The 72,089-nt window shown below is 44.8% G+C and overlaps 1 protein-coding gene and 1 pseudogene across 2 annotated transcripts; one reads left to right on the plus strand and one right to left on the minus strand.

Annotated features, from left to right (window-relative positions):
- Nucleotides 1-20,991: 20,991 nt before the first annotated feature.
- On the plus strand, nt 20,992-22,456 carry LOC147963265 (transcription termination factor MTEF18, mitochondrial-like). The gene has a single exon (XM_087527877.1). The coding sequence runs from the start codon at nt 21,108-21,110 to the stop codon at nt 22,275-22,277; it is 1,170 nt and encodes a 389-aa protein (XP_087384003.1). The 5' UTR covers nt 20,992-21,107; the 3' UTR covers nt 22,278-22,456.
- A 1,267-nt stretch (nt 22,457-23,723) lies between these two features.
- LOC147963266 (putative disease resistance protein RGA1) lies at nt 23,724-30,330 on the minus strand (annotated as a pseudogene). Its single transcript, XR_015608122.1, has 5 exons — nt 29,993-30,330; nt 28,755-29,283; nt 27,614-28,663; nt 24,913-27,048; nt 23,724-24,657 (listed from the first exon to the last, which is right to left on the minus strand). The product of XR_015608122.1 is annotated as a putative disease resistance protein RGA1 (transcript).
- Nucleotides 30,331-72,089: the final 41,759 nt, after the last annotated feature.

The raw sequence follows: 72,089 nt of genomic DNA on the forward strand, positions 1-72,089 counted from the left end.
CCCCTTTAGTACCGGGTCGTGGCACCAACCGGTACTAAAGGGGGGGCCTTTAGTACTGGTTGGAGCCACCACCCGGTACTAAAGGGGGTCTGTCGATGTCAAAACCGGCGGATCTCGGGTAGGGGGTCCCGGACTGTGCGTCTAGGGCGGATGGTAACAGGAGGCAGGGAACACGATGTTTTACCCAGGTTCGTGCCCTCTTGATGGAGGTAAAACCCTATGTCCTGCTTGATTAATATTGATGCTAAGGGTAGTACAAGAGTAGATCTACCACGAGATCAAGGAGGCTAAACCCTAGAAGCTAGCCTACGGTATGATGGTTGTATATGGAGTCGATCGACTAGCCTGGCCCTGGTTTATATAATGCACCAGAGGCCCAGGTTAACAAGAGTCCTAGCCGAATATGCCGGTGGGGAGAAGTCCTTGTCTTGATCGCCAAGTCTTGTGGAATCTTCCTTGTATGCGGCAGTTGTCCGAACTGGCCCATGAGTATACGGCCACGGGGGTCCTCGGCCCAATCTATCAGATCGGGAGACGACGTGGTGAGTACCCCCTAGTCCAGGACATCGTCAGTAGCCCCCTGAACCGGTCTTCCAGTTAGGGACGCTCCTCGATTCTTCCGAACTGTTCTTCATCTTCGGTTGCCGGTCTTGAAAACTGGTTCAACAAATCTTCTTTATCTTCGATCTTGAGGATCGCCGAAATGCATTCGACGAGTTTACACGTCGGGTATCCGAGGAGCCCCTTTAAGTTTCCGGCCTTTATCAATGCCTTGTTTATTTTTATGCTACACCTCGGTTTGAAGTTGTTCCCGGGAGGCAGGGTCCTCTTGCGTCCGAGCTCCAACGCCAGACTGCATTCGAGGTATCTTTTGCAGCCGAGCACCAATGCCGGACCGCTTCCCAGCTCTAGCGCCGGAATGTATCCGAGCTCCAACGCCGGACTATGTATCCGAGCTCCAACGCCGGACTGTATATCCGAGCTCCAATGCCGAAATATATCCGAGCTGCAACGCCGGACTGTGTCCAGGCTCCAATGCCGGACTATATCCGAGGTGTCATATCACCTTGGTTCAAAAAAGTTGAAGGAGTTTAGCCGAGCTTAATGCCGGAAATGCCCTCTATGGAGCTAGCCACTAGCGCTCGAGCTTTATGCCGGACTGCTTCCGAGGTGGTGCACCACCCCGACTATGGGCCGATTTTTTGTCAATATTTTTTATTGGTGCAATTTATTCTCTGCCGAGATATATGGCCAATAGCCCTCAAGGTGTGTATTGGTCTAAAACCCGAGATGCACATGAAGGATGACATAAGACCGCTGATCCCAGTAGCCGCTGAGACTCAGGTTGATTTGCAAAATCGGCCTGAGGATCAAGTCCTAGCTCGGCAGAATACTTCGGGACACAAAAGCGGCGTGCTCAGTCCTCAAGACTCAGGTTGGGTGCGGCCGACCAACCTGAGGATCAAAATCTCCTCGGAAACTATATTGCACATAAAATTTTCTGCATTGGACAAGCAATGCAGTAGCCCCCGAGACACTGGTCGGGTGGCAACACCAGATCAGGGGATCGATGTGCCCCTTTAATATTTGTAAATAATAAGCCCGAAGCCCAGTAGCCCCCGAGCCTTAATGCGGGCACGGGTGACCGAATTAAGGATCAATATCCATAGTAAAATCACAAATTATGTGTAATGACTCTATGTATCCAAGTACTTTACGTCATTAATGCTCGGATCCGCATTGTACAAAACTTTGTTGACCGACCATCGGCTTCCACCTCCTTGGCCAGTAGCCGAGGAGTGTTTGTCCTACTTTATAAAGCCTTTATGAGGGCAAAGATTTACGACAAACAAGGCAATCTAGCCACACGGTTTTATAAACAAAGGTACGCAGAGAGATATGTTATATTACTGTTTAACAGAAGAAATGTATTCCAAAGAAAATAGTCCCTCTATCGGTTCCTTTCTTTGGTGTCATGCTAAGCATGATCATGAAACCTCAGCTCGAATGTAAGAGCAAAATATCGAGGATTTAGTTTGGGAGGCCAGTTAATAGCCCCCGATAGTGTTCGGCGACAGTCGAGGTCAAGCCGTAAACACTTCGGCCAATGTTATGAATGGCCCGTCATAGTCATCGGATCGCTGACCAGTTTACGCTTATTGTGACAGTCAGTTTTCGGCTTTCTCCACTAAGGTGCTTAACCATGTGAGCTGGAAGCACAATCGCAGTGGTTCTCCCTTTGCACGCCTAGCCAAACAAAACGGAACGTAGGAAGCAAGTGCAGGAGCCGGACAACCCAACTATTGACCGAAGACACAATTCGAAACCGATGCATATATAGCAATATCTGAGAATGTTTTTGCCAAATCCCTAAAGGTGACCGGCGTTGCACTGCGAGACTAATGCTGGAAAAGCACAAATAGTTTAAAGGTGCCAAAAAGATTGGAAAACCAAGAAACGTCAGTAAAAACATGACGTCCGAACAAGATCAAGTGTTCGGTGCCAATCCGAAAATTGGTCTTAGAAAAAAGAAGTGCTTCTGTCGTGCTTTATCATGATACATCCTATCTCAAGACTTCGAGCGGGTCAGCCTATGGCTTCAACCTCCTATCCCGAGGGCGGAGTACTTCTCATCAGGCCATTTTAGCAAACTAAACTCTAGCGGCTTTGAGAGAGAAATTAGGCTCCCGGGCTAGTGACCGCACACTCGTGTCGAAAAAAGGAGTGATAAATAATAATAATAGAACTTTGCAACGACTGAGAAGAAGAACACTTATTATAAAACGGCTCAAATAAACTTAAGAGCCCCCAAGTGACTTGGGTAGAAGAATGATTGCATGTACCGAAGTACTTATATCATATCTATGTTCAACCGAACTTTAAATGCATCTTAACCGACCGTCGGCTTCTCCCTCTTTGGTTAAGGACCGAAAAGTGTTATGTACTCCATCGGTCGAGAATATCGACGGTGTTTCCAATAACCAGGCAATCAGGCCATAAGGCTGTAACAGATAAAGCGCGCTCAGGGAACTTATGCTATATTACTGCGAAGAGTAAGAAGCATCTTCGAAGAAAATAGTACCCCCACCGATACCTTTCTTCGGTGCTCATTGTTATTATGAGACTTGTGCAATAGATTTTTTGTACTCATGAGTTCCGTTGTGTGCCGACCATCATTGAATAACTATAAGAGCGCTAGCTTTCGGCTTCACCCAGTCTGAGGTCCGGCTCGGGTGACCCGATCGTGACAATTGCAGAGGTACTCCCTTTACTCCCTAGCCGAACAATCGGGAACGTAGGGGTAAACACAGGAGCGAGGCAACCCAGCTTGCAAATCGCTAAGTCAATGTGGTGCATATTGTGGCATAATACACGAACAAGGAACGAAGCCGTACAAGTATAATCATAAGCAACAGGAAAAGCTTCATAAAGGAAGCCCCCAAGTAAACGGGGTATTTGAATTTATGCGTCACAAACAAAGTTTGGACAAGGAAATTTTTTAGAAGCAACTTTTTTCCAAAAAAGTATAATGCTTGGTCGAACCGAACGCAAGTTAGAAATTAAAGCTTTGAGCATGAAAGCGACTTAGCTGGTTAATGTGTTCGGTATTGATGACGCGGTCTGAGCTTGATGCGGGGCAAGGTTCCATCCCTCAAGCCGGTCCCGAGGTGGCGGAGCGGAGAGCTTGACACGCCGAAGTGGTGACATAGCACGATCAATGCAGACCAGCAGAGTGACGCCGAAGTCCCCGGATCATTTTCCTGTGCACAAAAAATAGTGCAAACCGGAGATAATAGTAATAATGATAATTAAAAAAATCGTTGCATAATAAATAATTTATGCAAAGTGAGTAATAAAAGAAATATGGCCTGGCGCCGAAGTCAAGTCGATGCAGGGCGTCGGCGTGATGCGGTAAAGGCGTGGCAAAGCCTGAATTCGCAGGTCGGTCCGAGCTCCGAGTGCGGCGTTCGCCGGACTATGTACGAAAACTGACTGAACCACCATGCGACTGTCGTTAATGCAGCCACCATTTGATAGACCTGTGTACATATGACGGACAAACCAGAGTAATAATTCCTTGGGAAAAATGAACCCAAACAAACAAAAAATACTGGGATTAATAGCACCTGATTTATTTGTTGTAGCAATCCGAAGGAAGGTGATTCCTAAAATTGGGACCCGCTCCGCACACCCATTGCCTGATGGGCGATAAAACGACGGCATGGCAATGCTGGTAAAGGTTGACTCGCCGAGGCAAAGCCCTCGGCCCAGCTAACGTGACGGAGCTGGTCGGCTAGTGATGCCGAAGTGTCCGGAGTAGGTTGATGAAGAGATGGCGAAGCCCCTGGTCCAGCCGAGATGTCGAAGCCTCGATGTCAGCGGATGAGTCAAAGTAGGTCGGCGTGATGGACACCAGCTTGAAGAAGCAATAGTGCGGCCCTATCGATGCAGGTCGTGACGTGGTCGATGCCGGCTTGATGAAGCGACCGTGCGGCGATGCCGGTATGCCCGCTCCGTGTAATCCGTGGGGCGGCGATGTTGGTCATGATTTATCCTTCTCGATGCTGGGCTCTTGTTCGGCTTGCCGAGATGATGATCCGAAGAAGTTGAGCTCGGCTCAACAAAGTGACGCCGTGTCTAGCGCAGGTCGGCAGCCGTGGAGTAATATTGCCGGACTGGTTTGACACCAGCATGATGTTGAAGATCATGTTCAAAAGATCTTACAATTAGTGGGATGTGTTCGGGAACAAAACACAATACCCCATACAAAACTTCCTTCGAAAGGGATGTCTGAAATCCTGTTCATAAAAAAGATGAACTCGGGTCGGATTCGTTTTCGCGCAGAAAACAGATCCGAAAAGTGATGCACTAATCGGAAGGTTCCCGGAGTTTGGACGGTCGGATCGAGCCGAAATTTTGAGAGGTGATAGATATAGGAATTACGCAGCCGATCAACGGTTGGATCTTCCAAAGGACGTCCGAGCTAGAATCTGGACACCACGCCCTAAACTCATCCAAATTCCCGTCCAGATTTGACAGGGCTCCGGTATATCGTGGATTACCAGAGATTTCTCCATCGGAACTCGACGAAATTTTCCAGGGTTGTTATAGACCCAATTCCTCACAATTCCACCAAAGCGATAGTCAAAGCGATACTCGAGGAGGTGGTGATGGCAGATACGAGTTTGCTGTCCAGAAAAACAGCACGGTCGCTTGAGGGCAATGTTGACGTTGAACCCCCGAGCTCCATAGATGATTCCTCCGTGATCTTGATAGAGATCGAAGTTGATGTTTGATGAAGGCCCTAGTCCGGACACAGTGATCCGAACACGGGGTGCAATTCTTGGTCGAACCAAGGTGACCAGTCGAGCTGGTGACGAAGATGCCGAAGTCGCAGTTGATCTGCAGGCGAGCCATCGATCCTTTTGTCGATCACATAGCGGAACTCTTAATGAAAGCACCAATGTCGGTGTCAAAACCGGCGGATCTCGGGTAGGGGGTTCCGGACTGTGCGTCTAGGCCGGATGGTAACAGGAGGCAGGGAACATGATGTTTTACCCAGGTTCGGGCCCTCTTGATGGAGGTAAAACCCTACGTCCTGCTTAATTAATATTGATGATAAGGGTAGTACAAGAGTAGATCTACCACGAGATCAAGGAGGCTAAACCCTAGAAGCTAGCCTACGGTATGATTGTTGTATATGGAGTCGATCGACTAGCCTGGCCCTGATTTATATAATGCACCAGAGGCCCAGGTTAACAAGAGTCCTAGCCGAATACGCCGGTGGGGAGAAGTCCTTGTCTTGATCGCCAAGTCTTGTGGAATCTTCCTTGTATGCGACAGTTGTCCGAACTGGCCCATGAGTATACGGCCACGGGGGTCCTCGGCCCAATCTATCAGATCGGGAGACGACGTGGTGAGTACCCCCTAGTCCAGGACACCGTCAGGGTCGCTTCCCGCCGCTTGGCCTGGCCAAAACAGGCCTTTAGTACCGGTTGGTGGCTCCAACCGGTACTAAAGTCCCCTCCTATATAAACAACACTTATGAAAATTTCAGTTTCTCATCTGCTTCTTCTCCTTTGCACCGTCGCCCGCCACGCCCCCCGTACGTCTCCATCCCTCGTCGCCGCCCCCGTCGTCGCCGCCCCGTCGTCCCCATCCCTGTCGTCCCCGTCGTCACCGCCGCCCCGTCCCGGCCCGTCTCGCGTCGTCCCCGTCCCCATCGTCGCCGCCCCGTACGTCCCCGTCGTCGTCGTCGCCCCGGCCCGTACGTCCCCGTCCCCATCATCGCCGCCCCGTCCCTCTCCCCGTCGTCGTCATCCCCGTCGTCGCCGCGCCCGTCGCCGTCCCCTTCGCCGCCCCCCGTAGCCTCTCGCCTCGCCGGTGAGCGCACACACACACACATACATTTTTTGTTTTTTAGTTATACAAATAGTTAGAAATTTTTCTGTTTTTTAGAAATTGTTAGAAATTTTTCTGTTTTTTAGAAATAGTTAGAAATGTTAGAATTGTTAGAATAGTTATAAATGTTAGAATTGTTAGAAATTTTTCTGTTTTTTAGTTATAGAAATAGTTATAAAAAAGTTAGAATTGTTAGAAATTTTTCGGTTTTTTAGAAATTGTTAGAAATTTTTCTGTTTTTTAGAAATAGTTAGAAATGTTAGAATTGTTAGAATTTTTTCTGTTTTTTAGTTATAGAAATAGTTATAAAAAAGTTAGAATTGTTAGAATTTTTCTGTTTTTTAGTTATAGAAATAGTTATAAAAAAGTTAGAAATTTTTCTTTTTTTTAGTTCTAGAAATATTAGAAATGTTATAGAAATGTTAGTTATATAGAAATGTTAGAAATTTTAGTTATAAAAATCCAATCATTAAAAAAATGTTACTTTTTGCGGGCATATAGCTAGTTCTTGTGAAGGACCAACTCCCGATCTCCCTTCAAGAATGGAGAAAGCCAGCAAAGCCATGTCCAGATCTTACTTTTGTCGACGACAGACAAAAAAGTCTGCTTTGCGATACTCTCATGGAACATTTCACCCTACCAGATCATTTCACAGAAGCAGATGTGCAGAAAGTCAAGGACGCTGCTTTTAGGAAGATGGCGGTTGCATTCAAGAACCACAAGAATCATGAATGGGACAAGTACGTCAAGGGAGGAAGGAAGACTCCAGTATTCGAGGGAACACTAGAGAATCAAAGTGCTCATTGGGACGATTTCGTGAAATTTAAGGATTCAGAATTATCTAAGGAACGGTCAAGAATAAACAAGGCCAATGCCGCAAAAAAGGATAAGTTCCATAAGCTGGGGCCAGGTGGCTATGCGGTGGGAATGCCTAAGTGGGATAAGTGTGAGAAAGAGATGCTGGATGCAAGTGTCACTCCAGAAACATTGAGCTGGCCCCCCAGGTGTAGGACTTGGTTCTATGCGCATGGGGGGGAGTTGGACCCGAAGACAGGCAAAGTTTCCAAGAAGGCATGTCTGGACGGAGTCGAAGATAAGCTACTTGTTGCAATAGAAGAGGCTCGATCCGGGTTGTTCGAGCCCAACAGAGAGAACGACGAGCTTACGCGTGCCCTGGGAAATCTTGAACACCCGGGAAGAACACGAGGCATGGGCGCTATTCCGTGGTATGAGGGGTTTTCGGACTGGAACGCCGACTACAGAACCCGTGCGAGAAAGAAGATTGCGGAGGAGAAGAAGAGGAAGATGGAGGAGGAGCAGAGGAAGCTCGACTATGAACGCCTTCAAGGCCTAGAATCAGCACACGCAGACTTGGCAATCAAATTCCAGCGGCAGCAGGAGCAGATCGACTCACTTAGCCAGCAAAGGGGGTCTCAGCAGCTGCAGCAGCTAGCGGATGATCCAGCATTGGATACCACCGCCCCATCCATGTCGAGAAGCAGCGTGGGTTCCGCCCCGTTTGACGCAATGCTGGATAGATACCCCGTGGATGATATCGCGGAGAACACTAACTGCGAGCTACACTTCAAAATTAAGAACATATCCTTGAAGGTGGTGGACGGCGTTGCTTATACAAATTCCCCCGATGCAACCTTCCATTGCAACCCGATTCCACCAGGCTATGCTCGTGTCGTGGTTGATGAGGTGGTGGACCAATATTCGGGGCTAGAGCTTGACATTCCTGGAGGTGACGAGGAGCACACACTCGGAGATGCCAAACATCGTATCATCCTATGGAGAAAGGATTGCATCATCTTTCGAAGGCCACCGACACCATGTCACCCGACTCCTCGTCGAAGTCCGCCACCGAGTCAGCAGACTCCCCCTCCTCCAAGTCCACCAACGCGTGAGGCCACTCCTCCTCCTCCAAGTCCGGTAAAGTGTCAGGCCACTCCTCCTCCAAGTCCGACACAGCATCAGACATCCACTCCTCCTCCAAGTCCGGCACAACCTCAGGCCACTGCATGTCCGGCACAGCTTCAGGCCACTCCTCCTCGTCCAACTCAGCCCCGTCAGCTATCTCCGCCGCCTCAGCAATCGCAGAAGAGACACCCCGCAGCTATGGTGCGTAGCGGTATGAGTCGAGGTCATAGTACAGGAAGTACAGGCGGAGGCAAGCGATATAAATATGGTCCAAACCTCACTACTCCTCTTCCTGAGAGGGCTTACGACAGGACCGAGGAGCAAACCAATGCCATAGTGCGGGCAGAAGTCGACGCCCATTTTGCACCGAAACCGCCACCGCCGCCAAGGGAGAAAGTGCCTGTGGAAGTAGTTGACCACTTCATTCGTATGGCTCAACCACCAGCTCCTAATCCTGTTGACACAGACTATGAGCACCACATCAGGAAGTTACATCGACAACGTCTACAGAAGAAGGCGAGCTCGAGCTTGAGCAAACAACAAGCAGCTGTTAAAAAATGCGGGAAAACCGTTGCCCAGCTGGGAGAACAGGCGGCGCAATCGATCCCCCCGCTTGTTGTGCCGCCAACAACACGTGACAGTACGCGCGCCCAATATTATTGTGGCCAAACAGTTTACGTTCCCGAGGTGGGCGATGTGGTAATAACCCAGGAGCATATAATGTAGGCTGAAACTCTCAAAATCACTGTTGGACAACTCCTCGAGATCGAGGACATTCCTGTGCTTACAGAGGAGGAAATAAAACGGAAATATGCCCGGGGCCAACCTTTGGTCAAGCCAGAAGAGGTCAAGAAGCTCCCAACGAGAATGTATGACTTGCATCAATGGTACATGGACATTACCAAGAGATCCGATCGAGAGTCCCTCATGGTGCAAGTCAAGAAGGATCATTACTACCATGAGAAACATGTGACCGTTGAGTATTCTGAACTGTTTCAGTTATACAATCAAGACGCACTTGACAAATCTATCGTCAGTTGCTATTGTCTGTAAGTGATTTCTTTCTGTAATTTAAGTCTTAAGCTAGCTGTAGTGATCCTTTTGATCAATCATTACCTGTAATTATCCTCACTATATTCTTTTCTATGGTATTATGTAGGATGAAGATGTATGAAATGAGAAAAGGTGGACGCTATGGCATTGGGTTCATTGACCCAAACACCGTTAATGAATACACATGGACAATAAACAAGCATCATGAAAAGCAGGTAGAGGACAGCATGCTAGAGTTCTTGAAGCGCCTCAAATACAATGAAGATATACTACTTCCTTACAACTTCCAGTGAGTCACACTTTCTTGTACTACAAATTCTCTGTTTTTGCCTACTAGCTAGCTATATGTTTTTGCTTACATATGCCCGCTTAATTAAGACATGCAAACGTGTGTGCATGCAGATTTCACTGGATCTTGTGTATCATTAAAGTTGACGTCGGAACAGTTCAAATACTAGACTCACTACTCAAAGCAAATAGTGACTATAACATCTTGTTTGGGATAGTCAACAGGTAATTTCAATCATTATTAACTATATATCTCGGCCTATTTAGTTCGTCATTTCATGATATGAACTATTTAATAACCACTTTATTCATTTTCTTTGTGAGCGGGCAGGGCTTGGGCAAGGTTCATTAGCGTCACGGAAGGCGAATGGAAACGACAGCTGAAATGGTTTCGACCCAAGGTAAGTAATTAAGTAGTACTAGCTAGCTAGCTAGCTGCCATCTCTTTAATTATCATGCTTGATTAATTATTATCTGATCAAATTAAATTCCATTCTCATAATAAAGGCCCTGAAGCAGGCGCAGGGGACTAATCTTTGTGCATTCTGCGTTTGCGAGAACATTCGCATGATGGCGTCCGAAAGGAGCAGATCTCAAAGACAGGAATGGGTATGCTTGTCAGAACACTATTCACAATTTTTACACCATTATCGATATCTACTCACACAACTAAGACACATGCATATTGATCTCCTTCTTAACAGTTCAAAGAGGTGCGGGACAAGCTCCTAGAAATGGAGCGCGTAGAAGCACTTCAAGAGGAAATAGCGGGATTTTTGCTCGACCAGGTCATAAATCCGAAGGGAGAATACTATTACCCGCTACCGCCCCCATCGACCAGGTCATGAACCACTTCCAATTGTCATCGTGCTCTGAAGGCACCAATTAGGCTAATGCCACTGGCTCCGAAGGCAACATGCATATGTAGGAGAAATTGTATATAGCTATACATGTGTGTATGTGTGAATTAATATGGTGGTTTGTGAGACATTGATGATATATATATGATTGGTTCTACTAGAAATTCTATTTATATATGTATATATATATATGCATAACGTGTACAATGTGTAATATCGTAAAATACCAGCAAACGAAAAAGAATTAAAATGGAAAACACAAAATTAAATGAAAAAGAAATCATAAAACCAAAAACCCCCCAAACATTTTAGTACCGGTTGGTGTTACCAACCGGTACTAAAGGGCTCCCGGCCCCCGGAGCTGGCTCGTGCCACGTGGTTGCCCTTTAGCACCGGTTCGTGCTGAACCGGTACTAAAGGGGGGGGCCTTTAGTGACCACACTTTAGTGCCGGTTATGGAACTGGCACTAAAGGGCCTTACGAACCGGTGCTATTGCCCGGTTCTGCACTAGTGATAACAGAGATCCGAAGACTTGGGTCCTGGAGTGGATGACAGGAAACGTTCATCACGAAGCCAAAGCCTTTGACATCATTGAGCTCACTGGTCTACCCACTCCCGGCGATCTCTAGAATCTGGCTGTCAACTTCACAGTGAAGCTGTGGAGAGCATCTTTCAGAAGCCTGAACCTAACATGAGTCAGATGCTCAGTATGATGAAGCCATTACCCTAAGATGCTGCATATCCCAAAGAGTTCTTTGTTGAAGACCTAGAGTATCTGCCAAGGACTATTTATCACATCATAAGGCGAACTCTCTGGCCCATGAAAGGGCACTCTCCACATGCCAAGCTAGAAGGTGCAATGAGGACTTTGGTCTTCTATATTCTTCATGGAAAATGCTTCAATGCACAGGACTTCTTCATTCGCCAACTTGCTGCATCAGGCTCTGATCTGTTTGGCTTAAAGTTCTACGACCCATGGGTAATGCGGCTGATCAAACTTCACTCCACTATCTCATATCAGCCATCTTCTCGCAATCATCGGATTTTTCTGCCTGATGTGGATATGTCTACTGAAGCCATCTATCCTGAGCCTGCCAAGGAACCTCTAAGTCTTCAAAATGCAGAGCATCAAAGTTTTTCTCAGAACATTGAAGGAGTTGAAGCAGTCACTCGTGTGTATCCTTTGGCTGGCACTACACGTGCACCGCATCCTGCTCTCACTGAAGCCACTAACAGTACAACTGCCCCACGACCCAAGAAGGGCACTCGTGTTCTCAATGACCGAGAGCTTCTTGTGGCTCTTCATTAGAAACAGGATAGGCATCATGACTGGCTGAAGCGTCAAATGCAAAGCCTCTTGGTGGATGTTAATCGCATTCGCAATCTTGCCACCAAGAATGCCTTTGTTGCTCATGAAACCTCTCGACGCACATGGAAAGGGCTGACGCTGATGTGTTCTGAAGATGATCTTCAAGAGGATGGCTTCTCTGAGCGCTTCAAGTTTGACTCCACACCTCCTCGAAGGGCAGTGCTGCGACGAACTCCATCTCTTGAAGACTCTGAGTTCTCTTCCTCTGCTGCAACTGTAAATGCCAGAGTGATCGAGGATGACGACGATGCTACTTCACCGCTGCCTCCTTCAGCACGCTTCGACACTACTCCAAGCTCTTCTGCACCGCCGAACACCACCAACGACCCTGCTGATTCACCTACTCTTCATGGCAACGAGTAGAGGCTCTATGTCTTCAAACCTTTTTGGTCCTTACTGACAAAAGGGGGAGAAGCATATGAGTTTAATAGTCTTCAAGAAGGTCCATATGGGCGGGTGCTTCATATTTTGCTTTGTGTTTACAACTCTCGTTTTGATACATTTGGTTCTTTGAGTTGTAACACTTAAACTCGATGGTCGTCTGCTACCTATTTGCCATTTTGTGATGTGATGACAAATTCCGCATGTGCGACGATAAATTCCGCACTTAGATCATTTTGCAGACGTCCATTTTCCATTATGCATGTCATTATCTTCACATACCTTCACATGCATAGTGGATTGTCATCATAAGTTGAAGAGGATCTCCACAAGCACAACCTGCCATGTGCATTTGCATTCCAAAAGCAAACTACTTATATGCACATCTTCAGGGGGAGCCCTTGCAACTTATGAAGACAATTCCTTATCCTTTACAATTTCACATATTATATTCCCCGTTGAAAACTTCAACTAGTTTGTCATCAATCACCAAAAACGGGGAGATTGTAAGTGCATCTAGTGCCACCCCTAGTTGGTTTTGGAGTATTGACGACAAACCTAGTTGAGGGACTAATGTGTTTGTGAGAATTGCAAGATAACACAGGTAGAAGTCCCTCATTGATTCGGTTTTCCTACCAGAGATGACCCCTAAAAATGTATGAAGACATTGATGTCAAAGGTGGTATATGAAGATATTCACATTGAAGACTATGACAAGAGAAGACATCGCATGAAGCCTATGGAGCTCGAAGACTTAGATCTTTCGTAGTTCTTTTTCTTCTTCTTTGTTGAGTCATAGGAACCACCGTACTATTAAGTGGGGTCCAAGAGAACCATTCAGAATGACTGAAGTGATGCTTAACCAAAACCTATGTATTCGAGTGAAGACTATGAGAGCGAATCTTGTCCAGAGTCGGACAAGTCAGCTTTTCTTGTAGCCCAAGTAAAGTTGTCGTGTGAGTTTGAAATCTGACCGTTGGAACACGTGTCAGTTCCTTAGTGACCCAGGGTCATTTCGGACAAATCAGGTCGGGTTGCCTAGTGGCTATAAATAGCCCACCCCCTACAACCAAAAATGGTTGGCTGCTCAGAGTTAGTATACGGCTTTTGTCGTTTGAGAGCAACCCGCCTCGAAGCTTTTGAGAGAGAATTCCTTGCGAGGATAAAGCCCTAACCACCCAGAGCCAAAGAGAATTAGGCATCACTTAAGTCTTCTTGTCTGTGTGATCTGAAGACTTATTACACTTGAGGACTGTGAATCCTCCAGCCGGTTAGGCGTCGCGTTCTGAGCATCCAAGAGACATTGTGGATTGCCGGTGAACGAAGTCTGTGAAGGTTTGAGAGTCTACCTTGAAGACTTACCAGAGTGATTGGGAGAGGTCTGTGTGACCTTAGCTCAAGGGGAATACGGTGAGGACTGGGTGTCCTGAGCTGCGTGTTCAGGACTGGGTGTCCTGGACTGTGTGTCCTCAGATTTAAATACCTAGCCGCCCTAACCAGACGTACAGTTGTCACAGCAACTGGAACTGGTCCAACACATCATTGTCTTCAATGAGTCACTGGTTTCATCCTTCCCTTCTCTTTACGTACTGTTACTCCTTGTGAAGTCATTGTATGATTGCACTATCTTTTATCTTCACTGAGTGACTGCGTGTTCTATTTGGCTTCATAATATCTTCCTACCTGATCCTTACTACATTGCTACTATTAGTCATTGTGCTTTCACTCTATTGAAAACTTGACTATGGCTTGCCTAGTGTACTCTACCTTCCGCTGCAGGGTAATAGGTTTATTTCTATCGTTTGTCTTCATAACTTCCACGTTTTGAAGACTTTCATAAAAATCGCCTATTCACCCCCCCTCTAGTCGATATAACGCACTTTCACCATTGACATGTGACCTTTAGTCTCGATCCACTGAGGCACAACTGTCATCGGGAGTCCCTGTTGAAGAACATCGTATAGTAATATACTTAGCAAGGAAAGTTTAGCTTGAAAAATAATGTATGTAAAAGATGCACTGAGGACAAATAGTAAAAATCATATCATCTTTCCTAAATAGATGTGACCGTAGTTCAATACGATCACTATTGGTCGCACGTTTTGAGTACTAAGATTTTCAAATTCAGGAAAATAATTTCTCTTGACAACATCAAGATCCTCAAGCCATGAAATATAATGACTTGTCTCCTCGCAGTTTAGTTCAGCTCCGGGACAGTGGACGATCCTGTCTACCAAGCGCCGGACATGTTTGCTTGAATGGAAATATGCTGTCAATAAAAATTATTTGTCAACTATTTTTGAATAAACAATATCGAAGACATAAATATGGTTGAGAAACTCAGATAATGGTAGAACTGGAGGCGTCTGCACATTGACCCAGATGTCTCTATTACCTTCAATATCATCTTCCGGACGAATATCAAAGGTGATAATCATACTAGATGTTTCTATTACCTTCAACATTTTCAGAGTTCATTTTGTAGTGATTTTCAATTTCACGGTCATTTAGCTCTCTAAACAAATCGGTAAATGACTGAAAAATAGCAAATGATGTCAGAACGTGTTGAAAATTGATGACTTCGCTTTGAATGGTGCATACGGAACGCAAAAAAGGTCTGGAGTTCAAATAAGATAAAAAATGAAGTGCCCGTGTAACATATGAGTTCTCGTTCGAAACCCTGATACTCCGAAAGAGATTGTCCAGTTTGTACACGAAGTGCGTCCAGTTTTTGCCATAACCTTCTCTACTATTTTACACATGCTATGTGGGTGAAATGATGATACCATGCCAAGTTTCAACATTTTCAGAGTTTATTTTGTAGTGATTTTCAATTTCATGGTCATTTAGCTCTCTAAACAAATCGATAAATGACTGAAAATTAGCAAATGATGTCAGAACGTGTTGAAAATTAATGACTTCGCTTTGAATGGTGCATACGGAACGCAAAAAAAAGTTTGGAGTTCAAATAAGTTTTTAAAAATAAAGTGCCCGTGTAACAGATGAGTTCTCGTCCAAAACCCTGATACTCCGAAGGAGATTGTCCAGTTTGTACACGAAGTGCGTCCAGTCTTTGTCGTAACCCTCTCTACTATTTTGCACATGCTATGTGGGTGAAATGATGATACCATGCCAAGTTTCAACATTTTCAGAGTTCATTTTGTAGTGATTTTCAATTTCATGGTCATTTAGCTCTCTAAACAAATCGGTAATGACTGAAAAATAGCAAATGATGTCAGAACGTGTTGAAAATTGATGACTTCGCTTTGAATGGTGCATACAGAACGCAAAAAAGGTCTGGAGTTCAAATAAGTTTTAAAAAATGAAGTGCCCGTGTAACAGACGAGTTCTCGTTCAAAACCCTGATACTCCGAAAGAGATTGTCCAGTTTGTACATGAAGTGCATCCAGTTTTTGCCGTAACCCTCTCTACTCTTTTGCACATGTTATGTGGGTGAAATGATGATACCATGCCAAGTTTCAACATTTTTCAGAGTTCATTTTGTAGTGATTTTCAATTTCAAGGTCATTTAGCTGGGGCGACCGGCGGGGGAGGACCGGCGTGGGGGGATTGAGGGGGAGACCGAGTGAGTGGAGAGAAGAGAGAGTGAGGGCGTAAACATGTAAAAATATACATAAAAAATACATTGATTATCAATGATCTTTTTGTGTACAATCTAAATTGTCAATATGAGTCCTCAACGGTTTAGAAACCGGTGAAGACTCATATTGCGACCACAAATTCTACACATAGAGTTCAATGAAGACTAAATGCTTGTGATAGTTTGAGAAGTAACATATTTAAGGTGGTAAAAATCCTGCTAGGGGAGCGAGGTGGGACTAAAAACATCCTGCCACAACCTCTTTACTACCGGTTCATGCCACAAATCGGTACTAAAGGGGTTGGCCGGGCCCCAGCCCGACAACAGCCAGCCACTGCCTCTTTAGTGCCGGTTCGTGGCACGAACCGGTACTAAAGGTTCGCTACAAACCGGTACTAAAAATCTCCTCCCGCCTAGCCGTTGGAACCGGCACTAATGGACACATTAGTGTCGGCTCAAATTCAAACCGGGACTAATGTGTCTCACATTTGACCCTTTCTACTAGTGTGATAGGGCGGTTGATAGAAAATGTATGTGTGATTTTTCTGCAGGTGCTAACTTGATGTCAGTGTGACTCATGGCGCGGTTAGCCTAACTTGCATTTTGCGAAGATTTTACAGAAGATGTCGATAGCGGCGATGAAGATGGCAAGGATACGAAACCGAAAGCAAATGCTGATGTGAAGAGAGTAGAGGCATGCATGCGAGTGCAGCGATTCGGTGCCCAGGCTCATCTGCACCCCCGCTGAATAAAATTGAAACCAAATACTATAAAAAATTAAAAACTTACATTTTTTTGTGTGGTGGATAATTTGGTGCGTGAGATGCGCTCCAAATTTCAGGTCATTTGAACATCTGAGTAGCTCTCGGTAAAAAAGACAAATTTGGGTTTGTCGAAAAGCTCACTGTTCATGTACTGTTCTGACCTTAATTTGTCTTTTTACTGAGAGCTACTCCTATGTCCAAATGACCTGAAATTTGGAGCAAACCTCATGTATCAAATTCTCTACCATACATAATTAATTTGGATTATTTTGATTTTTATGTTTTTTTTCTTAATTGGGTGCGGATGAGCCCGGGCTCAAAAATGGATATTCGCATCCATGCTTCTATTTGTGCCGTCTCGAGCTTTGATTTTGTTTGGCCACATGGCTGCAAGGTGCTTCTTCAGTGGTAAAACATGTTTTGACAAACAGATACCGTTACAAAAACATGTCTACTTGTTGTTTATTATAGGCTCACTTTTGCAGCTGCTGAAAAAGAGGACAATGGTGCCGAAAAGAAGATGGTGGTGTGACTAGCTACCTGAGTTCTTCGTTTTAGAGCATCTAATACCAGACTTGGCAAATCCGCCTCTCAAATGCCTGTGACGTGTCTGAGCACTCCTCAAATTTCCATTCTCGTAACCGGACATCCTAATTAGCATATCACAAATCCATACAAACTCATGCAACTACGTAAACGATGTATTACACACATCGTTCGACTACTGTATCAGGACATGCTACCGGACTACCAAAATTTGGCATGTGTTTACCTACATGGTAGCCCATCCACGGTTGCCCTTGCCCTTCTCGGCGCCCTTGCAGTTCTTCTCACGGAAGTAGTGGTCGAAAATGCAGTATGGATTGAGCCGGATCTGCTCATCACTGGAAGTGCATGTGTTCCTCCGTTATCTCTTCTTTAGAATGCAGGCGCGAATGACTTCCTCTGCCGCCTTCGCCGCTCCCATGTCAATAGTGAGTTAGGCCACAATGACCATCATCCTCTCCTTCTCACGATAGGCACACCGGTCTTGGTAGGACCTGTACTCCGGCAGACTGGTGATGGGGAAAGGGAGATTGGAAGGCTCCCCGGAGGACCACGGTGATCCAGCCCCGAAGGATTCGATCGCCGATGCACCGACGCAATGGACTTGCCCCAGACAAATCCCACCATCGGCCGGGCACTTTCGTCCTGGGAGTGCCAGAGTGCAATGCGGACAGCCATTGCCTCCTCCAACCCGCATGAGACGACACCCCAGTCGACTGTACTCGTCATCGTCGGATCTACTGCCCCGCCATGCCGGAGAAAGTTGGAGATCGCTGGACGGGAGCTTCGGTGGCGAAGCGACTAGGGTTTGATCCAGTGAGTGAATGAGGACAAATATATGCGGTCTGGTGGGTTAGCGTGGGGCGGATCTGATGTGGTGGACGCGTCCAGTTACTCCTGGGCCTCCCCATATCCGCCTCATATTTGGGCTGCATATGAGGGGTACCGGTCAGTCTGTGCGTTTGAGGCCGGTTTGAGGCGCCCGTCTGGATCGGTTTTTTGACCGGTCACTAACCGGGCCATCCGCCCGGACATTTGAGACATGTTTGGCGTGCTCGGCTATAGATGCTCTTAGTGCTCATACTGTTGAAATGATGAAAAACTGTAATAGTTTCCATTGTACTGCTGAAAGACTTGCTAGTAGTGCTAAGATATTGAGTAACTTGCCCCGAAAATTTTTTATTGTAACTTGCCCTGCAAAAAGAAAGTAACTGATTAACTTGAGGGTGAATGATTCTAATCAGCCAGCCGGCCGAAAGCTTGGCCCACTTGTTGTGGCCCTTCCTATTTCACGCCAATGATCAATCCCGTCACGCGACCCTACCTTGCCCTGATCAATCCCCTCATGCGCTGTGACCCAACTCGTTTGCTTTCCTTCCATGGTCCTTCTCTCCTTTGTAGGCCACAACCACCCCTCGTCTTCTCCCCCCATCACCTCCCTCCTGCAGCACCAGCAACCACCGACCACTACGCTCCTGCTGTCGACGCCTCCCCAAATACCACCAATGCCCTTGCCGTGAACTCATCTGATATTGCGTCCACCTAGCCAGAAATTTGCAACCACCCCCGCAGGGAGCTGCAACCACAAGTCCGAGAGCTGCAAAGCTTCCAGGCACCGCAAGCCCTTGTTGTGCGGGGATGCTGCGACTGATGATGGGCGGAGCTACATGGAGGGGACCACCGTGTTGCAACCACCATGATAATGACTGAGGAATGACCGGATGGTGAGAGCCATTGCTGGAAACGTAGGCAACCTCTGCTAGGATGGTGACCACGAGGCCGAGATGCTACAACCAGCCATCGTGGTGCCAGGCACCACCGGAAGCTGGAATTAGAGGTTTTCCGATGCTGGACCAGTGCGTACTCGTGCTGGAACCGGGTGCATGCCGGTGATGGAACTGTGTTATGGCAATGCTGGAACCAGTGTGCACCCATGCTGGAACCGATGCACGATCATGCTAAAACCCGGTGCATGCCCGTGTTGGAACTGTGCTATGGCAATGCTGGAACCGTGCTATGACAATACTAGAACCATGCAATGAAAATACTAGAACCAGTGTGCGTCCGTGCTGGAACCTGTGCTATGGGGAAACATGCCATGGAAATGTTGCAACAAGCGATCTCCGGTACTGCAACCAGTCGGCGACCAGCTACAACGATGACTGGTGGTTGCTTCCACAATGACTGGTTACATCGATGGATTCACGACGAAAGCTGCAAACCGGCGACCCGATTTGTTGGGACCGACACCGCAATTTGCTGTGTGGGGGATGGCCATTGATGTGGAGCAGAGCAACCATCAGGGGCGATGGTGATACCAAGGTTGAACGGCGACACTAGGAAAAGCTGTTGTCCGCAACCTATATTTTCTTCAACCGACCAGGAATTTGTCATCGACGGCGTTGGCGAGCGTCAAAGGCAAGTCAGCGACCGGCGCCGACGAGGCGAGGAAGCTGGCTCACTGGTGTCTGCACGCGAGGGACCTCCACCATGGTTTTCTCAAGAGAAGGAAGTGAAGCTGTGGGCTGAGGGGGAGGATAAGGGGGATGACCGGCTACAAATCACCCGATTTAATGTGCGTTGTGTGATAGAGCTATATTCGGTAGATCTCGGGTAGGAGGTTCTGCACTAAGGGTCTTGAGATGATGGTAACAATGACACGAGTTTTTTTTTCCAAGTTTGGACTCTCTTTGAAGATAAAACCCTATATCTTGTTTGCATTTTGTTTCTTTAGGATGGAAGTACAAAGTACAGTCGATCTACCCTGAGATTGTTGTGTGTTTCTCACGAGCCTCATCCCTCGATTTATATAGGGCTATATCCTAGTCGGCGTACGAAGAGAACTCGTATACATGACTTCCTACATTGTGGAGTATACGACAAGTCTTCAGGAGCCTTCATTTCATATGCCATGGGCCGCTTCGACATGACCCACTGGTGAACCGACATAGGATCCTTGGCCTGGCCCACCAGGCCAGGAGACGACGTGGTGAGAGATCACAACCGAGACACCGCTAGTAGCCACTGGACCAGTCTTTAAGTCTGGACGCTCCTCAATTTTTCCGAGTTGTTCTTCTGCTTGAGTTGTCGGTTTTGAGATCTGGTTCAACGAGTCCTCACTTATCCAATTTCTTGATCATTGGATCGAGTAATTTTAACATGTTCCTTCTTATGTGTTGAGACAAATGTAATCAAACCAATGTCTCGGATTTATTATGTACTCTTATTTTTATGTGAAAATGGGAGGTAAGAGAGAGCATGCTAAAAATTGACTTTGAGACAATTATTTGGAAAAGAAAAAGAAAAACTCTACCTTTTAAGGGCATCTACAATGAAGACAGCAGCATGTAGCTGCCCCATCTTCCATGTAAGTTGAAACCACTGTATAATTTTTCTACCCCCGAAGCAACCATAGCTTGGCCGGACTACAACTCCATCATTTTTCTTAGTACTCCATCGGTTCCAAAATAAATGACTTAACTTTATACTAACTTTAATACAAAGTTGGATCATCTATTTTAGAACGGAGGGAGTATTTCTCTTACGTTTTCTTTTACACATGCATCACATCTCGCACAGCCAGCTCTTCTCTTTTGCTTTATTTCACTTTTTTTATGAAGCACCGGTCTCCTCTGCAAGATCCCGTTCTTTTCTTCAAGCACTAACTTTTCCTCCTCTCTCCCACATCATAAGCTTTTCCTGTGGAGCAGGCGTCCAACTGAAGGATGCCCATGCCCTAAGTTTTCAACTGTACATGTCGCTCCAGCCCTCCCCTCTATGAGATACACTGACGCGTGGGGTCACCTGGTCAGCATCCAGGTCGAACCGGACCACTTCCACGCAAAAATCAAATCTTGACCACTTTCCTCTAGCTCCAGCCCTTCCCTCGCCGCCGGCGCCGCCGCGACCTCGCGCCGCCATGCTCCGCCTCCGAAGCTGCCTCCTCGCCCAACTCCTCTCGCCGCGCTCCGCCTCCCCCATCTCCCCTCTCCACCGACTCCTCTCCGCGGCCGCGGCCGCGCCCGCCGTTTCCCCAGACCCTAGCAGCTTCGACGTGGAGGAGTACCTCGTCTCCACCTGCGGCCTCACCCGCCCGCAGGCCCTCAAGGCCACCCCCAAGCTCTCCCACCTCAAGTCCCCCGCTAACCCCGACGCCGTCCGCTCCTTCCTCGCCGGCCTCGGCGTCTCCAGCGCCGACGTCGCCGCCCTCGTCGCAAAGGACCCGCAGTTCCTCTGTGCCAGCGTGGAGAAGACCCTGGCCCGTAACGTAGACGAGCTAACCGGCCTCGGTCTCTCGCGTCCCGAGGTCGTGCGGCTTATCTCGCTCACATCCACCGCCGGCCATTTCCGCTGTAGAGCCATCGTCTTCAAACTGCACTACTACCTGCCCCTCTTGGGCTCCTCCGAGAACCTCCTCCAGGTTCTGAACAGGAATTTCTACCTCCTAGGCTCCGACATCGAGAGGAGGGTCAAGCCCAACGTTGCGCTCCTACAGGAGTGCGGGCTAGGTGCTTGTGATATTGCCAAGTTGTGCCGCTCCGCACCGAGGATGCTCAACACCAGCCTGGAGAGCATCCAGGCGATGGTGGAGTGCGCCGAAGGCCTTGGTGTGCCCCGTGGCTCTGCAATGTTCAAGCACGCGCTAGATGCTGTCTCATTCAAAAGTGAGGAGAAGATCGCCACCAAAGTGGACTACCTGAAGAAGACGTTCAGGTGGTCAGATGCTGAGGTGGGCATTGCTTTGTCTAGGGCTCCATCGGTGCTGAGGCGTTCTAAGGACGCACTGCAGAGCAAATCAGAGTTCCTTATCTCCGAGGTCGGGTTGGAACCGGAGTACATCGCTCATCGGCCGGCGATGCTCAATTATAGCCTGGATGGCCGGCTCAGGCCCCGGTACTATGTTGTAAAGTTTCTTAAGGCAAATGGATTGCTAGATCGCGACAGGGACTACTATTCAGTTTTCACTTATGTCGAGAAGGTATTTGTTCAGAGGTACATATGCCCTTACAAGGATGCTGCGCCACACCTCGCTGAAGACTATGATGCTGCACACAGGGGGGAAGTGCCAGCTAATTTCAAATTCACATGAGCCAAGGATGGGCAATGAAAATTGGTAACTTTGTATGACATGGCAGAGTTTTCACTATAAGCTGGTAATTCACATTAGTGTTTTCTTCGTCCTAAATGGATGTTGGTTTTCTGTTGTAGTATCTCTGCCACTGGCATACTGGTTTGGTCATTGTTAATGACTAATGAAACTGATAATTTAATTCCTGAACCCTGAGGTGTTGTCATTTAGTAGACAAGAAAGCATTGCCTACTATCTCTGAAAAATGAGGGTCAATGGATATATTTGTGTTTCCAACTTCCGTATACGACAATGAAACGAAGCAACAGAACTGTTCTGCATCGTTTTGCACTAAGTATATCAGTATGGTTTCCGTTCATTCCAGATTCTCTGTTTCCATTTTCATTTCAGTGTCTTTTGTATTCCACCATATGTAAGTCAGTACTAAGTTATTGCAGTTCAGTATTTTATATCTAAATTGTTCTTAGAAAATATTTTTCTGTTCGGTACCTTCTATGCCTTTTGATTTCTGTCCCCTTATCCTTCTAAGATTAATTATCTTTGTTCCTAAATCCTGTAACTGAATTTTACTTCTGCTGAGAAAAGGTGACCTATTTGAATTGGTCCCATCATTTACATCTGTCATTGATCATCAAAACTAAACCAATGAAGGTGACATGAATTAGTCTTGTCATTTTTGCCAAACAAACCGAGGTTATATTATACATACATACGGAGGTTTCAGTAACTAGAGAGAACAGTTTGGTTGGTAACTAATTTCATTTTTTGTGCATTGCGAGCTGCAACAGGTAAACGGTTCAGTTTATGAATGGTTCATTACTTGTATGCTTGCTATGAAAAGCTGTAACATTTTTCTTCAGGCCGATTATTCCAGAAGGAAAAATGGGTACTTTTACACTAATCTTCTATGTGCGGCTGGGTGGGAGAACTCTTTAGTCCTCTGTAGTCTGCATTTTTTTCAAGATGTTGGAGTTCAATAGGAGTGAGCGAAACAACTGGTTTGCAGGGTTAACACTTCTTTTCTTTGTCTTGCCGTCTGATTATTTGTGGAGTGTCCATTTGTTGTTTTACTGCATCTTAATTCTTAACTCTGTTGGCATTCTTAACTCTGTTGCAGCCTGCTATAGTTGTTGTTCTTAGCTCTGTGGTTTCTGCTTGTGCTCTCTTTTCTCTCTGGTTTTTGACTTGTAAGAAGAACAGTGTGCAGGCCCCGAGATGGTTTCAGAAAGAAAATTGATTTTAGCTTAGCCTGAACAATGTGCAGGCAGCAAGCCAGATGGTTTCTTATCAATCAGAATGAAATATTATTAGCTATATTTTGCTGTTGCAGCTAGCTTGCAGGGTCCAGGTTTCTACACCTCTGATGGATTATTCCAGACCGGCACGAAGTTCCAGGTCTGATCTGAGCTCTTCTATTTTTTTTATTTTTTTAAAACAAAGATCTGAGCTCTTCTTTTTTTTTCCTTAAAAAACAAAGATCTGAGCTCTTTCTAGTCTGGAATGAATGGATGGGGACTGCATCTGCATCTTCATCTTAACCTTAATTAGTGTTGCCATTTGAGATGTGCTCTGAAGTGTGTGTGGGTTGGAACAGATTGATGCAACTGATTGTTGATTGATTCACCACTGTTTTGCCTCTGTCACTGTTTTGATCCTGATTGGTAGGAGAATTTCACAATGTGATGATTCCTCACAGCTTACTAGCCCTGAAGCTTCACGCTGCCACAATATAAACTGAATTATCAATCATAACATCACACGGCCTGGGTACCAACAACACTGAAGTGATCATCACATGACCGTTGTAAATCAAGCTCGACACAAATTAAGAGCAACATCTGCCAAACTGAAGCTTCATTTGACTAACTGCATCTGCATCTGCATGCACAACAACAGCAGAATAACCCACAAGTACCATAATTAGAGACCCTTCCATCTCATATAATGAGGACAGAAATGGGAACCATATGTACCAACATATATAAGCAGCAGCAGAGCATGCAGCTATTTCATTCCAGCAGCTAGATAGCTTATATACATGCCAAATTACTAAAGGAACCACGGCCACTACACACAGTGAGTCTTTTTTTTTTGAGGGAAGGATCTCTACGCTGCACGTAGCTAGCAGCAGGAAAATGACAATATTCTTGTCTCCTTAATTAATTTGCTACTCCCTCCGGCCCATAATATAAGAGCATTTTTTACACTAGTACTACTTCTCATCTTCCTCTCCTAGAGTCCCAACGTCCGGGATGACTGCTCATGCATTCTCCTCATTTTTTGTCTTGGCTATCTTCTTCTACACCCTCCTTATCTTCAGACTTTGATTTGGACCATGACCACTCCCTTTTTCTTTTTTAGAAAATGACCATGAGCACTCCTGGCAATGGCAAGCAAAACAAAACAATGGTAAGTGCATATTAACTATACATGGAATGGAATCTTCCTCTCTTTTTTTGCAAAACATGCAATGAAATAAACACCGGATTAAGAAAGCAGATTAACTACTAACATGGAATGGAATCTTCCTCTCTTTTTTGCGAAACATGGAATCAAATAAACACCGGATTAAGAAAGCAGATTAACTATACATGTTTGAAAAGAGAAACAAATTAACAATATGTATATATATTACCTCCATGTCAATGTTTGTCTCCATGCTGTAGGGCTCGCTCGTGTACAATAGGTGCCATCTCTTTTCAATGCCTTGACCATTGGTATAAGCCTCGACATGCCGGATATGACTGAACATTTCCCACCCGGCCCCATACTTCTCCAAAGCCATGGAAGCGAGTACCCTTAGGCTGCTGTCAAGCAGCAACTGACTTGGCTTTACAGTTTGCAGGTACATCGGGAGTTGTGTCTCACTGTAGTGAAGTGTCAACACAAATCTCCGTAGTGCATTCATCTCTTGCAGTGACTCGAGATTTTGGCACCGATTAATCTCAAGCTTTTGCAATTTAGGGAAATTGGAGATCCTAGTCAGGTTGGATAGTTCATACAAGTCGAGCTCAACTACAGAAGCAAAGTTCTCTATATAATGGAGTTGTCGAATGCTGTAGATGGTTAACTTTTTCATGGTGTTTGCATGGGTGGCAAGGCCAGAAGGGATACACCTCAATTTGCAACTTTGAAGAAAAAGATCTTTCAAGACGGCCATAGCTTGCACTTCCTTCTCCCACTGCCACTCCTCCCATTCCAACATTCCATGTAAAATCATTGTGTGCAGTCTTTGAAAAGCAGACACCTCCTGGGATGAAGCATGACGACAGCGATCGTAGCCCTGCACGAATTCAGGCCCAACACACTTGATTGTTGGAGCATGTCGGACCTCCAAGAACTCCAAACATGGAATCTGACACAAGCCATCAGGGAGGTGGGTGCAGTAATCCAAGTCATTCATATGTAATATCCTCAAGCTATTGAGGGGTATCATTGTTGTCGACATCATCCATCTTGGGAGTTGACGCCAAAAATATCCAGTTATATGGATATCTTCTATGCAAGCTGGAGGACAAAGCTCATCAAAGACCTTCTCAATTATTCCTTGATCCTTCTCCGAGACTCGTTCTTTGACTAATCCATAATTACCTAGTCTAGTGCTACAGCTTAAGGTCATGATGGAAAGACATACCTTTTCACCGAGCCTAGCCTTTTTGGCGAATGAGGCATCAGTTACATTCTCCAGACCCACTAATCCAATGCGCCTAAGCTGGGAAATAGGTCCAATCTCTTCCAAACTACACCAATTGCCATCCATGTGAGCTAGGAACCCATACAATGTCTTCAAAAAATTTAGAGCACCAAAACCCCTAGGCATACTAATTAGCCTTGTGCGATCAAGGTCAAGACATCTCAGTTCTTGTAACTTTGCAATACCACCAGGAAGTTCCACAAGATTCTTACAATCTTCTAGACTAATGTGTTGTAAGAATTTCATTTGCCAAATGTCCTCTGGCAAGCTTTTTATGTCATTGCATTTTTTTACTCCCAAATACCTCAAGTGTATGAGCTGATGCAAACATGCAGCCAATGGAGCAAAATTTGCAGATTCTACATGTAGGGTTCGTAGACTTGAAATGGTAATGAAGGAATCACCGGGCTGAATCTTGAAATTCCCAATTAATATTATGGATCTCAGTGATTTCTGCTCTTGTAGACTTCTCCACTCAAATTCATCCAATTCAACTCCTTTCATTTCTATAGACAACCTAAGAAACCTTCACAAACTAAGTTTATTGTTAACAGTTTCTCCATTGTGAACTACCAGTGCTTCATCTCTAGTCACAAATTGAGCAAATGAACGAACAACATCATGCATTTGGCAAACATATTGACCAGAGTATGATGTGTCCGGTTCTATAAGGTTCCTTAGTATTAGCTCTTTATGGTAATCAAATCCTAGTTCTTCCATTTTTTCTGGGTCCCCATGAACATATCCTTCACCAATCCACATGCCAACATCTTCGTTGTCATGTACTATTGTCCTTTTAGGTTTGAGTGAAAAGTGCAAAAAGCATTGTTTTAAACAAGGTGACAAGTCCTCGTAGCTAAGATATATTGCATAGTTCAGCTCATCCGGCATTTGAGATACTGACCATGTAGCATCATTCAAAACCTTTTCCCACGCACGTCGTTCTTTGTCCTTCTGGCATAGGAGGCCTCCCATTACTTTTATGGCAAGCGGCAACCCGTCACATTTTTCTATAATTTGCAATCCGATGTCCTTTAACATATCAATTGCTGGTTCACTTTTCTCCGTTGCAAGTATCTGCAAGGAGTTTAAGGCCATACTGTCAATAAGGAACACTAACATTTCTGAGTGGCTAATGGCAAGTCTACTACATAAATTAGGTTGGCAAGAATCAAATAAAGAGCAGAATAATCCATTGATTAATAATCTTTCAAGATAAAGCCTTGTTTTTGCAGACTTCTAGATGGATTGATGTCCTTGTAATTCTTCTAACACATGAAATGATCTAACTAGCTAGTGACTCTCAGCATAAATTTACATACTGGTGATTTAGACAGCAAGTACATGCATGTAATTGTTTTCCAAGAATTGAATAGTAAAGGCATAGTCTAGTAGTTTTTGAAGCTAATATGAACTTCAACCATGGTGGACATACAAGCAGTTTGCTTGGAGTGGAGTGTGGAGACACTTGCTCTGCTATTCGTAGTGAGTATATAGTTTTGGAGTACTAGTAATTTTCATCAAGCAGCATTGACACGATAAATAGCAGGAGCAATTAAGGTAGGGAACACAAAATACATGAAAATGTAATTAGTAGATCATTATTAAAGATAGAGTATTATACTAGTAGTTGCACACCAACCTGCTTCTTGAGCAATGACCAAGCATCTTCGGCTCCCAATTTCTCAATATGGTGGTACGGTTGCATCGCTTTCATGCCTCGGGCAATAGTTTCATGTCTTGTGGTGACCAGGACCCGGCTACCAAGGGCACCATGGCTAAAGGGTGTCATCAACAAGTCATTCCATTCCTCCGTACCCCATATGTCGTCCAACACAAGAAGGAACTTCTTGTCCTTGATGGCATTGGCAAGAGCCGGCACAACTAAGGCTTTATCTTGAGACCCACCCCCAGACCCGGGCAATTCTCCATTAGCGGCAATGATTGCTGTTCTCAACAGCTCAACCTCGCTAAACTCTTGTGTGATGCTTAACCATATCTTTTCCGCAAACTTGCATTGGATGACATCATCATTGTAGATATTCCTACTAAGGGTGGTCTTGCCAATCCCGCCAACACCAACAATGGCTAACACCATGATGCTATCACTCTTGTCAACTACCTTTGTGAGCATCTCCACAATTGCTCTTGTGTCACTTTCAATCTTCTCCCCAACCACCCCCGACGGCTCGAGCAAAGGATGTGTCTTGCGGTCACTACCATGAGGTCGGGCGATCTTCTGGTCTTGCTAGGCTTCCAACTTGATGAAGTTGAAACTACGTCCCCTCTTGCAGATGCTATCCAACTTCTGGTTGAGTGCTTTGATGCGGGTGCCTATGTCATGGGCATGGAGGGGGCTTCGCATGCAGAAGAGCAGGGGGTTAAGGCACCCCATGTCCTTGGATGTACCTTTCGCCATGAACTTGAGCTGACAAAGATCAAGGATATCGGTGGCGAGGTACATGGCATGCTTCAGTTCGTCCACCCACGCACGAACACTCTCGTCAGTGATGTTCCTCCTATCTGCATCCGCAAGGAAGTTATTGAGGTCCCTAAGTTTGATGCTCAGGTCGTTGATCCGGCCAGAGACCCCGATCAGCATGGCCACCTCATCTCTGGCCATGTCGGCGAGAGTCTTGGTCACGTAAGACGCCAAGGCATTCAGAACCCCTGCCATTAGTTGCTCGAGCTGCTGCTGCCAAAAACATGGGTCAAAGAAAATTAGTTATCTTTATCAAGATCTTGTACTTCAATCTGAGAATGGTTGGGCAATCGAACCATACCTAAACTGAACCCACGTGATGAAGTTTTGGAAACCAAGCCAAACTAACCCCACGTAATTGGCATTGGCGCCCAGCCCAAACTAAACCACATGACAACCTCACCAAAACCGATCTAACCCATTGTAGGAACTATGGTTTTAACCTATGGTTCTAGATCAGTTCCCCACCATACATGTACAGCTCATTATATGTACGATCCTGCACTTGATAGCTAAAAACATAGCACCAGCTTAATAACACGTACAGATATTGCACTTGACGACTTACATATTCTGCACTACCAACACTTAAATAGATAAACACTTGACAGCTTCATGACATGTAGTGCAAAATCCAGATTCTGAAGTACAGATATTGCCCTTGACAGCTTACATATTCTGCACTACCGAGACTTGAAGTACAGAGGTAATAACAAACTGAGCTGAATTAAGGGTGATAATTGATTCCAAGCCGGGATTGTGTTACGCCATCTGCCGACGATGGATGTCACTGAGTTCTCATGGCGGTAGCAGTCAGCGTGTACCTTTATCTGAAAAGACACAATTTTTAGAACTTGTAACCATGATATATCTTTACATTGACACTTCTGAAATTTCACTCATTCACAATATGGCAAGTCATCTCTAGCCAATTTCAAAAATTGTTGGTAATAATTTTAATCAAACAGGTTTCCCCTTAGAAGCAGCCGAAACAAATATGGTGTACATTGTTTCCTAGGTCAAATAAGGCATTGCAGACTGTACCATACACATGAAAATCCTCAAGCTATGAGTCAAGCTGGATCACTAGTTGCTCATGCCATGCTCCAGCTTCTCTCAGGTTTGATAAAATCTCAGGTTTATGTAATTTTTGGCAACATATGGCTGCTTTACACTATGTAAAGTAGGTGGGTATGACATCTGTTTGTAAAGCGTCCCTAAAGCGTCGCTAGCGTTAGAGCGCCCTTCAGGCTCAAAGCGTCCAACTCGCTTTAGACATGTGTCTAAGGCATCCGCCTTAGACATTAAAGCGTTTGAAGCGCCCGCTTAGGCGTCCTGATTGGCGCCTTAGGGAAAATGGGACGCCTTAGACTTGCCAGGCAGGGGAACAGAGATCTCTGGCGGGGAAAAAGGGCTGGGCAGAAACACAGGGGCGGGAAAACTGGGCTCACATGTGAAACAGTTACAGTAGAGGAAAGAAAGAGAGAGAACCAAAACCAGAGCATGCAAATCTCCAGGCTTTCAGCTCTTTCCTCTCACCTCTGGCAGCAGCTTCCTCAGATCTGCACCAGCTTCCTCCTCTCCGGCCACAACTCCTCCCTCTCCTCTCCGGCTGTAGCTCTTCACCCCCACTCTTGCGCAACCACAATGTATGGCTCCTGCCCTCTCTTCTTCCCCTTCCCCTCCCTTTGCTCTTTCTTCCATGCTCAGATCTGCACCATCATGTCATGCCTTTCCTGCTCTGTTATGTGATGCTATGCACAGCTCATCTGCTGTTAGGTGCTGCTACTGCCTCTCTTATAGTAGTTGGCTAGTTGCTTACTGCTTAGTGGATGGATTAGAATATATGTGCTCACTAGTGGATTAGAATCAATGTATGTATGTCTCACTAAATGGTACTCTATTCTACTGCCCATCAGGTTCAGAGTCTATCTAAAGCGTCGCCTCGCTTTACGCTTTAGCACTTAGAATCAATGCCCCCCAGCGCCTCACTTCGCTTTACCGCTTTGAAAACATAGGGTATGACAGAGGGAATAGCCTGGATGATACAAGAGCGTGGATGTGATTCTTTAGCCTTCTCTAGTAAAATTAACAGACCAAAGAAAGGACACCGAAGAACTCAAGAAAGGACACCGATGATCAGGATTATATTTTTTACCTTTTATCGGTTCCAAATGTTTAGCTGCGTCCTTACTGCCCACCTCCACTGTTCGCATGGCTTAATTCTATAATCGCAGGTTCCAAATCGCTTATAATTCTATAAACCTCTGAGTGTTGAACAGGTGTACTAATTAACTAGACTGAATTGGAATGTTTGTACATTGACTATGACTGAATCTGAAACTGAGGCATGCTCTCTGTTGAATCTGAAAGTGCACATGCTGCTGCTGGACCAGGGGAGGGGAGGGGAGGGGAGGAAGCAGAATGGTGACCACCAGAGTGGAAGAGTAACCACACGTCGTGCACCTTCGCGCTGCACGCGTGCCAAATCGAATCGAAAAGAAGGAACAACATCAGCCTTAGAATAGAAGTCAAATCAAAACGAAGGAACGGAGCCTGCTTGGTCTGCGCGGTTGCCGTGGCCCGTGGCGGATCTGGGCCTGCTCGAAGAGGTCGCCGGCGGCGGCGGCGGCGGTGGCTGCAGGAACCGGGGGAAGAGAAGGAGCAGACGAGCGAGCTAAACCAATGCCAACAACCACGGGTTGAGCAGCCTGTAGGAAGAACCTGGTGGAACCGTTGGAGCCCAAACCCGACCACGCCCAACTGTTGTTTTTATAACGAAACTGAATGAACTAAACCAAACTGTTCACCCAACCAGCCCATAAGCACCCAAACCTAAAAAAGCCCATATACAGAAACCGCACCATTATTACCCAGTTAAAATAAAACATCTCCTAAAGAAAAAGTTAAATAAAAACTGTCCCTCAAAAAAAAGTTAAACAAAAACTATCCCTCAAAAAAGAGTTAACCAATGCTCAAAAAAAAGAGTTAACCAAAAACTAATCTCAGATTTACTTGTCCTACGTGACGAATCTCAAAATAAAAATCAAAAGCTTATTCTATCTACCCCTAATATAATAATAAAGAGGCTATTGTTGCTGGTCGTCTGTCATATAGATTGCCCCTAAAGTTGATCATAATTATCCATCATGCCACCGGTAAGTAAGTAAAACGATTTGATTTTTTTTTTCAAAATCGTCGCCGAATTTGGTTCTTATACAACCTTATACACTAATATAACACTAGCACGTAGCCAGCGCAATGGCTACTGACCTATGGCGTGTTCGGATCTCCTCTCGCTCCACACTTCAGAAATTCCGAGTGGAAGCCGAGCCGAACACCTGAGGTTCGAGAAGCTAAGCGCTCCCTACGTGTAAAAAAGAGAAGCCGCGGCAGCCCAGCTTCGCAGAACCGGAGAGCTGGAGTTGTTTGTTTTTACATCAAACCTGCCACCGCCAAAGAAAACGATTCAGCGAATCGGTAAGTTCTGTCCTCTCTCTCCTTGTTTATTCAGCGAATCGGTACGCTCCTCTCCCGTCTCGCTCAACATGGGCTGGTTTCTGCCGGCCCAAAGTGCTACCGAACATGCCAGAATGACCCCCAGCTAGGCTACCAACCCATAACACGCTCAGAGAAGTTGTCACTCAAGCCGAACGCGCTCATCACCAAGAGGAGCCAGAAGCTAGCGAGAGAAGCCAGATTTGTGGAGTTGGAGAAGCTCCGAAAGGTTTGGAACGCGCCCTTAGCCTTCCGCACGGGAGACTAGGGTTTGATCCCTGGTCGTATCCCTTTTACTCCCCTCTTATCTTATACATATAGCAGGCCCTGTAGGTGGTAATGGGCCGGCCCATATGCCGGTCATGATGCCCCCCCCCTTTTTTTTTCTGGTTTCTCCTCTCTCATTTTTGTTTATGTTTTTCCTTCTTTAAATTAGTCCGGGATTTCCAAAATATCCAAATTTCAAAAAGTTGCGAGTACTGGAAACAAATAGATACATCATAAAATGTTTGTGAATTCAAAAAACTTTCAGGATATCATAAAATGTTCGTGATTTAAAAAAAACAGTTCACAAATTATAAAAAAAATCATGAAATAAAAAAATTCAAGATTTTTAAAATATGATTGTGTATTCAAAATATATTCCGGAATTTGAAAACAATGTCAACGAAATTTTAGAAAATGTTTACAAAAAGTAAAACCAATTCGTAAGTATAGCATGTGCCGGTCGTGATGCCCCTTTTTTCTGCTTTTTCTTCTCTCATTTTTGTTTCTGTTTTTCCTTCTTTAAATTAGTCCAGGATTTCCAAAAAATCCTAATTTCAAAAAGTTGCGAGTACCGAAATATATATATAAATACATCATAAATATTCGTGAATTCAAAAAACACTCGGGAAATCATAAAATGTTTGTGATTTAAAAAATTGTTCGCATATTATAAAAAAAAATCATGAAATGAAATTTGTTCATGATTTTTAAAATATGATTGTGTATTCAAAACATATTCAGAAATTTGAAAACAATGTCCATGAAATTTTATAAAATGTTCACAAAAGTTAAAACCGATTTGTATCTAATGAACAAAACAAACCATCGCTTTGCTACAGGTTTTATTACGGGATCTGTAGAGGTCGTTTTATGATTTTATTTAGTCCCTCGAGCGTCGGGTAAACATATCCCTTTTTCTCCCCTTTTCCCTTATATACATACTAGTGGTTGGGGCGCCACCTGGTGGCGCCTCATGATGCGTTATTGTGCGCTACTAATTAGGCCACCGTACCTATTAACGCATGTGCATGACAGTAATAACTGGCTTCATGCAGGCATCAGGAACAAATTGTAATGTATCGGCAGCAATGCACATGAGTATAAGAGAAGTGACTGTGGAAGAAAGGAAATTAATCCCGGTGATAAACACATACAACACATAGGTAGCATGTTGATATCTAGATAATTAAGGTGGTTCAAAAGTAAGGCAAGGAACAGAGGTAGAAGGTTCAATAAACATGAGCACGATACGTGAATTATATTTATAGGAGATAATCGCGATCATTGGCGGTACACCTTGCCTTGCGTCTGAAGTAGAAGGCGCAGATGTCACCCTCATGCATGTTTGTACGACAGTGGAACTCTGTCCAGTTGGTTGTGATGGTGGTCATCCTGTCATCCCCTGTGATGAGGCGAGAGACGATGGAGACCTCGCCATCTGCAAGCTTGATTGGCAATGCATCATGATCTTGGTTAATGCACTTCTGGAGGTAGTCTTCTGTGTAGTGAACATTAAAGTAGTGGGAACATAAAGAGAACCAATGAGAGGAATCTAAAAGAAGTGATACATCATACTGTAGTATTCAGGAATGTTGTAGTTTGAACAACCTAGTGCTGGATTTATTGAAGACAGAATAATTATGAGGGATATTATAAAGGTGATTCCTATGTAATTCAGGTTGCACCCAATTTGTATTAACACAGTCAAGTTAATGTGTTAATTAAAGATATTATAAAGGTGCCAGGCATGTTTCGAACCTCTGTGCGCACTTGTATTGCTGGAGCGCCTAGATACTTCTCTAAGCATTTTCAGACGGGTTCACACACATTCTTCTTCCACAGATAGCAAACTAACTCATGTTAGCATCAAGTTATTTGTTTTCTTATGTAAAGGGGATGAAAGCTTTGGCCTAATTAAGAAAAGTCAAGCTTTACTTAGCAAGATATACAGAAAAAAAAGATGACATTATAAAGTGAATCATCATTTTCCATGCCAGTCGGATCAAAAGAAAAAGAAAAAGGAAATTAAACAATGATGACCTGTTCACAGCAGTGTGGGAGTACTCTTCTGTTTTGTATCTAGAGATGTTATTTAGATGTGGGAAATCAAGCCTAAAGTAATTTCTCATATGGTAGGTTAATGCATGTAGTCGTTGCCCTACCTTTTCTATGAAGTCCTCCCCTTCACCATCCGGCTTAAGCATTTGAAGAGTACATCTTAATTTCATGTACAATAGAGCTTGGATCTCAATAGGATAACCGTATATACCCTGAAAAATATAGATTACATTTGTAGCATTACAATCATGTAACAACAAGGATATTCACCTCCAATTGAAATTGTAGCTCGAGAGTCGAACAAGAAACCGGGAAATTTTAGGATTATAGTTCAAAGTACAGATTGCCTTTTTCAAGTAGTACTGTAACTCAAAGGTCGAACAAGCAACATGAAAAAATTTAGGATTATTTTTTCAGAATACAGATCAATTTTTTCAACTATGTAAATGCACAGGCAAGAAGATATAGGGGAGGGGTGCTGACCTCAGTTTGATTTCCTCATCGGTTCTTGTGGCATCACCCTTCAATCTTTTCTATGCACATTAGGGTGACTGGTCGGGTCCCTGATCTCAGCCTTGTTATTATGCACATTGGCGTGTCTGGTTCAGTGGGTCACGTACGCCATCATTAACATAGTTCAGTAGGTGAAATCGATTTTGCTGACCAAATTATATGAAATTATCATATATTAACGACTCAGAAGCATTAGTTAAGAATGGAAGATGTCATTACAAGTAGGGGAACAACCAATCAAGACAAGCATGTGAGAAAGCACTTGAGGTTGCGATTGACTCAAGGTCGCTGCGCCTTCACTTCGAGGACGATGCCACACCCCCAACACCACCAAGCCAACATTGAGAAGGTCTAAATGTTTAGACTTCAGCTTCATATATTCAGAGAAAAAGGACACAAGTTCGAAGGACATCTACTTTTTCCTGAATACCAAGCCATATATCATGGAGAACGATGGTATGGCCTGTTAGCTTGCAACAATCTAATTGGTAAAAAATAAATAACTTTAATTTAGTAACTGGACCTTGTGCATACTGTATGTTTCATATAAATAGTGAGAATTATGCAGTCCTAAGTACAATAAAGCAAGGCTGGTCTACAAGTCGTATGGAGATAGAGGGTGTACCCTTAAAACTGAGAGAGAAAACATGAATGATCTAGTTTTTTTTTTGAACTACAAGGATATCACCACATGCAAATGTATCCAATGTGGATGCAAACGACAGATAAAAAGCACTGAAGATCTGTTTGTTGGATAAAATGCAAAAACCAATTCGTAAAAACACGTTATCAATATGGTGATCATACTTAACACATATATGTTGAAGCTAACATAGTGCGTCGACACGGTATGATTTGTGGGATTACCTTAATTTTCAAAGTATATATAGAGTTATCAAGGCACTTAGAGATCACATTTATCGGCAATCGGTATTTGGCTTTCAGGTACACCTCTGAAAATGTTACGCAAGTACAACTCACAGTTAAGAAAATATCATATGAAATACCTTTTTTTGTGTACTAAATAAACTGTGTATTAACTAGAAGAATGATAGGTTCCATATATAGTTCTTGCGTATATGTGAAGCAACATTTTGCTTAATATAATTACTAGGCTAACAAGTAGTTGGCATTCTCTCTTACCAATAAGTAGCTGACTTTTCTACAATAAATCCATGTTCATACCATGAACCCGTTAAAGTGTCCTCTAAAGCTTTGTTCTTCTTAGTGGCCCCTCACCAAAGTACATAATGGTTAGATGACATGACACCCAACACCCACTCCCAACAATACGAACCTATTTATCCTTCTAACTCAATAAAAGATAAATAAGTTCACCAAACACAATGAAGAATCTTATGTTTTGTTTTGCTACTATCAGCTAATCTAATTCTGCCCTAAAAAGCAGCCTTACTTTTACACATGTAATCTAGCTACATGATAATTTTGATATAATATATTCATTTCTAATTAAACATGTAAAATAATTAAGCCTAACCACTTAATTTATCTGACACGATTATTATATACTCAGAAATGCATGAATGTCATATGTCACGCTTCTATGGTCCAATGGGAAAAAGTGTCATGGATCGACCAAATTAGTATGCATGTGAGGATATCACCCTCATATATATTTCTACAAGTAGTCTATACAAGCCTCAAATCAATTATTTCCAATAAATCTACTCTCATTTAGGTCTCTATATTCAATTTCTTCAAATTTCTGAAGTATGTAATGACTTTGACACTGAGAAAACATAAACATAGCAAAAAGGAATTAGAATTATTTTTTGGGCACATATAGGGAAAGAAGGTTTCTGGAAGCAAAATATACTAAAAGCGAAAGAGTTACAAGACATTCTTCGGATCATATTTTGTCACTTAGAATTGGACAAATTAAAAAAAATGGAGACACCATCCATGTGCTTCAGGTTGATGTGCTTGGATGGGAGTTTTACCTTTTTCTCTTTCATGATAGATATTATTTATGCCAAAAAAAAATGATTAGACTTATTGACTAGCCCATGGAATGCACGGGTTGACGACTAGTATAACATAACTAGTTGGGCACTTGTCTGTTCAAACACTAATGACCCCCTACGCCTGGTCTCCATGCATACCCCGGTTCTTATATAACTGAGCGGGTATTCGGATACACTCCAGACTATCGGGTCCCGAGGTTGAAGCGAAAAGGTCCGCCAAGACAAATGATCTATAATCCGGCTAGAAGGCATTATACATGTCACTTTAATTACATAGTCATGCAGACTGACTAAATTTCTCTTCTATACCATCCAACAGGCGGTCTAGCCTATAATCCTGTTGAGAATACTTTGCGGCTAATTCTACTTGACCATAAACTAAGCTAACGGGGATCTCTTTTCCGTCGGGCCCCAAAGGTCCGACCTTGGCCATGTGATTTGGGTCAGCCTTGGTATACCGCGTCTTCACCATGGCCCAGGCTTCTCTGGCACCTTGACGGCAGGCCGATATCTTCCATAATCGGAAGCGCCGCCGTGCTCCCTTGAGCTTCTCCGTAAGCTCTGCAACGCCTTCTGGCAGGGAGACGGAGGGCCACAAGGCCTGGGCAACACCTTGCATCATCTGCCGAACTTGTTCGTGCAGATGTGAGAGCTCGGATAGAAGATCACCCGCACACCCGGGCATTTCCTCCGCGGGACGAGTCGTCAGCATACTTACAGACATAACGCTGTTAGTCGACTTCTTCGCCGAACTCCTTCAAAAGGATCCGTTCAAGCACTTACTGAAAATGCCGCGTCGAAGCCGCTTATTCTCCTTCTCGGAGTCTGCAAGCTGGGCTCGAACATCTTTCAGTTCACTAGTAGAAAAAGGGTCAAACGTGAAGCACACACTACTAGGGAAAATCCTAGCAGTAGCGCTGGTTTTGTGCTCACTAGTAGCGCGGGTAGGCGCGCTACTAATAAGGCGCTACAGCTATTGCTTAGTAGTAACGCGTGCCGCACGCGCTACTGCTAGGACAAATAGCTGCAGCGCTTGTTCACTCCCACGCTGCTGCTAATGTAACTATTGGCAGCGTGTTTTCTTTCCATCGCTACTAGTATTGTTTTTTTATTCTTTTATTTTTTTATTTTTAGTGTATTTATGCGCCATCGTACAAATATTGGTACAATACCAGTTATGAGGTTTACATCATTATGTCCATAACAGTGTGTCAAATGAAGGTGGATTAGGTTCAAGTGGAGGCAATATGTGGTGCATGTCAAAAGTATACTACTAATCCAAACTTGATCTAGTTTGGACTAGTAGTACTTTCGATGTGCACCACATGTTGCCTCCACTTGAATCTAATCCGCCAACACAAGCTATTTAATCATCATCATAATCATTAGCACCAACAATATTTATTTAATCACCACTAACACTAGCTAATAATAATCATCAGTCATTACCACCAACACTAGCTATTTTATCATCATAGTAATAGTGTAGCACATCATCATCCTCAAACTCATTTCTAGCTAATCACTCCTGCTGCTCTCTCTTAGGTAAAACAACATAAAACATGTGTAGCTCTCCTCCTTGATCAAGTTGGAGCATGCAGATGAACCTGTCTCCTAATTTTGGGTAGCACATCTGTTTGCTGCCCCCTAGTACTTGTCTGCGCTCCCCCATCACATACCTGGTCCAGTCTTGCACTATTAAGCATTCATCGCTGATCTTGAATGCACTAAAGTAACATGTAGGATATCTTGGCCGTAAGCTAATAATACTCATGGTACCTTTAGTCTCGATCCCATAAGGCACAACATTCATCGGGAGTCCCTGTTGAAGAACATCGTACGGTCACATACTTAGCAATGAAGTTTAGCTTCACAAATAATGTATGGAAAAGATGCACTGATGACAAATAGTAAAAATCTTACCATCCTTCCTAAATAGATGTGACCGTAGTTCATGACGAACACTATTAGTCGCACGTTTTCAGTACTAAGATTTCTAAGTCCAGGAAGAAAATTTGTCTTGACGGTATCAAGATCCTCAAGCCATGAAACATAATGACTTAGCTCCTCGCAGTTTAGTTCAGCCCCCGGACAGTAGTAGGTCCTGTGTACCAAGCGCTGGACATGTTTGCTTGCACCGAAATAAGCTGATAATATAAATTAGTTGTCAACTATTTTTGAATAAAAAATATCAAAGACATAAATATGGTTGAGAAACTTACATTTTGGTGTAACTGGAGGCGTCTGCACATCGACCCAGATGTCAGTATTACCTTCAATATCATCTTCCGGACGAATATCAAAGGTGATAACCATATCAGGCTCAAATGCATAAGTCTTGCATAGTGCTCGCCATGTTTTCCATCCAAAATAGGTGTAGTCGTCTGAATTGTATAATTTTGCGTGGAAAATATAACCATGCTCGGTCTTCAAATAAACTTTCTTTACCTCCATAGTATGACTGAGACCTATCTTATCCAATACAAAAACTCTTGCATGGCAGGGGATACACTAGTAGAATAGTAAAAAAATATAAGTTGAAGCAACTGAAGCAGATGTCATGCTTAATTACGAAAAAATACTTGTCGTTGTGACTTACTGTATCCACTTCGAAGTTCTCGTCCAGCTTGATGCTGAAGCGCCTATCATCATCTAGGAAGATTCTGTCGCACAGGCCACGCTCGACTTCGCAGTATTTGCAAATACCGAAATCCTTTTTGTCGTCAGACATTTCCTATGTTCATAGTTAAAACATTAATTGAAAATCGATAAAAGACAACTACCAGGATACTCAACACACAAATCCGGGGCACTCGATATTTCCTACATATTCTGGCAAAAGTCATGCCAAAATTCATGGAAAAATCCGGCATGACCTTTGCTAAAATAGGATATATCGAGCGCCTGAAATTTGCCGGAACGGAAATGAATCAACACTCCGGCAAAACATAGGCCACTCGGAGGTGTAACCTGCAAACATGACCAGCCACTTGGATATTGAGCAACACAAGATATACATTTCAAAATATCTTATAAGACTCAAATTAGCATGCATTCTATAAGCAAAAGTAAATCATCTCATGCGTCCGTACATCGTCGAATATTATCACTAATACATCGCGAATAGTGTCATACATATAACATCACTAGTACAACTAAAATCCTAGCACACGACGGGTATCAGCGCGGGCGGTGGACACCCACAGAGAAGGAACCATCACGGGATCATAGCTCCAGTGAGATCCCTGGAGAACCTGCCAGGTATTGGAGAACCTGTGCTCCAACGCAAACAAGTAGCGACGGACGTGCGCGTCCTCCTCACTGACACGGTGACGCACCACCTCCGCGGAGTCCTCGAGCCTCTGGACCGTCACTGGCCCACGCGACCGCCACCAAAGAAGGTTCGGGTCAACGACAGGATGACTCCTCACCAACCTGCGCCCCCGGTAGGTAGCGCCTCCCAGTACCACTCCGGCGGTGCCCAGTCCCGGACATGGCCCATCTGGTCAAGCAGGTGTCGTCCTCCGCCGACTCGACGACGAGGATGCGGGATAGGCATCGTCCACGTCGATGCGGGAAAATTGCTTTAACTAAAAAAATAGCAACAAGTTCTTACTAACTAGTTCTATTAATTCAACTAGTTCTTACTAAAAATAAACTTACTATAAATAAAAATATTCTAGTACCTAATTAGTACCTAGTTCTTACTAACTAATTAGTACCTAAGAACTACTGCCCTAATTACCATCTAATTTGATGAACCTATAGGGGTGGAAAGTGGTAGAAACCCTAACTAATTTGATGGAGGTACAAACCCTAGGCAGATGTAGGGGAGAGGGAGGAGCAGGCGTGCTCACCTCGGGTGCCTACGACGAGGGAGGGGCAGGCGGCGTCGAGGTTGAGGTCGGCGCTCCGGGGCGGCGTTGAGGTCGGGGGGGGGTGGGTGGCGTCCGGGGCGGCATTGAGGTCGGGGTCGGGGGCGGCGTCCCGGGCGGCGTTGAGGTCGGGGGCGGGGCCGGCGTTGAATTTGGGGTCGGGGGCGGCGTGGAGAGAGCGCGCGGCGGCCGAGGGGCGACGGCGGCGGCGAGAGTGGAGTTGATTTGGGCATGAAGTGGCCGGGGAAGGACGAACCGCGTGGTTAAGTTAGAAGTACCAGCAGCGCGTTCTAGAAAGGGCGCTACTGCTATGTTAGCTACAGCGCGTTCTGGAATATACGCTGCAGCTAAGGAGATTAGCAGTAGCGCTGGGCCATTATACGCGCTACTGCTAGGTTGGGCTAGCCATGTGCGCCCAGTTCAAACGTAGTAGCAGCGCTTTTCGCTAGTACGCGCTACTGCTAAAGTCATAGCAGTAGCGCGGTTTATTTACGCGCGCTGCTACTAAGTAGCAGCAGCGCTTGATTTTGTACAGCGCTACTGGTAAAATTCTGTGTATAGGCTTTTCCCTAGTAGTGACATTAGTACCGCTTTGAATTTGAGCCGGCACTAATGGTACCATTAGTGCCGGTTCGAACGGCTATGCATTAATGCCGGTTCGTGTTGAACCTTTAGTACCGGTTCGTGCCACGAACCGGTACAAAAGGGGTGATGGCAGGCTGGCGTCAGGCTGGGGCCCCACGATCACATTTAGTACCGGTTTGTGCCACGAACCGGTACTAAAGGGGTCTGACCTATAGTACCGGTTTGTGACACAAACCGGCACTATAGGGCAATTTTCAAACTCTACTCCCCCCCGTGTGTCGCCATTTCAGTTCTGAAAAAATCAAAAGAAAATGATAAAAACTTCAAAAAATAAAATCCTTCGAGAATTAGTTATATTACTACATCTACTAGTTAGGAAAATTGGAAAACTTAAATTTGGACATGTTTTGCAAAAAGTGTAAGGAAAATGTAAAACAGCTATAACTTTTGCATACGATGTCAGGAAAAACATATAATATATCAAAAAATTCAGCACGAAAATCCGCATCCGATGGAGACGGCCTACGGCCTGTTTACAATTTTTTAGAATCCTCAAATTCCAAAAGGAAAAAAAAGATATGGTCAAATTTAAGTTTTTTTAAAAAAAATTGTTAAATCTGGTCAAACTACTTATTCAAGAAGTATTAATGTTACTACATAATTATTCAAGAATATTAGTGTTACTAAATAATTATTTCAATTTTTTGAATTTTGGTCAAATCTAGTCAAACTATGGTCAAACTGTGGTCAAACTATGGTCAAACTTATTCAAGAAATATTAGTATTACTAAATAATTACTGTTTTTTAGAATAATAGTTTCAAATTCAAACAGTGAAATGTGTGACTTCATGCTCAAGCTAAACTCCTGAGGGTTAATAGGATTGACATCTTACTATTGTCAGGAAAACAACAAGTGCAGACTTGGAAATGAAGGAGAATAAAACCCGAAAGTTAACGTGCTCGGGTTGGAGTAGTGAGAGGGATGGGTGACCGGTCGGGAAGTTAGATGATTTGGAATGAGTGATCCACACTTGAGCAGTTAAGAGAGGTGATTAGAGACTAAATCAGCAAATAATTCAGAAAAATTAAAAATCGAAAAAACATAATCAATTTTTTTTTCCAAAATTTTCAATTTTTTTTCAAAAACAAACCTTTAGTACCGGCTGGTAACACCAACCGGTACTAAAGGTCCCCCATACCAGGGCGCAAGCTCACGCCACGTGGTGGCACTTTAGCGCTGGTTCGTGCCGAACCGGTACTAAGGGGGGGGGGCTTTAGTGCCCACCAATTAGTGCCGGTTATGGAACCGGCACTAAAGGCCCTTACGAATCGGTTTTAAAGCTCCGTTTTCTACTAGTGGTTCCACGCTCAGCTTGATATTGGCGTCTTGGAGATTGTTTTTCTCCCGCCTGACCTCAGTCAGCACACGTTTGACAGCCTCTAGCTGTCGCACGACATGCTGGTCCTCCGGATTTTCTCCGGATTCATCTGCAACATCTATTGTTAGATCTGCAGCCACGCCGCACACTGTATGGTAACCATTATTCTTTAAAGTAAATGTTACCAGCGGGGAACTTTTTTGGTTCCTTCAATGCGGCAACAACGGCCCGCAGTTGGATCTTGCATTCCTTCAGCTCCTGTGACAGCCTAGTATTCTTCTCTGTAAGAACCTGCACAATAAAGATGATCCTTAAATCAGTTCTGCTAACTGTTTCAAGTCTCAGTGGCTACTGATACATATAAATCGTCAGGTTTACTTACCCGTACATCCTTTACATACTGATCCGTGGCTCTGGCTAGACCATCTTGAGCAGCACGGAGGTACGCCTCTCCAGAATTGAAGGCATCAGATGCCTCTGGTGAGAAACAAGCGTCGCGGAGTACGGCCCGGCGGTGCCTATGATTCATGGCGCTTTCCACTTCTGAGTTTGTAGCGGATAATCTATCCGCATCCTCTATAGGGGGATCATCCGGCGCCCGCCCCATATCGGCTTCTGCCTCTATGTCCGGTCCTGGCGCCCGACTGGTGGAAGCGTGATTAGCAACATCGCCGAACATATTCCAGCGAGCGTTCTTTCTGTTAAAGAAACACGGGCGTCGTTACATTTCGAGAAAGACGACAACCATGGAGCGGGGTTTCTATTATACCTTTGCGCCGGCATCTCTGTCCTGACCGCCTTCCTTTTTGGCCTGCCCGGCCTCGGTGCCTCTTATTGGCGATTTGCTGCGGGTTCGGCAGGGCGTCCCGAATGCCTTCCCTGTAAAAACGCCATATGTATATGGTAGGTGAAGTGTCTAACAGGGGATCCTAGTTTTTGGAGTTGGGATTTTTTGGTTTTTCTTACGTGCGATCCAGGAAGCAGTCCGGGATAGTCGGCTGTAATGGCCACTATGGCATCATCGCAGCTTAACTGATAGAACTGCCGGTCAATGAGCCCCACGAATATAACCGGATCTTCTTCGAGTCCGGAGTCGAGGGCCCGATCAGGGTCCTCTGGTTGTGGAGAGGGGCTGCTGACCTCCTTTATGGCTTTTTGCAGTTCCTGCCGCAAAGTGGCAAGGTGAATACTTACGACAAAGAATGTGGGAAGAATGGGAGTAAGGAGATATAACTTACCCGGCTTGGAGGATTGCACATGGAAAATCCATCCCGTGGCTTGATGCGGATGAAGTCCTCTTCCTCTCCCTTGAACAATTCGGACAGAATTTTTGCTAAAGCGGCAGCATTGTCCGGACCCTTACGCCCGCAGCGGGTGGCATCATCCGCCCCGTTAAAACACCACAAGGGGCGCCCACGATATTGAAGTGGTTACACTCCCCGCATTATGCAAATCGACATAACTTCGATTACTATCAATCCTGATTGAGCCAATAATTTAATCCGGTTCATCAGGTAGAGGACTTCTCCATTGTCTTCCTCCTGGGGGCTCCGTGGGCGCCAACTTCGGCGTTTCTTCAGAGGAGCATTGTTGAATTCAGGAAGACCCCGCCGAACAGGGTCCGGAAGGGGAACGTCCTCCATATAAAACCATCCCGAGGGCCAGTCTTCGGACGACTTCTTCGGGGTACCGGACAAGTATCCGGTTCCAGCGATGCACCATATTTCGCTCTGCCCACTTGATAAAGTGACCCTCTCTATGTGCGAGGGACGAGGCAAAATAGCCTTTTCCACAGCACGAAGTGAGCCTCGCAGCCCAGGAACAACTCGTAGAGAGCAACATAGCCGATGATGTGTAGAATGGAGGCAGGGGTGAAATTGTGTAATTGGAGGCCGTAGAACTCCAGGAGCCCGCAGAGGAACGGATGAATTGGAAATTCGAGTCCCCTTAATAAATAGGGAACAAGGCAGACCCGCTCCCCTGTAGAGGGACTAGGGAAGCTCTCCACTTGCTCCCCGCCATTGTAGGTGGCAAGCCCGGCTCGAACGGGCACCATGTATGCTGGAGGGAGGAATCCCTTAGTTTGCAGTTCGATTAATCGACTGTGTGGGATGGAACACCTCTCCCAATCACCGGGCTTAGGGCTACGGGGGCGGGAGGAGGAGCTGCGGAGGTCGGCCATGCTGGAATGGATCTTTCCGAAGAACACTCTGATGGATTATCGCTGGGGGAGGATGGTGTGGATCGGATCTGAGAATCCCCGTCCTTTCAATAGAAAATTTATTTATCTGGCTAGGGGAGCGAATGTAAAAATGCCCTAGCGCCTCGTATTTATTCGACACGTGGAAAATAGCCCTTATTAGGCACAGAAGCCAAGAGGTCCAAACATTTATGGGGCCGGACACTGCTTTACAAACATTCGAAATATGGAGAAGAACCCGCCTTGCAATGCCGAAGACAACACTGCGCGCCGGATTCATCGTCATTGAAGCCTGGTTCAGGGGCTACTGAGGGAGTCTTGGATTAGGGGGTTTCCGGACAGCCGGACTATGTCCTTTGGCTGGACTGTTGGACTATGAAGATACAAGATTGAAGACTTCGTCCCGTGTCCGGATGGGACTCTACTTGGCGTGGAAGGCAAGCTAGGCAATACGGATATGTATATCTCCTCCTTTGTAACCGACCTTGTGTAACCCTAGCCCCCTCCGGTGTCTATATAAACCGGAGGGTTTTAGTCCGTAGGACAACATACAATCATACCATAGGCTAGCTTCTAGGGTTTAGCCTCTCCGATCTCGTGGTAGATCAACTCTTGTAATACTCATATCATCAAGAATAAATCAAGCAGGATGTAGGGTTTTACCTCCATCAAGAGGGCCCGAACATGGGTAAAACATCGTGTCCCCTGCCTCCTGTTACCATCCGCCTTAGACGCACAGTTCGGGACCCCCTACCCGAGATCCGCCGGTTTTGACACTGACACCAAGCTTATGAAAATGCCAAGTTGTTTAAAGAAAAGGTTAAAAGATGGCATGACAAAAGGATACAAAAGCGTGAGTTTAATGTTGGTGATTATGTATTGCTATACAACTCTCTTTTAAGATTTTTTGCAGGAAAACTTCTCTCTAAATGGGAAGGCCCCTATGTTATCGAGGAGGTCTATCATTCCGGTGCCATAAAAATCAACAACTTCGAAGGCACAAATCCGAAGGTGGTAAACGATCAGAGAATTAAACATTATATCTCAGGTAATCCCATAAATATTGAAACCAATATTATTGAAACCGTAACCCCGGAGGAATACATAAGGGACACTTTCCAGAATGTTTCAGATTCCGAAAAGGAATAGGTATGTGGTATGGTAAGTAAACCGACTCCAAAACAATTTTTAAGGCAATATTTCTCCGTTTTGGAATATTTAGAAAAATAGAAAATTAAGTAGCAGTCCTGGTAGGACATGTGGGCCCCACGAGGGTGGAGGGCGCGCCCTACCCCCCTGGGCGTGCCCCCTACCTCGTGAGCTCCTCGTGTGCCTTCCGGACTCCGTTTTCTTGCACGATACATATTTTGGTCGGTAAAAATTCACTATATATTCTCCCGAAGGTTTTGACTCCCGTATCACGCAAATATTCTCTGTTCTTGTTTCGAGCTGTTTTTCTGACAGATCTAGATTATCATGACGTCCCCAAGTGCTTCCAAGGACACGTTCTTCGAGAAGGTCATCAACCCTTACCTCGCGGAGGTGCTGCGACACCCTCAAACCATTGAGATGCGTGATAGGTTGCTGCACATCCACGATGCTGAGGGACCAAAGGGAACCGGAAGCGTGGAGACGAGGCTCGAAGCAATGGAGCAACAAGTTTTCAAGTGCCAGGGGATGGTGGAGTGTGGAATCAACGCTAGCCACACGATGCTCGCGGAGTTCACTAACAACTACAAGCCGGATGCCAAGAACACCGAGGAGGCCATCTTCAAGCTGCATGAGAAGATCGGGCACCTCCAAGCCCAAATCTATGACCTGCAAAACCAAAACTGTGAGTATGAATATAGATTCAAAAGAATGAGTTTGGCTCCAGATTCGAGGATTCCGGAGACTCGATCATCCTTCTATGATGGTGAACCTATGCCTTGGAAGATGGATAACAAGCCCGCATCATCAACAACACCTCCACCTTCTTCACAAACCAAGGAGATATAATCACATGGGTATGGGCACTCCCCTTGGCAACTGCCAAGCTTGGGAGAGGTGCCCCGGTATCGTATCACAATCACAACTCCTATCTTTACCGTTTTCCTTAGTTCGATCCCATTAGCAGTATTTTGATCTAGTAGAATAAAGTTTATGGCATGATCTAGTTTTGAGTTTTGCCTTATGATCTCTCTATGTAATCGAGTCCGTGAGCTATATAATAAAGATTAGTGTTGAGTCAAGGGCTTGATTTTCTTGCTATGATCTTGGGTGAATAAAAGAAAAGAGAAAAAGAATAATAAGAAACAAAGGTTCATATTGATCTTATTGATAGTAATGACTTCACATAGAAAGAGTGTGACGATTAAAAGTCGTTGGGAGTTGGCAGACATAGCTTTGGTCATCGTTGCAAATTAATAGGAAGTAATAAGGAAAGAGAGGTTTCACATATAAATATACTATTATTGACATATTTTATGATTGGGAGCACTCATCAAAATATGACATGCTAAAGAGTTGATGTTGGACAAGGAAGACAACGTAATGGGTTATGTTTTCTTATATCTGAGATAAAGTATGTTGTCATGGATCCTCCAACATGTTGAGCTTGCCTTTCCCCCTCTTGCTAGCCAAATACTCAGCACCAAGTAGAGATACTACTTGTGCTTCCAAATATCCTTAAACCAGTTTTGCCATGAGAGTCCACCATATCTACCTATGGATTGAGTAAGATCCTTCAAGTAAGTTGTCATCGGTGCAAAGCAATAAAAAATGCTCTAAATATGTATGATTAGTGTGGGAGAAATAAGCTTTATACGATCTTGTAATGTGGAAGTAATAAAAGCGACGGACTGCATAATAAAGGTTCATATCACAAGGGTCAATATAAAGTGACGTTCTTTCACATTAAGATTTTGTGCATCCAACCATAAAAGCGCCTGGCAACCTCTGCTTCCCTCTGCGAAGGGCCTATCTTTGAATATTATCTTCTACCTTATGCAAGAGTCATGGTGATCTTCACCTTTCCTTTTTCATTTTATCCTTTGGCAAGCCCAGCATGTTGGAAAGAACCCGATATATATATCTAGTTGGATGTAGGGGAGCATGAGTTATTATTGTTGACATTACGCTCGAGGTAAAAGGTTGTGGGGATAAACTATAAGCCCCTATCTTTCTCTGTGTCCGATTAAAACTCTGTAACCACAAGTATTGCGTGAGTGTTAGCAATTATGAAGGACTAGATGATAGTTGAGTATGTGGACTTGCTTTTTATCTCTGACATAGACTCTTTCTGATGTTATGATAAATTGCAATTGCTTCAATGACTGAGGTTATAGTTTGTTGGTTCTCAATAAGGTTTATGATTCATACTTTTGCATTGTGAATAGATCATCACTTGAACATAAGTAATCATATGACAATATCTATATATGTTGCTGTTATGAGAATAATCATGATGCCTTCATGTCCGTATTTTATTTTTATCGATGCCTCTACCTCTAAACATGGGGACATATTTATTGTTATCGGCTTTCGCTTGAGGAAAAGCGAGGTCTAAGCTTGGGGGAGTTGATACGTCCATTTTGCATCATGCTTTTATATCGATATTTATTGCACTATGGGCTGTTATTTCACATTATGTCACAATACTTATGTCTATTCTCTCTTATTTTACAAGGTTTACATAAGGAGGGAGAATGCCGGCAGCTGGAATTCTGGGCTGGAAAAGGAGCAAATATTAGAGACCTATTCTGCACAACTCCAAAAGTCCTGAAACTCCACGGAATACCTTATAATAAATAATGAAAAATCCTCGCCAAAGATGAAGTCCAGGGGGCCCACACCCTGTCCACGAGGGTGGGGGGCGCGCCCCCTATCTCATGGGCCCCCTGGTGGCTCTCCGATGACCATCTTCTGCTATATGAAGTCTTTCGTCGAGAAAAAAACCAGAAGCAACTTTTTGGGACGAAACACCGCCGCCACGAGGCGGAACCTTGGCGGAACCAATCTAGGGCTCCGGTAGAGCTGTTATGCCAGGGAAACTTTCCTCCCGGAGGTGGAAATCATCGCCATCGTCATCACCGACGCTCCTCTCATCGGGAGAGGGCAATCTCCATCAACATCTTCATCAGCACCATCTCATCTCAAAACCCTACACTACTAGGAAAAGGGCTACTAATGGCGCACCAGTTTTTCCTACTAATGGCACATCACTGGTGCGCCATTAGTATCACGCCACTAGTATTTTTTACTAATGGCGCACCACTGGTGCGCCATTAGTATCTGGTATACTAATGGCGCACCACTGGTGCGCCGTTAGTATAGGCCACGGTGCGCCATTAGTATAGGCCACTGGTGCGCCATTAGTATAGGCCACGGTGCGCCATTAGTATTTTTGAATTTTGAAGGCGGGAAAATAGTAGTGGCGCACCGTCTAACCCCCACCGTGCGCCATTGCTATTTTTGAATTTTGAATTTGGATCTGGATCGTGATTTTTTGCCCTTTTTTGCTTGTTTTTTGCTCATTTTTTGGCACGATATTATTTCAAATTTTGTTCCTGTTTTTGGATCTTGTACGTTCTTTTGCCGTGTTCTTTTGCCGGAGAGGAGTTCACCGGAGAGGAGGAGGAGGAGGTCACCGGAGAGGCGCTCGCCTACATCGCCGGAGAGGAGGAGGAGGAGTTCGCCGGAGAGGAGGAGGAGGAGGTCGCCGGAGAGGAGTTCACCGGAGCATCGGAGAGGAGGAAGGAGAAACCATGAGGGGATGGGAGGAGAGGAGGGAGGAGGAGCTCACCGGAGAGGAGGGAGGAGAAACCGTGAGGGGAGGGGAGGGGAGGATAGGAGGGAGGAGGAGGTCGCCGGAGAGGAGGAAGAGGAGGTCGCCGGAGAGGAGGAGGAGGAGGTCGTCGGAGAGGAGGAGGAGGAGGTAGCCGGAGAGGAGGAGGAGGAGGTCGCCGGAGAGGAGGAGGAGGAGGTCGCCGGAGAGGAGGAGGGTAGTATGGTGGAGGAGAGAAGGGAATATGGAGTGGAGGAGAGGAGGAGATGGAGTGGAGGAGAAGAATGAAGAGGTAAGGAGGAGTGGAGGAGAGGAGGAGATGGAGTGGAGGAGATGGAGTGGAGGAGGTGTGCCCAGCCATATATACGACATAGTAATGGCGCACCGTGGGCAGATGCGCCATTACTAACTTTTTATTATTTTTTTATTTATTTTGAATTTTGAAGGCGGGAAGATACTAATGGCGCACCATGGGCAGGTGCGCCATTAGTAACTTTTATTTTTTATTTTTTTGACTTATTTTGAATTTTGAAGGCGGGAAGATACTAATGGCGCACCATGGGTAGGTGCGCCATTAGTAAGTTTGAATTTTTTTGAATTTTTTTGCCTCTCCAGATCTTAAAAGCCCCGTATCTTTTTTTCTGTTAGGTTTTTGAGGATTTTGAAAATGTTTAACGGGGTTCCCCCGATTAAATTCGGATGTAACTTTTCGACTAGATGATTTTTCATATAAAAAACTTTTTCATCCGAGTTCGTACGCAAAAGTTATGCCCATTTTTACAAATTCTCGAGAGATTTTGCAAAAAAGTCGAAAATTCATGTTTGTAAATTTTGCTAACAACTAGACCACATATCACATGGGAATCTTATTTTCTTTTATTTTTTTGACATTTCTATCATTTTCTTTTATTTTTTTTGAAACTGAAAAGGCGGTCCACGGGGGGGGGGGGGGGGGGGTGGGTGCATTCGAGCGAATGTTTGGGCCAAGTTACTAATGGCGCACCGTGGCATGGTGCGCCATTACTAGTTCAACTAGTAATGGCGCACCACTCCCACGGTGCGCCATTAGTAGTTTTGAAAAAAATTTAAATTTTTTTTACTAATGGCGCACCGTGGATGTGGTGCGCCATTACTAGTTCAACTAGTAATGGCGCACCACTCCCACGGTGCGCCATTAGTAGTTTTGAAAAAATTAAATTTCTTTTTTACTAATGGCGCACCGTGGACGTGGTGCGCTATTAGTATTTGCACACTAATGGCGCACCAACACATGGTGCGCCATTAGTATATAGTAATGGCGCATCACATGTCTGGTGCGCCATTAGTGTCAATTCCATCTATAGCTCTTTTCCTAGTAGTGCTAGTTCATCTCTTGTATCCAATTCTTGTCTCCAAGTCCGGGATTGGTGCTAGTAGGTTGCTAGTAGTGTTAATTACTCCTTGTAGTTGATGCTAGTTGGTTTAATTGGTGCAAGATCATATGTTCAGATCCTTTATGCATATTATTACCCCTCTGATTATGAACATGAATATGCTTTGTGAGTAGTTACATTTGTTCCTGAGGACAAGGGAGAAGTCTTGCTATTAGTTGTCATGTGAATTTGGTATTCGTTCGATATTTTGATGAGATGTATGTTGTCTAGCCTCTAGTGGTGTTATGTGAACGTCAACTACATAACACTTCACCATTATTTGGGCCTAGAGGAAGGCATTGGGAAGTAATAAGTAGATGATGGGTTGCTAGAGTGACAGAAGCTTAAACCCTACTTTATGTGTTGCTTTGTAAGGGGCTGATTTGGATCCATATGTTTCATGCTATGGTTAGTGAGGGAGTCCTGGATTAGGGGGTCTCTGGACAGCCGGACTATATTCTTTGGCCGGACTGTTAGACTATGAAGATACAAGATCGAAGACTTCGTCTCGTGTCCGGATGGGACTCTACTTGGCGTGGAAGGCAAGCTAGGCAATATGGATATGCATATCTTCTCCTTTGTAACCGACCTTGTGTAACCCTAGCCTTCTCCGGTGTCTATATAAACCGGAGGGTTTTTGGTCCGTAGGACAAGATACAATCATACCATAGGCTAGCTTCTAGGGTTTAGCCTCTTTGTTCTCGTGGTAGATCTACTCTTGTACTACCCATATCATCAATATTAGTCAAGAAGGACGTAGGGTTTTACCTCCATCAAGAGGGCCCGAACTTGGGTAAAACTTCGTGTCCCCTGCCTCCTGTTACCATCCGTCTAGACGCACAGTTCGGGACCCCCTACCCGAGATCTGCCGGTTTTGACACCGACATTGGTGCTTTCATTGAGAGTTCCTCTGTGTCGTCGCCGTTAGGCTTGATGGATCCTTCTATCATCGTTAGCAACGCAGTCCAGGGTGAGACTTTTCTCCTCGGACAGATTTTTTTATTCGGCGGCTTTGCACTGCGGGCCAATTCTCTTGGCCATCTGGAGCAGATTGAAAGCTACGCCCTGGCCATCAGGTCAGGTTGAGTTTAAACTACACGGCCGACATCCGCGGAGACTTGATCTTCGACGGATTCGAGCCTCTGCCTTGTGCGTCACGTGGTCACGATGAGTACGATTTAGCTCTACCATCAGACAATGTTCAGGAGATTGCACCGACAGCTGCTCCGACCCTCAATTCGGAGCCAGTCGCGCCGCCCATGGACGGGTGGATGGACCCCGCCACAGAGGCCTTACCCTCATCGACGATAGAGCCAAACATCGACCTTACCCTGCATGAGAGCCGTGTTGCTATACTGCCGAATTCTTCTCCCGCCACGGACTCCGAACCGCCTGCGCCCGTTCCTATTGAATCCAATTGGGCGCCGATCATGGAGTCTACCTCCGCGGATATTTTTCAGCACTCGCCCCTTGGCGACATACTGAACTCATTAAGGTCTCTCTCCTTGTCAGGAGAATCCTGGCCGAACTATGTCCGGTAGGATTGGGATGCGGATGGCGTCAAAATTCACCGCCCACCCACCACCCACTTAGTAGCCACTGTCGATGACCTAACCGACATGCTCGACTTCGACTCCGAAGACATCGACGGTATGGACGACGATGCAGGAGACGAACAGGAACCATTGCCCACAGGGCACTGGACGCCCACTTCATCACATGACTTATACATGGTGGACACACCAAAACAAAACGACCACGAGGAACAGAAGGACGCAATAAAGGTTTGTCCCCTCGAGAAGCAGTCAAAGCGGAGGCGTAAGCGCCGCTCCAAATCCCGCCTCGGCAGAAATAACGATCATACAGACCCAACGTTAGAGCAGGGTGAACCATCGCCGGACCACGGCAACACGGAGAGTCAAGCCGAACAACCCGATTCTGTCAAAGATAACAGTCCGAATGACATCACACCGGACAGACACCCGGAGCAACAGAATGCCCGTCAAAGGCTTGTTGCCACCGCGAGGAGCCTAAAAATGCAGAAGCAAAGGCTCAAGGCTGCGCAAGACACACTTAAAATCAGATGGAATAAAGTACTCAATACAGCAGCGAAGTACGACGGTAATTGCCCCACCAAGAGCTACCCAAAGCGGAAGTTGCTACCTGAATTCGATGAGGAGGCCTTAGATCCCCCGCAACCAAAAATTAAAATGGCCACTTGGCCGGGTAGACGACCTCACGACCAACATAGAGCGGCAAACAACGCCACACATAAGCCAATACGCGATCCACGCGAGGGCTCGCATCAAAAGGACGGCGCAACCAGATCCATCTATGGACCACGCAAGCGCGCTCCAGCATACGATGCAACACAACAAACATCCGAACAACACGGTAAACCCAGATACAGGGGTGCCGCACACCCCCTATGTTTCACCGATGAGGTGCTGGACCATGGATTTCCAGAGGGATTCAAACCCGTAAACATAGAGGCATATGACGGAACAACAGACCCTGGGGTCTGGATTGAGGACTATATCCTCCATATCCATATGGCTCGAGGAGATGATCTCCACGCCATCAAGTACTTACCCCTCAAGCTCAAAGGGCCAGCTCGGCACTGGCTTAAGAGCCTCCCCGAAAACTCCATTGGAAGCTGAGAAGAGCTCGAAGACGCTTTTCAGGCAAATTTTCAAGGGACTTATGTTTGTCCCCCGGATGCGGACGATTTGAGTCATATAACTCAACAGCCCGGAGAGTCAGCCCGCAAGCTTTGGAACAGGTTTCTTACTAAAAAGAACCAAATAGTCGACTGTCCGAACGCCGAAGCCTTGGCAGCTTTTAAGCATAGCGTCCGCGACGAATGGCTTGCCAGACACCTCGGCCAAGAAAAGCCGAGAACAATGGCAGCATTAACAAGCCTCATGACCCGCTTTTGCGCGGGTGAGGACAGCTGGCTAGGCAGATGCAGCACCAGTGACCCAAGTACATCCGAAGTTAGAGATGAAAACAGGGAATCACGACGCAGAAAAAATAATAAGCGCCGGAATAAAGAAGACAACCCGAAGAGCACGGCGGTAAACGCCGGATTCCAAAGCTCTCGGCCAGGTCAGCAAAAGCCGCCCTCTAAAGGCGCCAGAGATGAACTGTCCAGCCTAAACAAAATTCTGGACCAAATATGTCAGATCCATAGCACCCCTGGTAAACCTGCTAATCATACCCACAGAGAATGTTGGGTCTTCAAGCAGTCCGGCAAGCTCAACGCCGTAAACAAGGGGGAGGATACACCAAGCGAAGACGAGGATGAGCCTCTCAAGGAAGACACTGGTGAACAAAAGAAATTTCCACTAGAAGTTAAAACAGTAAATGTGTTACACGTGATCAAGGGGTGAAACAAAGCGGCACTCCCAGAGAAATATGCCCAAGGGCCTATCACCGTGGAGTCCTGCCACTGTTCGTCTCAGCAAGTATCATTTTTGACCGATCACTTTTGACCATCGTGATTACTCAGCAAGTATCCGGCATGCAGGACAGTCTGCCTTGGTATTAGACCCAATAATTGACGGATACCACTTCACATGAGTCCTGATGGACGGTGGCAGCAGTCTAAACCTGATATATCAGGACACAATCCGCAAAATGGGGATAGACCCAATGAAAATTTGCCTCAGCAACACTACCGTTAACGGAGTAACGCCAGGCCCAGGGGCTCATTGCACGGGCACCCTACTACTAGAAGTTATATTCGGCTTCCCCGATAACTTCCGTAGCGAAAATTTAACCTTCCACATTGCTTCGTTCCAAAGTGGCTACCAAGCACTACTTGGACGCGAAGCTTTCGCTCGCTTTAATGCAATACCGCATTACGCTTCCCTCACGCTTAAGATGCCCGGTCCACGTGGCATCATTACAGTAAATGGAAATATTGAGCGATCCCTGCACGCCGAGGAGGGTGCGGCTGCCTCGGCAGCCGCACACTAAAACGGCCTCACCAACTAAAAGTATTCGATAGGTCGTCAAGACCACGGACACGGTTAGACATGTCCGACGCAGCTATATGTAATTCGTACAGGATTGATGGCCACAACCCTATCACAAATACAAGGGGCTCAACGCACGCAGACAAGTGGCAATTTTTACTCATCTTGAAATTTACATGGTTTCTTTAAAACCTACCTTTTCGCGCGACAACTTTTCACCTAAGTTCCTCTCTTTTACAGATGACTACCGTGATACACCCGTCCAAGATACGGCACAACGGAGACACAGGCGTAGACGTGCAGTAGGGACCCGTCCCAAGGATTCTTTTTAGATTAAGACCTTGCGTCAACCTTTTTTACTGTCTCTTGTTGATACACATCCCTCGGATTCTCAGTATAATTGAGAAGGATGCTGGCGTCTTGGCATGTAGCCACGTCAGAATAATGCACATACCTGGACACCAGGGGCTTCTTACAAAGGGCACTATTTAGGCCCGGTTTATACCATAAAGACCGAATACCTTAGGGAGTGTTCGGCGTCGCGAGTTTGGCCTTATATGCATCAGCTCCGAATCATGTCTTTGGTAAAATGTTGGGTTTGCCCGGCTCCTATGTTTTGGTACCGTATGTTCCGCTCTATCGGCTAAGGTAGCACTAGGAGAACTACTGCGATTGTGCCCCGGGTCATCCGGACGAGCGCCTCAGTAGAGAAAGCCGAAAACTGACTGTCATGATATAGCGTGAGACTGGTCAACCACTCGATGACCTATCAGAATGTTAGAATTCCTCCGCCTTAATGAAGGAACATTTCCCGGCCAGGCATGTACGCACCCCGAATTCGGGAGAGTGCGGAGCCACCAGGGGCTATATAGTAGCCCCACCGTCAAACTCCTATGGCTAAGTGAAAGTGTTAAAGCATTATAGTCCGGTTGCCTCGTTCTCTATGCTATCACCTCCTTAATAGGGCCAAGACGTTGGGTTAAGTGTGAACATGCGTCTTCTGCGAACACCTCCGCATTATATGCGTGGGGGCTGAAGCTGACGACTGCAATCTTTCAGGTTATACACATGTATACATAAACGGCCGCACAGGAGGCATCATATTACTTTCAGGCAAAAGTATAAATACAGCCTTAATAAATTTCATAAAAACATTGTGTTTACAATGGGAATACATGTCACTCAAACATAATATTCTTCGAGCACTGGGCCTCTATCAAACGAGCACCCTCGAGAACCTCTTCGAAATAGTGCTCGGCATCCACTCGGCCTATGGCCGAACCCCGCGCCGCAATAGTGGTAGCATCCATCTCCGCCCAGTATGCTTTAACACGGGCAAGGGCCATCCGCGAGCCTTCTATGCACGCCGACCTCTTCATCTCATTGATGCGCGACACCGCACGAAGGAATTGCTGCACTAAGCTGAAATAGATGTTCGGCTTTGGCTTTTCCGGCCACAACTGATCCACGACAGACCTCATGGCGAGTTTGGACAACCTATTGAGTTCAGCCCATTCGGCTAGCTGATCAGTCAATGGAAGCGGACGCTCTGGAACGTTAAATTGCGACCAGAATAGCTTGTCCACTTCACGATCTGTTTGATCTCGGAAGTATTTGGCCGCATCGACAGCGCTCGCCGCCAAGTCCATATATGCGTCTGCCGAACTCCATAGCCGATCTAGAGGGGCATACCGTGGATCTCCGAACTTCCTCCGCAGCATGAAGGGCTTCCCAGCCGCAATATAACCGGCTTCACGCAGCTCCTCCTTCTTCGCTCTCATAGCAGAGCGGGTGTCTTTGGTCATCGTTGTGGCCTTCTCAAGGTCCGTCGCCTTCACTCGGTTTTCTTCTTCAACGAACTAGCAACGGTTGGCAGTGTCTTTTAACTTTACAGCCATCTCGGCCATTTTCTCTTTGCTCTCGCAATGCATGGCCTTCTCGGCCCTCAACTCTTCGGCCGCCTTCAAAGCAGCCGCATTACTCCTCCTTGCTTGTTCTTTGGCTCGGGCAAGTTCCGCCCGAAGAGTCTCCATGGTGGCAGCTCCATCTGCAGTCACAACATATTAAAGATACTGGCATCATGCTGCTCTTACTATGTGACATTCACCAGACAACATTACTTACCCTGTGCCTCGTCAAGCCACTTGTTAACAAGCTCGATGTCGGCATCTGCCGCATCCAGTTGCCGCTTTAGTTCGGCAAATTCATTAGTCCGGCCAGCCACCGGAGCTTCCATCACCTGCACATAAAGCGGTATTGTTATCACCTTGGACTACGATCCTCTGTTTGCCGCCGTTCTCGACGACAACCAGAGTCTCAGGGGCTACTATCTACACAGGGCACACCTAAAAATGTGCGGTACCATCACAAATGTACATCATTTTACGTACCTCAAAGCCCGTCAGTAGACTCATAGAGGCATCATGCAACCCGCTTTCGGCCGATGAAATCCTTTCCATCACCATACCCATCAATGTATGGTGTTCTTCTGAGATGGCTGCTCACTCCAACAGCTCCCTCAGTACGTCCGACCGCATACCAGACGGTGCCGGACTCTTCTGTTTGCTCTCTCCGAGAGCCGGACGCTGGGGACTTCGGGTGACTATAGGATTATCTTCTGGCCTCACCGGATCCGGAGAGGCCCTCCGTGACGACACTTCAAGGTCGCCCGCTTCTTGAGCGGAGGAGTCCGGGGGAGGCGTTTCGCTCTCCATCATCTCCGGAAGAAGATCCCCCGAAGACGAGCTCTGTTGAGAAGGGCTAAGATCCGAACTGCAAGATAAATACTTCGGTTATTTTCCTCAGAGGTAAGGTAATATATCTTCACTATTAAAGTACTTTTTAATTACTTATAGCTCGTTAGAGGGTTGATCCCCGAACGGACTTTGTGCGGCAAGAGCACCCTCCAAGGCAGGACCCTCTGGTGGAGATTTCTTCTCCCGCTTGGAAACCTTGGTTTCCGGATCTTCAGAGGTAGTGCTCTTCCTTCCCGGGGGTGAGAGAATGTCAGATTCCTCCCCTTGGTTATCCTCCCTCACGGAGGTGCTCGTTCCCTCGGTCAGAATAGGTAGCGGTGGAGGCCCGCTTTCGCCCTCATTATTCCACCCTTTGTCTTCCTTTGAGGGCTCCGCGCAAGGTGCTAGCTCGAGCATCTTTTCCAGTACCGGATTTTCCAAACCCTCAGGAAGGGGGGCCGAACACCGAATCATCTTCACCTTTGTTATCCAGTCCTGGTCAAAGAGCGATTTCTCAGAATAACGTCATGATAAATGAAAGACGGTGTGTTCGGCTAGAGGATAACTTACTTGGTCGGCGGTGTGGTTGCTGCTCAGGCCCACGTCCTCGGTAGTATCCAAACACTCTATCCGGGGTCCAAAGAATGATCTATACATCTCCTCGTGCGTCAGGCCGAGGAAATTCTGAATAGCGCGCGGTCCTTCTGGGTTGAACTCCGACATGCGAAGGGGCCGGCATTTGCATGGCTGGATTTGTCAAACCAGCATGACTTGCATCACCATAATCAAACTAAAATCTCCTTCGAAGAGATCTTGAATGCGGCTCTGCAGTACAGGCACGTCCTTGACTGGACCCGAGCTCAGCCCTCTGCTAATCCATGACATCAGTTGTGGTGGAGGGCCTGAGCGGAAAGCAGGGGCAGCCGCCCACTTGGCACTTCTAGGAGCTGTGATGTAAAACCACTCCCGTTGCCATAATCCGAACACCTCGGGAATAGAACCCTTTGGCCATGGAGCTCCAGCGATCTTTCTTATTACTGCGCCTCCGCACGCTACATGCTACCCCTCAACCATCTTCGGCTTCACGTCAAAGGTCTTGAGCCACAGGCCGAAGTGAGGGGTAATGCGGAGGAAAGCCTCACATACAACAATAAATGCTGAGATGTGGAGAAAGGAGTCCGGGGATAGATCATGGAAATCTAGCCCGTAATAAAACATCAGCCCCCTAACGAAGGGACCCAGAGTGAGGCCTAGACCTCGGAGGAAGTGGGAGATGAACACGACGTCTTCGTTGGGTTCAAGAGTAGGGACGCCTGCCCTCGGGCGGGCAGCCGATGCGAAACCTCGGCGGTCAGGTATCTGGCCTCCCTCAACTTCTTGATATCTTCTTCTGTAACGGAGGAGGGCATCCACCGGCCTTGAAGGCTAGACCCGGACATGATTAAAGGTCCGGAGAACCTGACCTGGGCTTCGGGTGTTAGAACTCGAGGTCGATTGAGCACGGGAGGGAAAAAGTAAAAGCCTTGTCCCTTTATAAAGAGGGTGAATATCAAGCGTCCTCTCCGTAGCCGTTTGGGACTTACCTATAATCTAGGAGTCCTATATACAGTTGGGTTACCCACGACCGTATTGATGAGAATCCCGTAATTAGGGGAACACGATCTCTGCTTTGACAAGACGTGTCAAGAAACCGCCTCGCGTTATGTGTGAAGCTGGTTGAAGAAAAACGGTTCAAATAATTACCGGGCCATGGCATAATGTCGTGTTGCCGAAACGTGTCAGCAGATTAGATTTGTGGAAATATTATTCTCTCTACGGTGGTATGTGGAACTTATTTTGCAGGGTCGGACACTATCCTTGTGTTCGAATTCTTCTGTGATGTATTCGGAGGAGGAACCCGCCTTGCAATGTCGAAGACAATACTGCGCGCCAGACTCATCATCATTGAAGCCTGGTTCAGGGGCTACTGAGGGAGTCCTGGATTAGGGGGTCTCCAGACAGCCGTACTATATTCTTTGGCCGGACTGTTAGACTATGAAGAAACAAGATCGAAGACTTCATCTCGTGTCCGGATGAGACTCTACTTGGCGCAGAAGGCAAGCTAGGCAATACGGATATGCATATCTTCTCCTTTGTAACCGACCTTGTGTAACCCTAGCCCTCTCCGGTGTCTATATAAACCGGAGGGTTTTTAGTCCGTAGGACAAGATACAATCATACCATAGGCTAGCTTCTAGGGTTTAGCCTCTCTGATCTCGTGGTAGATCTACTCTTGTACTACCCATATCATCAATATTAATCAAGCAGGACGTAGGGTTTTACCTCCATCAAGAGGGCTCGAACCTGGGTAAAACTTTGTGTCCCCTGCCTCCTGTTACCATCCGCCTAGACGCACAGTTCGGGACCCCCTACCCGAGATCCGCCGGTTTTGACACCGACAGTTAGGTTTACCTAAATACTTTTGTTGTAGTTGCGGATGCTTGCAATAGAGGTTGATCATAAGTGGGATGCTTTTTCATGTAAGAACAGCACCCAAGCACCGGTCCACCCACATGTCAAATTATCAAAGTACCGAACGCGAATCATATGAACGTGATGAAAACTAGCTTGACGATATTCCCATGTGTCCTCGGGAGCACTTTTCCTTATATAAGAGTTTGTCCAGGCTTGTCCTTTGCTACAAAAAGGATTGGGCCACCTTGCTGCACTTTATTTACTTTTTTACTTGTTGCTCGTTACAAATTATCTTATCACAAAACTATCTGTTACCACTTATTTCAGTACTTCCAGAGAATACCTTGCTGAAAACCGCTTATCATTTCCTTCTGCTCCTCGTTGGGTTCAACACTCTTACTTATCGAAAGGACTACGATAGATCCCCTATACTTGTGGGTCATCAGGGCCATAGGTTTCACTAGTGGCTTCTCTTAATATATCATAAGCATTACGGTGGGTGAACGAATTACTGTCGAGCAATTGATAGAAAAGTGCATAATTATGAGAGCATCTAGGCATGATCATGTATATAGGCATCACGTCCGTGACAAGTAGACCGAAACGATTCTGCATCTTCTACTATTACTCCACACATCGACCTCTATCTAGCATGCATCTAGAGTATTAAGTTCATAAGAACAGAGTAATGCATTAGGCAAGATGACATGGTGTAGAGGGATAAACTCAAGCAATATGATATAAACCCCATCTTTTTATCCTCGATGGAAACAATACAATACGTGTCATTTCCCTTTCTGTCACTGGGATCGAGCAACGCAAGATTGAACCCAAAGCTAAGCACTTCTCCCATTGCAAGAACGATCAATATAGTAGGCCAAACCAAACTGATAATTCAAAGAGACTTGCAAAGATAACCAATCATACATAAAATAATTCAGAGAAGATTCAAATATTGTTCATAGATAATCTTGATCATAAACCCACAATTCATCGGATCTCGACAAACACACCGCAAAAAGATTTACATCGAATAGATCTCCAAGAAGATCGAGGAGAACATTGTATTGAGATCCAAAGAGAGAGAAGAAGACATCTAGCTAATAACTATGGACCCAAAGGTCCGTGGTAAACTACTCACACATCATCGGAGAGGCTATGGTGTTGATGTAGAATCCCTCCGTGATCGATGCCCCCTCTGGCGGAGCTCCAGAAAAGGCCCCAGGATGGGATCTCTCGGGTACAGAAGGTTGCGGCGATGGAAATAGGTTTTAGTGATGCTCCTAGATGTTTTCAGGGTACGTAGGTATATATAGGAGGAAGAAGTAGGTCGGTGGAGCCACGAGGGGCCCACGAGGGTGGAGGGCGTGCCCAGGGGGGTAGGCACCCTCTTGCCTCATGGCCTCCTCGTTGGTTGCTTGACGTCCACTCCAAGTCCTCTGGATCAGGTTTGTTCCAAAAATCACGCTCCCGAAGATTTCATTCCGTTTGGACTCCGTTTGATATTCCTTTTCTGTGAAACACTGAAATAGGCAAAAAACATCAATTTGGACTAGGCCTTGGGTTAATAGGTTAGTCCCAAAAATAATATAAAAGTGTACAATAAAAAATTATAGATACGTTGGAGACGCATCAAGCATCCCCAAGCTTAATTCCTGCTCGTCCTCGAGTAGGTAAATGATAAAAATAGAATTTTGGATGTGGAATGCTTCCTAACATATTTCTCAATGTAATTTTCTTTATTGTGGCATGAATGTTCAGATCCGAAAGATTCAAGATAGAAGTTTAATGTTGACATAAAAATAATAATACTTCAAGCATAGTAACTAAGCAATCATGTCTTCTCAAAATAAAATGGCCAAAGAAAGTTCATCCCTACAAAATCATATAGCTTGGTCATGCTCCATTTTCGTCACACAAGAATGCTCTCATCATGCACAACCCCGATGACAAACCAAGCAATTGTTTCATACTTTAGTAATCTCAAACTTTTTCAACTTGCACGCAATACATGAGCGTGAGCCATGGATATAGCACTATGGGTGGAATAGTATATAATGAAGGGGGTTATGTGCAGAGGACAAAAAGGAGAAAGTCTCACATTGACGCGGCTAATCAATGGGCTAGGGAGATACCCATCAATGGATGTCAATGCAAGGAGTAGGGATTGCCATGCAACGGATGCACTAGAGCTATAAATGTATGAAAGCACAACAAAAGAAACTAAGTGGGTGTGCATCCAACTTGCTTGATCACAAAAACCTAGGGCACTTGAGGAGGCCCATTGTTGGAATATACAAGCCAAGTTCTATAATGAAAAATTCCCACTAGTATATGAAAATGACAAAACAAGAGACTCTCTATCATAAAGATCATGGTGCTACTTTGAAGCAGAAGTGTGGGAAAAGGATAGTAGCATTGCCCCTTTTTTTTGGGCCTTTTTTTATTTGGGACAATGCTCTATTAATGATGGTCATCACACTTCTATTTATTTACAACTCAACGATTACAACTCGATACTAGAACAAGATATGACTCTATATGAATGCCTTCGGCGGTGTACCGGGATGGGCAATGAATCGGGAGTGATATGTTTGAAATAATATGCATGGTGGCTTTTCCACAAATACGATGTCAACTACATGATCATGCAAGGCAATGTGACAATGATGAAGCATGTCACAATAAACGGAATGGTGGAAAGTTGCATGGCAATATATCTCGGAATGGCTATGGAAATGCCATAATAGGTAGGTATGGTGGTTGTTTTAAGGAAGATATAAGGAGGTTTATGTGTGATAGAGCATATCGTATCACGGGGTTTGGATGCACCGGCGAAGTTTGCTCCAACTCTCAGGGTGAGAAAGGGCAATGCACGGTACCGAAGAGGCCAGCAATGATGGAAGGGTGAGAGTGCGTATAATCCATGGACTCAACATTAGTCATAAAGAACTCACATACTTATTGCAAAAATCTAAAGTTCATCAAAAACCATGTACTACGCACATGCTCGTCGGGGGATAGATTGGTAGTAAAAATACCATCGCTCATCCCCGACCTCCACTCATAAGGAAGACAATCAAATAACACCTCATGTTTGAAATTTGTTACACAACGTTTACCATACATGCATGCTACGGGACTTGCAAACTTCAACACAAGTATTTCTCAAATTCACAACTACTAAACTAGCACAACTTTAATATCACTATCTCCATATCTCAAAACAATCATCAAGTATCAAACTTCTCTTAGTATTCAATGCACTTATATGAAAGTTTTTATTATATCCATCTTGTATGCCTATCATATTAGGACTATTTTTATATCCAAAGAAAATTACCATGCTGTTCTAAAGGACTCTCAAAATAATATAATTGAATCATGATAGATCAATTATTTCTATAAAATAAAACCACCACCGTGGTCTAAAAAGATATAAGCGAAGCACTAGAGCAAAATTTTCTAACTCAAAAGATATACGTGAAGCACATAGAGTATTCTAATAAATTCCAATTCATGTGTGTATCTCCCAAAAGGTGTGTAATGCAAGGATGATTGTGGTAAAATAAAAAGCAAAGACTCAAATCATACAAGACGCTCCAAGCAAAACACATATCATGTGATGAATAAAAATATAGCTCCAAGTAAAGTTACTGATGGACGAAGACAAAAGAGGGGATGACTTCCGGGGCATCCCCAAGCTTAGGCTTTTGGTTGTCCTTGGATTTTACTTTTGGGTGCCTTGGGAATAACCAAGCTTAGGCTCTTGCCACTCCTTGTTCCATAATCCCTCAAATCTTTACCCAAAACTTGAAAACTTCACAACACAAAACTTAACAGAAAATATCGTGAGCTCCGTTAGTGAAACAAAACAAAACACCACTTAAAGGTACTGTAATGAACTCATTATTTATTTATATTGGTGTTAAATCTACTGTATTCCAACTTTTCTATGGTTTATAAACTCTATTACTAGCCATACATTCATCAAAAAAAGCAAACAACACACGAAAAACAGAATTTGGCAAAAACAGAACAGTCTGTGGTAATCTGTATCAAACGCATACTTATGGAATCCCAAAAGTTCTAAAATAAATTGATGGACGTGAGGAATATATCTATTAATCATCTGCAAAAAGAATCAACTAAATATCACTCTCCAGTAAAAAGGTGTAGCTAATCTCGTGAGCGCTAAAGTTTCTATTTTTTACAGCAAGATCACAAAGACTTTCCCCAAGTCTTCCCAACGGTTCTACTTGGAACAAACACTAATTAAACACAAAAAACACAACCATAAAAGAGTCTAGACAAAATATTTATTACTAAACAGGAACAAAAATCGCTATCGTTTAACGCCCCTAGCTAGGCATAAAATTTCAACGATGCTCACACGAAAGACAAGAATTGAAGCACAAAGGGAGCATCATATAGTATGTGACAAACACATCTAATTCTAACATACTTTCTATGCATAGGCATCTTATAGGCAACCAAATTATCAAGGAAAGCAAAAACTAGCATATGCAAGGAAGAAGAAAGAGACAATAGCAATCTCATCATGAAGAGAGGTAATTTAGTAACATGAAAATTCTACAACCATATTTTCCTCTCTCATAATAATTACATGTAGTATCATAAGCAAATTTAACAAAATAGCTATCACATAACATATTCTCAACACGATCCACATGCATGCGAAGTTGACACTCTTCGAAAATAGTGGGATTAACATTAACTAAAGTCATGACCTCTCCAAACTCACTTTTATCAAAAACTTCATAAGATTGAACATTCTCCAAATATGTGGGATATAAAGTTGACACTCTTCCAAACCCGCTTTCAATATTATTGCAAACACTATTATCAATCTCATATAAATCATGGGGCTTAAATCACTTTTCAAGATCAAAAGAAGAACCACCCCAATCATGATCATTGGAACAAGTAGTGGACATAGCAAAACAAGCATCCCCAACCTTAGGGTTTTGCATATTATTAGCACAAATGAAATTAAAAGAATTTATAGTAACATGATTGCAATCATGCTTTTTATTCAAAGATCTATCGTGAATCACTTTATCACAATTTTTAGATTCACGTATTTCAAGAAAAACCTCATAAAGATAATCTAGTGCACTCAACTCACTAGCAATTGGTTCATCATAATTGGATCTCTTAAAAAGATTGGCAAGCGGATGAGGATCCATAAACTTTTAGCAAGTGAAGATGTAAGGAAAAAGAAGGTACATGGTAAAGAGGTGAACGGAGAAGAGGCGAATAAAACGGCAATGGTGAAGTGGGGGAGAGGAAAACAAGAGGCAAATGGCAAATAATGTAATGTGAGGGATAAGAGTTTGTGATGGGTACTTGGTATGTCTTGACTTGGCATATATCTCCCTGGCAACGGCGCCAGAAATCGCACGTCCGTGGGATATCAAATCTTGACTTGACTTGGTGTACGCCTCCCTGGCAACGGCGCCAGAAATCCTTCTTGCTAGCTCTTGAGCATGCGTTGGTTTTCCCTTGAAGAGGAAAGGGTGATGCAGCAAAGCAACATAAGTATTTCCCTTAGTTTTTTAGAACCAAGGTACCAATCCAGTAGGAGGCCACACGCAAGTCACCTCGTACCTACACAAACAAATAAGAACCTCGCAACCAACACGATAAAGGGGTTGTCAATCCCTTCACGGTCACTTATGAGAGTGAGATCTGATAGAGATAATAATAATAAGATAAATATTTTTGGTATTTTTATGATATAGATTGAAAGTAAAGATTGCAAAATAAAATAGATTGGAAAATTATATGATGGAGAATAGACCCGGGGCCATAGGTTTCACTAGTGGCTTCTCTTAATATATCATAAGCATTACGGTGGGTGAACGAATTACTGTCGAGCAATTGATAGAAAAGTGCATAATTATGAGAGCATCTAGGCATGATCATGTATATAGGCATCACGTCCGTGACAAGTAGACCGAAACGATTCTGCATCTTCTACTATTACTCCACACATCGACCTCTATCTAGCATGCATCTAGAGTATTAAGTTCATAAGAACAGAGTAATGCATTAGGCAAGATGACATGGTGTAGAGGGATAAACTCAAGCAATATGATATAAACCCCATCTTTTTATCCTCGATGGCAACAATACAATACGTGTCATTTCCCTTTCTGTCACTGGGATCGAGCAACGCAAGATTGAACCCAAAGCTAAGCACTTCTCCCATTGCAAGAACGATCAATATAGTAGGCCAAACCAAACTGATAATTCAAAGAGACTTGCAAAGATAACCAATCATACATAAAAGAATTCAGAGAAGATTCAAATATTGTTCATAGATAATCTTGATCATAAACCCACAATTCATCGGATCTCGACAAACACACCGCAAAAAGATTTACATCGAATAGTTCTCCAAGAAGATCGAGGAGAACATTGTATTGAGATCCAAAGAGAGAGAAGAAGCCATCTAGCTAATAACTATGGACCGGAAGGTCTGTGGTAAACTACTCACACATCATCGGATAGGCTATGGTGTTGATGTAGAAGCCCTCCGTGATCGTTGCCCCCTCCGGCAGAGCTCCGAAAAAGGCCCAAAGATGGGATCTCTCGGGTACAGAAGGTTGCGGCGATGGAAATTTGTTTTCAGGGGACGTAGGTATATATAGGAGGAAGAAGTAGGTCGGTGGAGCCACGAGGGGCCCACGAGGGTGGAGGGCGCGCCCAGGGGGGTAGGCGCGCCCCTACCTCATGGCATCCTCGTTGGTTGCTTGACGTCCACTCCAAGTCCTCTGGATCACGTTTGTTCCAAAAATCACGCTCGCGAAGGTTTCATTCCGATTGGACTCCGTTTGATATTCCTTTTCTGTGAAACACTAAAATAGGCAAAAAAACAGCAATTTGGACTGGGCCTTGGGTTAATAGGTTAGTCCCAAAAATAATATAAAAGTGTATCATAAAGCCCATTAAACATCCAAAACAGAATATATAATAACATGGAACAATAAAAAATTATAGATACGTTGGAGACGTATCAAGGGACCATGTCCGTGGACTAACAAATGTTAGTTTTGGCAAAGATCGTGCTTGCAGTGCTTGTATTGAAGGAAAGCTACATGAGAAGGCACACCCTCCCACGACTATCATCTACTCGAAGAGGCCCTTGGAGCTCCTTCACTTGGATCTCTTTGGGCCTCCATCCTTTGATAGTCTTGGTGGTAGAAAGTATTGCTTGGTGATTGTGGATGATTATTCAAGATACACTTGGGTATACTTCTCCAAGAGGAAGAGTGAGACCCAACAAACCGTCATCAATTTTGCAACTGAAACTCAAGGTCAACACAATGAAAATATCTTGACAATAAGAAGTGACAACGGCACCGAGTTCAAGAAATACACCTTGGATGAGTTTCTTAGTGATGAGGGGATCAAGCACCAATATTCCGCACCATACACCCCTCAACAAAATGATGTAGCGGAGAGGAAGAACCGGACATTGATGGATGCAATAAGAACCATGATGGCGGATTTCAAGTCTCCATACAACTTTTGTGCCAAAGCCATCAACACTGTCGGTCATGCATCCAATCGGCTCTACCTCCGCAAAGGCTTGAACAAGACTCCATATTAGATAGTCACCGATAACAAGCCCAACCTCATGTACTTCCGGGTGTTTCGGGTGTAAGTGTTTCATTCTCAAGAAAGGTGTTCGTTTATCTAAATTTGAGGCTAGAGCTCATGAGGGCATATTTGTTGGTTATGCTACAAACTCTCATGCTTACCATGTCCTCAATAAGTCCACGAGACTTATTGAGGAGACGTGTAATGTGGAGTTTGATGAGAATAACGGCTCCCAAGTGGAGCAAAGTGGTACTTGTGATGTAGGTGATGAAATTCCTCCCTAAGCCATAAGAATAATGGGTGTTGGTTTTATCCTACCCATTGAGGAACCCCTTGTGGCTGAAGGAGAAGGACAATGTTCCACTCAAGTGGAACCATCACCAACCCAAGACCCACATGCTTCCAAAGAACAAAGTGAAGGCCCTCAACCTCATGAACAAGACCAATGGCAAGATCAACATCAATATGGTGTTGAACCACCAAGTGATGCCCAAGGTCAAGTTCTCTCCTCCGAGCAAGTTCAATATCAAGAGCAAGCTCAAGATCAAGAACAAGCTTAAGACAACGCTCAAGATGATCAAGTAACCGCTCCTCAACTCACTCCTAAGGAGGAATTCGAGCGCCGTGCCGCCAAGATTGCATCCAAGCTATCTACCAAGGGTCATCTCATGACAAATGTGCTTGGAAGCATACGAAAGGGGGTAAGCACTCGTAGACAATTGGCAAACTATTGTGAACATAATGCGTTTGTCTCTTGTGTTGAACCCCAAAAGGTCTATGAGGCGCTCAAAGATCCAGATTGGCTTAATGCCATGCATGAATAACTCAACAACTTCGAGCACAACAAGGTGTGGAGATTGGTGCCAAGGCGAACGGGGAACCATAATGTCATTGGAACCAAGTGGATATTCAAGAACAAGAAAGATGCTCATGGGATTATTTCCCACAACAAGGCTCGCTTGGTAGCTCAAGGCTACTCCCAAGTCGAGGGTATCGAGTACGGTGAAACCTTTGCTCCCGTTGCTCACCTTGAATCTATTCGTTCGTTGATTGCTTATGCTTAGCTTCATAACTTCATGTTGCAACAAATGGATGTGAAGAGTGCTTTTCTTAATGGTCCCATTAATGAGTTGGTGTATGTCAAAAAACCTCCCGGGTTTGAGGATCCCTATTTCCCCGATCATGTGTACCAACTCGATAAGGCACTCTATGGCCTTAAACAAGCCCCACGTGCGTGGTATGACCACCTTAACGAGTTGTTGCAAGATCGTGGGTTTGAAATTGTGAAAATCGACCCCACTCTTTTTTACTAAGAAGGTCAAAGGGGAGTTGTTTGTGTGCCAACTATATGTTGATGACACCATCTTTGGTTCTTCTAACAAAGCTTTCAATGAGGAATTTACCGCTCTCATGACCTCGAAGTTCAAGATGTCCTTGATGGGAGAGTTGAAGTTCTTTCTCGGATTCGAAATCAAGCAACGAAGAGAAGGAACATTCATCAACCAAGAAAAATACACTCAAGACATGCTCAAGAGATTCAAGCTAAGTGATGTCAAGCCGGCTTCCACTCCAATGCCCGTCAAATGCCAACTTGACTTAGATCCCAATGGTAAAGTAGTGGATCAAAAGGTATACCTCTCCATGATTGGCTCCTTGCTTTACCTTGGCGCATCTAGAGCGGATATCATGTTGAGTGTGGGAATTTGTGCACGGTTTCAAGCCGCACCTAAGGAAAGCCATGCTACCTCTTGAGCACTTGCGTTGGTTTTCCCTTAAAGGGGGAAGGGTGGTGCAGCAAAGTAGCATAAGTATTTCCCTCAGTTTTTGAGAACCAAGGTATCAATCCAGTAGGAGGCTAGGCGCCAGTCCCTTGCACCTACACAAAACAAATAAATCCTTGCAACCACACGATAAGGGGTTGTCAATCCCTACACGGTCACTTACGAGAGTGAGATCTGCTAGATATGATAAGATAATATTTTTGGTCTTTTTATGATAAAGATGCAAAGTAAAATAAAAGCAAAGTATTGGAAGATTTAATATGATTAAGATAGACCCGGGGGCCATAGGTTTCACTAGTGGCTTCTCTCAAGAGCATAGTTATTTTACGATGGGTGAACAAATTACTGTTGAGAAATTGACAGAATTGAGCATAGTTATGAGAATATCTAGGTATGATCATGTATATAGGCATCACGTCCGAGACAAGTACACCGACTCCTGCCTGCATCTACTACTATTACTCCACACATCGACCGCTATCCAGCATGCATCTAGAGTATTAAGTTCATAAAAATAGAGTAACGCCTTAAGCAAGATGACATGATGTAGAAGGATAAACTCATGCAATATGATGAAAACCCCATATTGTTATCCTCGATGGCAACAATACAATACGTGCCTTGCTGCCCCGACTGTCACTGGGAAAGGAGACCACAAGATTGAACCCAAAGCCAAGCACTTCTCCCATTGCAAGAAAGATCAATCTAGTAGGCCAAACCAAACTGATAATTCGAAGAGACTTGCAAAGATAACCAATCATACATAAAAGATTTCTGAGAATATTCAAATATTGTTCATAGATAAACTTGATCATAAACCCACAATTCATCGATCTCAACAAACACACCGCAAAAGAAGATTACATCGAATAGATTTCCACAAGAGAGCAGGAGAACTTTGTATTGAGATCCAAAAACAGAGAAGAAGCCATCTAGCTAATAACTATGGACCCGAAGGTCTGAGGTAAACTACTCACACTTCATCGGAGAGGCTATGGTGTTGATGTAGAAGCCCTCCATGATCGATGCCCCCTCCGGCGGAGCTCCAGAACAGGCCCCAAGATGGGATCTCGTGGATACAGGACGTTACGGCGGTGGAATTACAGTTTTGGCTCCGTCTCTGATCGTTTGGGGGTACATAGGTATGTATAGGAGGAAGAAGTATGTCGGTGGAGCAACAGGGGGCCCACGAGGGTGGAGGGCGCGCCTGGGGGGGGGGGGGGTAGGCGCACCCCCCTACCTCGTGGCCTCCCTGTTGGTTGCTTGACGTAGGGTCCAAGTCTCCTCGATCTTGTTCGTTCCAAAAATCACGTTCGCGAAGGTTTCATTCCGTTTGGACTCCGTTTGATATTCCTTTTCTTCGAAACCCTAAAATAGGCAAAAAACAACAATTCTGGGCTGGGCCTCTGGTTAATAGGTTAGTCCCAAAAATAATATAAAAGTGGATAATAAAGCCCAATAATGTCCAAAATAGAAGATAATATAGCATGGAGAAATAAAAAATTATAGATACGTTGGAGACGTATCAAGCATCCCCAAGCTTAATTCCTGCTCGTCCTCGAGTAGGTAAATGATAAAAACTAAATTTTTGATGTGGAATGCTACTTGGCATAATTTCAATGTAATTCTTCTTAATTGTGGTATGAATATTCAGATCTGAAAGATTCACGATAAAAGTTCAATATTGACATAAAAATAATAATACTTCAAGCATACTAACTAAGCAATTATGTCATCTCAAAATAACATGGCCAAAGAAAGTTCATCCCTACAAAATCATATAGTTTAGTCATGCTCCATTTTCATCACACAATAATGATCCCATAATGCACAACCCCAATGATAAGCCAAGCAATTGTTCCATACTTTAGTAATCTCAAACTTTATAAACCTTCACACAATATATGAGCGTGAGCCATGGATATAGCACTATGGGTGGAATGGAATATAATGATGGGGGTTACTTGGAGAAGACAAAAAGGAGAAAGTCTCACATCAACGAGGCTAATCAATGAGCTATGGAGATGCCCATCGATTGATGTCAATGTAAGGAGTAGGGATTGCCATGCAACAGATGCACTAGAGTTATAAATATATGAAGATCAACAAAAGAAAATAAATGGGTGTGCATCCAACTTGCATGCTCACGAAGACCTACGGCACTTGCGGAGGCCCATTGTTGGACTATACAAGCCAAGTTCTATAATGAAAAATTCCCACTAGTATATGAAAGTGACAAAACAAGAGACTCTCTATCATGAAGATTATGGTGCTACTTTGAAGCACAAGTGTGGAAAAAAGGATAGTAGCATTGTCCCTTTTATTTTTTTTATTATTTGGCCTTTTCCCCTATTTTATTTGGCCTTTCTCTTCTTTTTTATTTAGGACAATGCTCTATTAATGATGAACATCACACTTCTATTTATTTACAACTCAAAGATTACAACTCGATACTAGAACAAAGTATGACTCTACACGAATGTCTCCGGCGGTGTACCGGGATATGCAATGAACCAAGC

This window comes from Triticum urartu, chromosome 6A (genome assembly GCF_056163025.1).
Source record: "Triticum urartu cultivar PI428250 chromosome 6A, HENAU_Tu73, whole genome shotgun sequence".
Classification (NCBI taxonomy): Eukaryota; Viridiplantae; Streptophyta; class Magnoliopsida; order Poales; family Poaceae; genus Triticum; species Triticum urartu.

Bases quoted from the DNA above. Each gene is read 5' to 3' on its own strand.
- LOC147963265 (XM_087527877.1), top strand. From the start codon at position 21,108: ATGCTCCGCCTCCGAAGCTGCCTCCTCGCCCAACTCCTCTCGCCGCGC.